Source organism: Papaver somniferum, chromosome 11 (assembly GCF_003573695.1).
Source record: "Papaver somniferum cultivar HN1 chromosome 11, ASM357369v1, whole genome shotgun sequence".
NCBI classification, from domain to species: domain Eukaryota; kingdom Viridiplantae; phylum Streptophyta; class Magnoliopsida; order Ranunculales; family Papaveraceae; genus Papaver; species Papaver somniferum.
In genome coordinates, this window is record NC_039368.1 from 50,673,373 (window position 1) to 50,745,461 (window position 72,089).

General features: G+C 36.8%; 2 protein-coding genes, 2 long non-coding RNA genes and 1 pseudogene across 4 annotated transcripts; 4 read left to right on the top strand and 1 right to left on the bottom strand.

Moving 5' to 3' along the window:
* Positions 1-15,303: 15,303 nt before the first annotated feature.
* LOC113322686 lies at positions 15,304-21,775 on the bottom strand (annotated as a pseudogene).
* An 11,465-nt stretch (positions 21,776-33,240) lies between these two features.
* Positions 33,241-36,135, top strand: LOC113321322 (protein FAR1-RELATED SEQUENCE 5-like). The gene is made up of 2 exons (XM_026569215.1): positions 33,241-33,367; positions 33,661-36,135. Exon 2 carries the CDS (start codon positions 33,665-33,667, stop codon positions 34,547-34,549), a length of 885 nt encoding a protein of 294 aa, XP_026425000.1. The 5' UTR covers positions 33,241-33,367; positions 33,661-33,664; the 3' UTR covers positions 34,550-36,135.
* LOC113324410 (protein FAR1-RELATED SEQUENCE 5-like) lies at positions 34,840-35,715 on the top strand. Its single transcript, XM_026572729.1, has one exon. The coding sequence runs from the start codon at positions 34,840-34,842 to the stop codon at positions 35,713-35,715; it is 876 nt and encodes a 291-aa protein (XP_026428514.1).
* A 4,605-nt stretch (positions 36,136-40,740) lies between the features above and the next one.
* LOC113320468 lies at positions 40,741-41,548 on the top strand. The gene is made up of 2 exons (XR_003346118.1): positions 40,741-41,006; positions 41,515-41,548. It is a non-coding gene; the product is annotated as an uncharacterized LOC113320468 (long non-coding RNA).
* A 15,015-nt stretch (positions 41,549-56,563) lies between these two features.
* LOC113323328 lies at positions 56,564-59,602 on the top strand. Its single transcript, XR_003347547.1, has 3 exons — positions 56,564-58,175; positions 58,804-58,883; positions 59,430-59,602. It is a non-coding gene; the product is annotated as an uncharacterized LOC113323328 (long non-coding RNA).
* The last annotated feature ends 12,487 nt before the right edge of the window (positions 59,603-72,089 follow it).

Genomic DNA, 72,089 nt, shown 5'->3' on the forward strand with positions numbered 1-72,089 from the left:
TGCATTCGGTAATTTGAAATCCATCAATTTATCCAAATTCAGTTTACTTAAAGAGAATCTCTATCAAATCCAAAGAAATCCTCAATCATCTACTTATCAAAAACCAAAAGTTATATTTGCATTTCCCAATGTTTTCTCAAAGGGATTTTGAGGACAAGAAATGGGACGATAAGTGTTATAGAGACAAGTACAACTTCAACAGTAAGTCGAAGTCCCAATATGAGGAATATCTGCAGTTGAGATGCCAGTTGGACAACTTGACGACGGAAGATGTTGTCTTTCACCCTTATAAGAAAGATTTAGATAAAGGAAAGATGGTTGGGTGCGCCGAACAACAACATTATTTTGGGCCTTTATTTCACTCAAAAGGATATTATAATGTACAACCCGATGAGAGTCGCAAGACAATGCGGATACATACAAAATATCCCGCAGGGGCACAAGAAGTTTAAAATGGTTGAGATCGAAATCAAGTCATGTGATAATGATATTGAGGTTTTCCACAAAACTAAACTAACATCTGAATACTAGGAAGATAGAAGGTACACTACACCTAATCCAGGTTTTTGCAATGTATGGGTTTTCGGGTTTGCAATGGATATATAAGTTGCAAACATTTTTCCATTGATGATATCATAACATACATTGCACTAAATCCTAACTACGAGAAGGAAAAAAAGGAAACCAGAACACTCTTTCCTTTACTAATGTATATGAGGGCTTAAGTATCTTTTGGAATCTTATTACTATCATCTATTTCTCTTCTCTTTTCATTTACCTTATTTAATTTTGTAAGATAATTGTTATGTGGATTTTGATGGTGAATTTTACAAGGGAATTTGTAGTAAATTAGCGCTGATCTAATTGTGTGGGTGTAACAAATATCGTTGACCTGGCATCAGGATTAGAAAATTTGTATCAAAACAATTTGTATTCCGCAAGAGAATCAATGATGCATATTCAATTAACGTACCAAGTAGTACATAGTCACATCAGTATCGTATCAAGTAGCAAACTCCTACGGCCGAGTTCCTTGAACGTACTATAGCGGCACTATCGTATTCAAATTCGTACTAGAATAGAATTGCACTTCAAATACAGTCCTGGCATGTTGCTATAAACTCAAAGCCTAGATTATAGCTATATGATGATCACATCATAATTACTACGGCATATTGGATAGACATACCCAAGCCCATGGCATATAATGCACATCCAATAATACCTTATCTAGTTATGGCTAAGGTCATAATACCGCTACTTGCAGCTCATAGAGATCTGACTAAGATAAAAATGGAATGATGGATTGGATGGAATCATCCCAAAAGAAATTTTCTGAGTCCATGGAACTGCTAAACACAGCTTGGCAAACTATGGCCGGAATTATTGGCACAACCAATACCGCGCCATAGCATAAGCCACGCATCATTCTCAGGCATTGGCAGATATGGCCAAGGCCATGTCTAAGTCGAGCGTCATTCTCGGCCTTGGAAGCTACGGCCAAGGCCATGGCATAGCGCGCACGTTATTCTCGGGCCATGGCAGCTACGTCCAAGGCCATGGATGAGATGCGCGCTATTCTCGGTCTTGACAGCTATGGCCAAGGACAGTGCCTATAATGTGCGCTACACTCGGCCTTGGAAGCTATGGACATGGCCATTTCCTATGTCGCGCGCTATTCTCGTCCTTGGCAGTTGTGGCCAAGGAAACTTCCTATGCTTCAAGCCATCCTCGGCCTTCGCAGTCATGGCCATGGCCTCTTCTGCGCATTATTCTTGGCTTTTGGCAGCCACGGTCAAGGCCATGGATTATATCGCGCGCCATTCTCATGCCTGGGTAGTCATGACCAAGGCCAAAGTATAAGATGCGATATTTTAGGATCTTGGCCAGCTCAGTGGCATAGCCATTATAGTTTGCACGACCACCAATCAATGGCCTAAAAAAGGATCTGATCTTGACTCATGCTTCTCTCATGATGGCTTAGCCCCATTCCTAATCCAACCTGGATATCCTAGTTAAAACAAGAATCTCATTTTAATAGCCTTGGACAAATTGAGGACAAACCCTAATTTTTGTCCATGGCCTATTCACATCATTCCTATGCCATAATCGTCTAATATCAAGTTATATCCAAACATGCATTATCTCAAACCCCCTAAAAGGCCATAGATACGCTACAATGTGATACACATACTATAAAAGTCTATGGATCGGGTAAGATCCGACAATTTTGGCGTGGTAGCATTGGGCATGGCACGCCACTTCTAAAGTCGTGGCTCGCCTAGTGCCATTGCGGGCCCACAATATTCCACGTGTTTCATTGAGTGCAAAGTATCCCAATACAGCTCCCCTGACCGTATATATACTTATTTAGCCCATGGCTAAGTAATGGCCCGACAATTTTTCTCCTATTGGTCGTGGCCAAGGCAAAATACATTAAGTTGTTATAGAACCGCAGCTTACCGAGCTAGGTGCTAGCGTTGGCACCATTGGAAGGCCACAACACGCCAAACCCTACTATGGCAATAAACTACCATGCTACTTCTTTCCAATAGCTCCAACTGGATCTAATTTTAGTTGTGGCACCTAAGGCTAGGGTTATTGAGCCGACTTTTAGATCTTAGATCATTAGGGTGATCATAATGCCACTGCTAGCCATGGAAGCGCCGTTTTAGGCCATTATTCCACTTGCTATTTTTATCGCCATAAAAGGCCATTCAAAGGCCACGTGGTAATTTAGCACTTCAGTATCTCACGTATAGATTATAGCGTGGAATATTTCTCTCCATCTTAGTCGTGGCATAAAGTGCGGACGTGTTATGCCACTTTTACGCCATTAACAAGCCAAATTATAGCATCTTAACTAGCCGTCAACACTCCAAGCTATCATTTTGGTGCCTCAACAGGGCACAAGAACGCCTTAATCTCATGGATGGCTATGGCCAAGATTTCTTCACAACAGCTCTGTCAAAATATGATTCAACACGCCTATGAGGCATATGGTATATCAACGGCTACGATTTTTCTTAAATAAGATGAGATCCATAACTCATCTAAAACACCCAAGAAATACCAAAATACGTCACATGGGGGGGATTCTTCATGGGGTATTGGTCTGGTGATCTACGGAAACATGCGGCATGGAAACACCCCATGTGAAAAGTTAAAGTAGTATGGCGGTTACAACAATTGCAGAGATAGTGGAAGTTGTATAAAAGGGATTTCCGAGAACTTCCCTAATTTATATCGCATCATCCCATCATCTCCATCACTCCATAAATCACGACCTCCACTACTTATGAGAATGGAAATGCGTATTCTAAACTACTATGAATAGGATACTTAGCCTATTCAGAAAACAGATTAAGCTTTCATACCCAAAAAGCTCTGTTATTGTTCATAGTTTTCAATACCCAAAACACACAATTCAATACCATTTCCATTTTCTCAGAACTTTTCTGCTTCCCTCCTCTAAGATCAACCCATCTTTCTCTCCTCGCGACTAAAGCCAGTACATAACGTCTACAATCATAGTGTTCAATTTTGATTTTTGAAACTAAAAGGAAAGTACCACAGCGGTGCATTTATTTTTCCTAGAAGCAATTTTTAGGTACTAACAGTAGAAAGCCACTTTACTAGAGGGAAAACTAACTTTGGGGTGGATATAAAAAAAAAACTTTCTCTATAGATACTTAATCGGAATAATTTGTCCCAAGTATATATTAAACCACAGTCAGTATATGAATCAAAAATAACTAATACCATATTAATATTGCAAGTATGGCAACATAGGTGCAGTGTCAAATGATAATATACACGAAATTTTATATATTTGTGTACATATATATATATATATATATTAGAGCATTACTCGGTCGAACTCGCAAGCGTTGCTATCTCAACCTTGTTGTCAAGTTTAGTTGCCAAAAATAAAAGTCATTATTTCTAGTCTACTTATAGCTAAGTCTCGGACTAGGATATAAAGTGTAGTTGAGATCTAGACTCCATGCCGATCATCATACAAAGACGAAGTAGTACTCAAGGAACTGGTGGAACTTCATCGACTAAAAGGTATGTGGAGACTTGAACTTATCTATCACTCAAAAGTTTATTTACTCTATCTCCTATCTTAAGACAAAAGTCGTATTGCTATATAGACTTTGATTATACACATTTGCTATTTCGAGCCGAGTTTATCTCGCTTATCTATTTCTGTAAATATGTGTTGGTGAGCTTTCGCTTTGGCCAAGTTCATCTTTACTGATGACAAAGTCATGTTAAGTTTCAATTACTTGAAAATTGCTTTGACGAAAAATGGTTTGTGAACAACAACTATATAACGTCCTGTAAGAATGTTTCAATGATTGAAATAAGAGTTTAGAATATATAACCATGGTTGGATATAAACATTATGTGGTGACTCATACGTCTGTAAGTCCTTATTCCTTGAACGAAAGTATGCGTACTTTGCTGCTCAGGAAAATCGGAGCTAAAGTCCGCGTACCAGTACGCACACTGTCGGAAGTTCACATCCCGTGAATTTCTGCTGGAGTTTGTGAACTGAAAACAAACTTATTCCGGGTACTTAAGTCCGCGTACCAGTATGCGTACTTAAGTTGGTTATTTTCTAAAAACGATTATTCGTGAACTTAAACTTATATAAACTAAGGAATGCATATTTGCAAACCGTGGCTATAAAGTTCATGAATCAATTTGAGTGAATCAAAACGTTTTTGCTTCGATTGTGTCTTGTATACTTCTATAAGATCTAAGCAATTGAGCAACTCTCTAACTAGTTCATTTGATTCATTTGAACTAGTTGTGGTAAAGAAGAATATGGTTGATATGAAAGTGCTCATATGGCTAACCATTTGGTTAACTACTGTTGAACCAACTAAGTGTACATGTTTGGGTACGGTTACACAAACCTAAATAAACGTGCATTTCATTTATGTGTAATAAGCTAAGTTTCGATCTAACGGTTGAAAGATATTAGCTTAAATCTAATCAGGTTTTCATCTAATGGTGAATATTGAATGCTTTGTTACTAAGCTAACATTGATTGCAAACCCTGATTTGAAAGACTATATAAAAGTGAACTCTAGCAACTGGGAAACCTAATCCACACACCTCATGTGTGATACTAGTTGTATTAGCTAGAGTGGATTCTCCTTTAACCTTAGGTTTCTATCGAGACCCTTTAGGTTAACGACTTGAAGACTTCATTGGGATTGTGAAGCCAAACCCAACTATTTTCTTTGTAGTTGCATGATCTGATCTTGTTGTTTCTATCGTACTAAGTACAATTGTAAGATTGGATTGAGATTGATTTCTCCGATAGGCAAGATATAAAAGAAGTCACAAACATCTTCGTATCATCGTTTGTGATTCCGCAATATCTTCTTTCGCTAGTCGATTAAGATTATTATGAGGTGATTGATAATTCTAGGTTGTTCTTCGGGAATATAAGTCCGGGTTATCAATTGGTTCTTGTTCACCTTGATTTATCAAAAGACGGAACAAAACTTTTAGGTATTTCTGTGGGAGACAGGTTTATCTATTACTGTAGACTTTTCTGTATGATACAGATTTGTTTATTAAAGTCTTCGACTTTGGGTCGTAGCAACTCTTAGTTGTGGGTGAGATCAGCTAAGGGAATCAAGTGTGTAGTATCCTGCTGGGATCAGAGACTTAAGGAGCGCAATTGTACCTTGGATCAGTGTGAGATTGATTGGGGTTCAACTACAGTCCAAACCGAAGTTAGTTTGTAGTAGGCTAGTGTCTGTAGCGGCTTAATACAGTGTGTGTTCAATCTGGACTAGGTCCCGGGGTTTTCTGCATTTGCGGTTTCCTCGTTAACAAAACTTCTGGTGTCTGTGTTATTCACGGAATTGGATTACCCTATAATTGAATTCTTAGGTTTTCAATTCTCCCAACCGAACGAGCTGTAAAATCGTTTTCTTCTATATAATCAAATGATTATGTAAGGTGTGTTTGGTTTCAACTCTTTCTATAATGATGAAATAATGGACCCTGCATTTTATAGCCCTGATCTTCTTACTTGTATTTGCTGGCATTGATTTATTTTGACCTAATTCTATGAACTACATCTTTTGGTAGGTAATATTTTCTACAGATCTTGCAAAAAATAAATAAATTTGTTTATTGTATTTGATGAAGTTTTAAAGTACGGATTTCTTTTTGATTTCAGTTTTGTAATCACGTGGTTTTAATGATTTTGATTTCTGTTTCTTGGTAGCAGGTGTTGGTGGTTTGGTTAGTACTGCAGATTTTTGGGTTTAGTTGGTGGTGGTGCCTTATTTACTCATTGTTTGTGATAAAAGCTCCGAATTTGCTATGATGATGGATTGTGATGGAGGTGATGCAGGTAAAAGATAGAAATTTGGCGGTAGTTATTGCAAATTTTTCATTAGTAAGGTTTTATTATAGTGGGTGGAGATTAAAATCCGTCTACCAATTGATACATTCACATCATACTAAATGAGTTTTGTGGTTTTCGTAACCTCCAAATATTAAATGATTACTTGAAGTTGAATGTCACAGGAGCCAGTGTTAGTGAAACTCTCTCTTACTAAAACATGGTTATGCGAGATGGTGGTTGCTGAGGTACATCCTTGTGTTTTTTACTAGCTTCTGATGGTCATTCAGAGTAGTGTAATTTCTACTTAGACTATGGCGGGTTTAAGATGCTCTAGTTTTGGAGTTCCCAGAACCACACATTAGCACTTGCCATGATTTCTCATTGCAAGACTTGATTTTGTCTTTGCTTAAGGTTACTTTCGTTGTTGGATCGTTTTGGAGTTGGAACTTGGAACTTCAAAGAAATTAGAATCGCGGGCTTAAAATAGAAAAGAAGTATTTAAAATTGGTTCAGGTTTTCTAATTTACATTGTCATGTACTTGAGGTACAATGACAAGATCGGATCAAGACTTGGATAGTAAATCCCGATTCTCCCAAATCAAGCCTTCAGATTCAATAAAGAACACTGCCTAAAATCGATAAACGATTCAATTGATTATAAAAGTGCATTTCATTTGTGTGTAACAAGCTAAGTTTTGATCGAACGGTTGAAAGATATTAGCTTGAATCTAATCAGGTTTTCATCTAACGGTGAATATTGGATGCTTTGTTACTAAGATAACATTGATTTCAAACCCTGATTTGAAAGACTATATAAAGGAGAACTCTAGCAACTGGGAAACCTAATCCCCACACCTCATGTGTGATGCTAGTTGTATTAGCTAGAGTCGTTTCTCCTTTAACCTTAGGTTTCTATCGACACCCTGTATGTTAACGACTTGAAGACTTCATTGGGATTGTGAAGCCAAACCCAACTATTTTCTTTGTAGTTGCGTGATCTGATCTTGTTGTTTCTATCGTACTAAGTACAATCGCAAGATTGGCTTGAGATTGATTTCTCCGATAGGAAAGATATAAAAGAAGTCACATACATCTTCGTCTCATCGTTTGTGATTCCTCAATATTTTCTTTCGCTAGTCGATTAAGATTATTGTGAGGTGATTGATAATTCTAGGCTTTTCTTCGGGAATATAAGTTCGGGTTATCAAATCGTTCATGTTCACCTTGATTTATCAAAATACGGAACAAAACTTGTAGGTATTTCTATGGGAGACAGATTTATCTATTATCGTATACTTTTATGTGTGATACAGATTTGTTTATTAAAGTCTTCGACTTTGGGTCGTAGCAACTCTTAGTTGTGGGTGAGATCAGATAAGGGAATCAAATGCGTAGTATCCTGCTGAGATCAGAGTCGTAAGGAGCGCAACTGTACCTTGGATCAGTATGAGATTGATTGGGGTTCAACTACAGTCCAGACCGAATTTAGTTTGTAGTATGCTAGTGTTTGTAGCGGCTTAATACAGTGTGTGTTCAATCTGGACTAGGTTTGGGGGTTTTTCTGCATTTGTGATTTCCTCGTTAACAAAACTTCTGGTGTCTGTGTTATTTCTTTTTTGTGTTATATTTTGTTATATAATTGAAATATCACAGGTTGTGCGTTGAATCGATCAATTGGGAAATCCAACCTTTGGTTGTTGATTGAAATTGATTGATCCTTGAACATTGATACCGTTCAAGTGATTTCTCTTGTATTCAATTGGACTCGCAGATTTCTATTTGCTTGAGTACATATTGAATCGAGAAAGTGAGATATAACTCTTTGATATACTTTTATTGAGATTGAGTCTGTCTGTGTCTAGTTGATTCTCTTAAAAGTATATTGGAGTTTGTCCATACAGATTGCTAAGCGAAATATTGGGTGTGGTTGTTAGACCCTCGCTTTTTCAATTGGTATCAGAGCTGGCAAACACGTTAAAGACCTCATAAGTATGTGTTTGTAGCAATCTGATTATTATGGACGAGTCTATCTCTAATAACGTACCATGTCAGAAATTATCAGATGCTTTTCAGATCTTGGATTCACCTGAGAGAACTGTCACATTTATGTCAATATATAAACATTTTCTTAATGTAAAAACTGTTGATAATTGGGAAACACTCCTAGAAGAACAGTGGATGAACTTTTGATGAAGGTGATTCAGATATTGATAGAGAGGTTGACGAGGAAGTCTCAGAGTATGTTAAGGTTTTGAATTCGTTGGAAAAGAAGAAGATGACAACTTCTCACGTCACACCTCTTTTGACTCCTCTTTGTCGAAAAAACAAGCAACTGAGAAGATGTTACGCATGTGTTTATGTTTCAAATCTTTGTAATGAATCGATCCTCAAGGATTCTGAGGAAACCCTATGTATGAAGTCACATGAATGTGATAATCTTTATCAAAAGTCCTTTTCGTTGGAAGAAAAACTTGCAGAATCTGAAGCAAGGATTAACTCTCAACAAGTTAGTTTAGATGACATAGAAAGCGCTTTTCTCGCTCGAGAAAAACGTCTTGAGGCTGATTTAGCTGTTGCTCTTGATAAAATCAAGATGTTGGAAGATGACTTGAAAAAATTCAATACTAGTTCAAGCAAGTTAACCACTATGCTAGGAGAAAGTAAAAATCATCGTGATACACGAGGATTGGGCTATAAGGGAATAGATGCTCCAAGTATTAGCAAAGAGGTAAAATTTGTCAAGGCTAGTGATTCTTCTCAACAAAAGGTTTCCACTGATGCAAAAAATGAAATACCTTGACAGGAAGTTAAACCTCGAAAAAGCAAAGTATATCAACCTCCAAAGTCAGCATACACGGATCGAGGTAAGAACATTCCTTATGTTTGCCACTATTGCGGAAATAAAGGTCACCTGGAAAGGAGATGTCGTTTCCGTATAAGGAATGAGAAACTTCATGATGTTATTGTTTGGGCATGACAAGAAGTTTTGAAACCAAGATCATATGTTAAGACTAATCCCCTTAACATTACAGGTTGTAACTGTCCAACCTTTAGGTAAAGGAATCAGTGCTGTGATAATCCTAGTTTTTCCTATTAACGTCATACGAATCCTTTTCACAATCATAATGGTTATCAAAATGATGACTTCGTAAAGACGAAGACAAGATCCGATGCTCCCAATTGGAGAAAGACTAACTTGCAAAAGAATAGTCAATCCAATTCTCTTCCGAGAATTATAGAAGAGAGTAATGGGAAGAAGGTTCTGGTTGTTCCTAAATGCACTCAGAAGTGGGTACCTAAGAAAGCCAATGATGCTTTAAGTGTGAAAAGGAATGATCTTCCAGAAAATTCCATGATTATGGAGAAGGCAGTATCCATGATATTGGAACTTAACAAGTTTTTTGGAAAAATGGAATTGGGTGTGAAAGGTTCTAAAAGCGATCTCTTTCATGATAATCCAAAGGTCACTTGTGGTGATCAAGACACTATTCACCCTAACACAATTTGATTGTGTTGTAAGTGCATCATCACCAAGGAATGCCCTGCTATGTATACGGTGAGGAAAGCACGAGAATTGGGCTACACAGATTATGTTCGGTAAGGCTATAGAATTCGACTGGATTCTTTAAAAAAAGGTATGTCTATAAATCTGAGCAAGATTTGTGTTATTATAATGATCCATGTACCTTGCTTATTGTTCATTTCTACCTAACTTGATCTGTGTTTAAGGTTCTTAAACATTTAGGTTTGAAAATAGTAGTTTGGGATGTTTGGACTTCATGGTACACCTACCAGGTATACATAACATCATTTAAAATCAAAATTCAGGGGTTTAAGTACGCATACCCATTTGCATACTGCTTCAGGATACGAAAATTCGTTTGCAAACCCGTATGCATACTTGACGTCGATATTCGGTAAACTTGTTTTGGCCGTAACTTCTTCGTCCGAACTTGGAATGACCTCATTCTTTTTACATTCTCTTCCTCTTTGAATTCTATTCAAAATGGATATGAGAATTCTTGTATTTGGATGAGTTAAGAGTGGTTTTTTCCCTTCTATTATTTTTGAGTGTTTTTCTCCGTTTCGTCGCACTTGTTCCACTTCTCTTGGACTTGGGCACTTGTTATTCGTGGAGTACTACTCTTATTAGCTCATTTGTAGCTTTTAAAAGAATGTTGTTGGTGAATCACAAAGAAGGAAGTTCAAGAATGGGCAGTAACATGCATTACTATGGATTCTTGAATGTTCACGATCATTTTATGTGAACTATGGTGCATGGTTGTTAATGACTTTATATGTTCTTCTTTTTTAAGAAAATTTTTTTATACGACTTTGGTAGCGATTCTTGGTGTAAATCCGGGCGAGAAAGATTGATTCTACCCTCTAAGGACAAATCATCTTATATGTGCATTACGAGTTTGTCTTGATGCCTGGGAATCTTCTTATGAGAATTTATTCTTGTTTTTGAGAAGGATTACTAGAGTTTGGAATAACAATTATTGTGGTTACACATAGCTATTGCCAAACGTTTGCATCTTCAATATTTTTAGATTTATTTATTTAAATTCTAAGTATTTGGAAGATGATTATTGCAATATTAAGCTTTATGGTTTTATATATTGCAAATTGTTATGGGATATGTTGTTTACGTCCGTGAACCTTGACTGTCCCATACTTGTTCAAAAGTTATCTCTATTATATGTCGGTATGAAAGTATTGATAAAAGATAGAATGAATTTTTGACAAGCAAAAAATGCCTTTTATGTCATTATGCAAATATTGATGGAAGATAGGATGAACTTTTGTTTACGAGGATTATGTATATTGTATGTCATTGTGCAAATAGTGATGGAAAATAGAATGAATCCTTGTCTATTCCGCAATATTGATCTTCCATGATCCATATGTTTATGTATATACTGTACGGCTCCATAAGTTCTCTTATGTTGAGCATTTCCGATTAAATTAATCATGGGTTTTCTTGTGGTTAATTTAATTGAGTATTTATGGATTCAAATTCATATTCGTATGTGATTTGTTATGTCCAAAGAAATCCTTCTTTTCTTGTGAAAGTAAGGTCGCTCTTGTTGTTCTTTCGGGAATGACATTATATGGGGGAGAGTTCTTAATTGGACTTGTACTTAATTGCCAAATCTTTGTGGGGAGTGCGGCTGTGGAATATTATAGGGGTTATCTTATATATTTATAAACTCCTTGATATGATTGCATCTAAAAAGTTGATATGTGCTTTCTTTTGGTCACGAAATGTCTCTATGGAAATTTCATTAGGATCCCACTAATTTTCGTACCTTTGCCAATTTTATTGACAAAAAGAGGGAGAATCAATGTGTAGTTCACACTACAAATACATATGGTTTTCGTATCATTATGTAAGGGGGAGTGGTTTCCATGTGAAAAGGAGTATTGACTAAGGGGGGGTGATACATATCACCATAGTATCGTTGTCGAAGTTGTGATACAATTGAACTTTGATGTTGTGAAATAATACTATGACATTGTGTAACAATGATTGAGAATTCTTGTTTTCTCATTGTTATAGCTACGGATTTTCAACAACGATGATGCTAAACTTACAACCTTTGGAATCATTGGAGTACTTGGAAGTGACGAAGATTTCGAGTAATGTTGAAGAACCAAGGAGATCATGCATGTGGAAGAGAAGATACAAAAAGTTTATTTATTTATTTTATATTCCATATGTATTGATAGTTTTGTCACTAAAATTGACAAAGGGGGAGATTGTTAGAGCATTGCTCGGTCGAACTCGCAAGAGTTTCTATCTCAAGCTTGTTGTCAAGTTTAGTTGCCAAAACTATAAGTCTTGATTTCTAGTCTACTTATAGCTAAGTCTCAGACTAGGATAGAAAGTGTAGTTGAGCTCTAGACTCCATGGATATCATCATACAAAGACGAAGAACTACTCAAAGAACTGGTGGAACTTCATCGACTAAAAGGTATATGGAGACTTGAACTTATCTATCACTCAAAAGTCTATCTACTCTATCTCCTATCTTGAGACAAAAGTCGTATTGCTATATAGAATTTTGATTATACACATTTGATATTTCGAGCCGAGTTTATCTCGCTTATTTATTTCTCGAAATATGTGTTGCTGATCATTCGCTTTGGCCAAGTTCATCTTTACTAGTGACGAAAGTCATATTAAGTTTCAATTACTTGAAATTGCTTTGACTAAAAATGGTTTGTGAACAACAACTATATAACGTCCTGTAAGAATGTTTCAATGATTGAAATGAGAGTTTAGAATATATACCCATGGTTGGATATAAAAAATGTGTGGTAACTCATACGTGTGTAAGTCCTTATTCCTTCAACCAAAGTATGTGTACTTTGTTGCTCAGGAAAACCGGAAATAAAGTCCGCGTACCAGTACGCGCACTGTCGGAAGTTCACATCCCGCGAATTTCTGCTGGAGTTTGTGAACTGAAAACAAACTTATTCGGGGTACTTAAGTTCGCGTACCAGTATGTGTACTTAAGTTGGTTATTTTCTAAAAATTATTATTCGTGAACTTAAACTTATATAAAGTATAAACTAAGGAATGCATATTTGCAAAACCGTGGCTACAAAGTTCATAAATTGATTCGAGTGAATCAAATCGTTTTTGCTTCCATTGTGTCTTGTATACTTCTATGAGATCTAAGCAATTGAACAACTCTCTAACTAGTTCATCTGAGTCATTTGAACTAGTTGTGGTAAAGAAGAATATGGTTGATATGAAAGTGCTCATATGGCTAACCATTTGGTTAACTATTATTGAACCAACTAAGTGTACATGTTTGGGTACGGTTACACAAACCTAAATAAACGTGCATTTCATTTATGTGTAATAAGCTAAGTTTCGATCTAACGGTTGAAAGATATTAGCTTAAATCTAATCAGGTTTTCATCTAATGGTGAATATTGAATGCTTTGTTACTAAGCTAACATTGATTGCAAACCCTGATTTGAAAGACTATATAAAAGTGAACTCTAGCAACTGGGAAACCTAATCCACACACCTCATGTGTGATACTAGTTGTATTAGCTAGAGTGGATTCTCCTTTAACCTTAGGTTTCTATCGAGACCCTGTAGGTTAACGACTTGAAGACTTCATTGGGATTGTGAAGCCAAACCCAACTATTTTCTTTGTAGTTGCATGATCTGATCTTGTTGTTTCTATCGTACTAAGTACAATTGTAAGATTGGATTGAGATTGATTTCTCCGATAGGCAAGATATAAAAGAAGTCACAAACATCTTCGTATCATCGTTTGTGATTCCGCAATATCTTCTTTCGCTAGTCGATTAAGATTATTATGAGGTGATTGATAATTCTAGGTTGTTCTTCGGGAATATAAGTCCGGGTTATCAATTGGTTCTTGTTCACCTTGATTTATCAAAAGACGGAACAAAACTTTTAGGTATTTCTGTGGGAGACAGGTTTATCTATTACTGTAGACTTTTCTGTATGATACAGATTTGTTTATTAAAGTCTTCGACTTTGGGTCGTAGCAACTCTTAGTTGTGGGTGAGATCAGCTAAGGGAATCAAGTGTGTAGTATCCTGCTGGGATCAGAGACTTAAGGAGCGCAATTGTACCTTGGATCAGTGTGAGATTGATTGGGGTTCAACTACAGTCCAAACCGAAGTTAGTTTGTAGTAGGCTAGTGTCTGTAGCGGCTTAATACAGTGTGTGTTCAATCTGGACTAGGTCCCGGGGTTTTCTGCATTTGCGGTTTCCTCGTTAACAAAACTTCTGGTGTCTGTGTTATTCACGGAATTGGATTACCCTATAATTGAATTCTTAGGTTTTCAATTCTCCCAACCGAACGAGCTGTAAAATCGTTTTCTTCTATATAATCAAATGATTATGTAAGGTGTGTTTGGTTTCAACTCTTTCTATAATGATGAAATAATGGACCCTGCATTTTATAGCCCTGATCTTCTTACTTGTATTTGCTGGCATTGATTTATTTTGACCTAATTCTATGAACTACATCTTTTGGTAGGTAATGTTTTCTACAGATCTTGCAAAAAATAAATAAATTTGTTTATTGTATTTGATGAAGTTTTAAAGTACGGATTTCTTTTTGATTTCAGTTTTGTAATCACGTGGTTTTAATGATTTTGATTTCTGTTTCTTGGTAGCAGGTGTTGGTGGTTTGGTTAGTACTGCAGATTTTTGGGTTTAGTTGGTGGTGGTGCCTTATTTACTCATTGTTTGTGATAAAAGCTCCGAATTTGCTATGATGATGGATTGTGATGGAGGTGATGCAGGTAAAAGATAGAAATTTGGCGGTAGTTATTGCAAATTTTTCATTAGTAAGGTTTTATTATAGTGGGTGGAGATTAAAATCCGTCTACCAATTGATACATTCACATCATACTAAATGAGTTTTGTGGTTTTCGTAACCTCCAAATATTAAATGATTACTTGAAGTTGAATGTCACAGGAGCCAGTGTTAGTGAAACTCTCTCTTACTAAAACATGGTTATGCGAGATGGTGGTTGCTGAGGTACATCCTTGTGTTTTTTACTAGCTTCTGATGGTCATTCAGAGTAGTGTAATTTCTACTTAGACTATGGCGGGTTTAAGATGCTCTAGTTTTGGAGTTCCCAGAACCACACATTAGCACTTGCCATGATTTCTCATTGCAAGACTTGATTTTGTCTTTGCTTAAGGTTACTTTCGCTGTTGGATCGTTTTGGAGTTGGAACTTGGAACTTCAAAGAAATTAGAATCGCGGGCTTAAAATAGAAAAGAAGTATTTAAAATTGGTTCAGGTTTTCTAATTTACATTGTCATGTACTTGAGGTACAATGACAAGATCGGATCAAGACTTGGATAGTAAATCCCGATTCTCCCAAATCAAGCCTTCAGATTCAATAAAGAACACTGCCTAAAATCGATAAACGATTCAATTGATTATAATTTGAATAACTCTCATTACATGACTCATTGATTATAATTTGGATAACTCTCATTACAGCTCTCATTCTGCTTATAAAGCTACCCCTTCCTACCCTAGCATCAACGACTCGCAAGAGTCCAGGTGGTTACATCATACACCCACCATTACAAATTGAAGAGGATACCCGCTCCTGAACTAAAAGGCTACCAACTACTACTAATACCAAATACTAATAAGTAAAATGATAAGGGCACTCCCCTCTGATACCGGGTACATCAGAACATCCTTGTCCTCAAGGATGTGGGTTAAGAACGTTGGTAGTGATCTGCCATTATGTCTGCTGGTATTACTTCATGATTTCTTTCGTTGTTCCCAAAAAGTAAAACAAGTCCCCACGAGCTACAGAAAAACTTCAGCACGGATCATCACCAATCTACAGACGTACTATTAAAAATGAGACAGCAAGAGCATTTTCGATAAACTTCATCCTGAACTGGTCCTAGTGCATATTCATTCAGATCTCCAGTCGGACCAGAAAGTGAGCTGCAATACTTGCATGAGGTACTTGTACCATCAACACAAATGTGATCTCGATCCAGCTGTAATCTCCTCGAGGTTGGTACCATAGACTCCACATATAGCAGTAGCAAGGTTGAAAGCTTATACATACCCACCACTTGGTTGCAACATGAAGTAAGATGCTGTGTACGGCAGAACAAATGCAAACCGCTCCAGGTGGAATCTGAAACCATTCTCAAGAGACGAACATGGTGTCTTGCAATTGTGGGAAATGAAAGACTCATTTAGTTCTTCACCTTGCAACACTACTTCACTGTCCTTCGTTGCAGCAGAGATGTTTAGTTGCCATTTAAGAAGTAGGTTACTCTTGAGTACCCTCCACTTTTGATCCACCAAACTCCGCATAATAGGGAATATTCGGAAAGCCTGTTGGAGAGCACCACAAACCCCAAAAGGCTGAAATATTCGAAACACATACACCAAAAACTCCACCTGCAGCGCCAAAATTACAAACTTGTTTGCTCCCTGCAATTACTACAATTTGCTTATTGACTTCAGTTTCGCCTAACAGATTGGTCCCATAGTACCCGGTTGTATATCAAGCCACACGACTGAGATCTAACTCAAGTCAATCCAACAAACATTTCCCACCTCAAGTACTCAAACCACATCAGTACGTTTGAAATCTGGATAGGAGACAATCTGGATTTCCACTTCAAGTATCCTACCCACATCAACATTTTAAGAATCACATCTTTGAGTAACGAGAACTTCTGTAAAGCTCTTGTTGACAGCATGAAGTTGACAGCCACGTCTTTTCCTTCTATTGTTGTGCCACTAGCAGATATTCAGTAGCTAGTAGTGTTGCATACGAGCTAAAGGGACCCGTATAAACAATTGTAGTGCATAGAATATTCTATAGTAGAACCCATACAGATTCACTAACATTTACCTTTAATGTTATGTAAACTACATCTCAGCTGCAAGATTAGAGACTCACTGAAACTCCATCTACTACTATGATGTAATTGATCAAATAATTCCGCCACACTACCAGATTCAATGTTACCTGTCACTTGAAGTATCAACTTGTACCAGAGAACATTACCTTGCTGTAACACTTCACCAAATAACTTGAAAATTTCACGACTGTCACCATTATCAACAAACAAAAACGCCTATACTCAAATAATACATTTAAATGGCACCCAAGCTCTAGAATCAGCTCACCTACAGAATCACCATATATATCCATCAAAATTGACCCAATAAGACAGATCTTAAAAATTATAAACTCAGGCTTTTCTGCATAATTTACCAGTGCACACTAAAACAGTGACCTTAGAGTGAACTGGAAATACCTTGAGGCTGACCCAACTCCTAAAATGCCAACCAACCATAAGATGAACTCCTGGCACAAACAAATACTTACGATTGTAAGTTGTAGCCATAAAAAACTGGACAATTAATTCAGTGATCCGAATACTTCCCTTTCCAGGTAAACTGAACATACTTTCATAAACAAAAGAGTTTCAACCAATCTCCCCCACTTCCAAGGAAACTCAACCATAGGAAGCAAAGTACGTATGGTGTTGGTGCCCTTCTGGTATACTGCCAGTTCTCTTTTGCTGCTTCAAACCCAAGATCAACAGACGATCTACAAACATTCAATCAATTGAGAATCATAAAACAAAACTACTAATAACTTGAAGCAAACTAACAATTAAGATAATCATCAAACAGTGCATGTATATACTAATAAGCAAGTAGATATGTCTGGTACACAAAAGATTGCTGCAAATCTGCTTGAATCAGCAGTTCCATTCGTATCAAGAAAATACTAAAATGTAAAAACATCCCTGTTCTGCAGAGTCGGTTATAGTTTTAGCATATTGGTCGCATGGCAAGCAGGAACTACTATATCTCATACAAACATCACCAACTCCGGCCTGCTAAATACGTTGCTCTCCTCATCCTCCAACACCGGGTATGCAGCTACAAGGGCATCCTGCGCTCCAATGTACAGTGAGTTATAAATCTTCCAATACACCTCCCTGACCTTCCGTGCTGGATGAAAAAGTCCCTGCAAACAGTAATTCAAAATTGCAGCAGCCCCTAAGGCAACCCTCATTCCTTCAATTGCTTCCATTACAGCATTAATAACATGGGGAGAAGTCTCAAATATATTTGGCCAGACATAATTCAGAAGATGAACTAAAGCATCTTCACAGCCTAACCCTGCCACGCCTAAAGCCATGTGCTTTACAGCGGAGGCCGCCGTTTGCCTGTGAACCAGATCCCTGTCCATTAACGCATCTTCAAGAAGAGGAGTCACAGCATATATATAATCCTTCCCCATCTCGCCAATATACTCGAACAAGAACGAAAGTGATTTTAAAACGCCATTCTGCACATTCAGCTCTGGCACACGATACTCATTCATAAGAGCTGGCAGAACTGTGAATGGAGAACAAGTTTCCGCAACTATTGCAATAGCTACAGTTGTGCATACACGGTTCTGACGCTCCTGCACTTTGAGGTTGTTCAACAATGTTGCCAGGACATCTTGGGGTCCAATGGCTTTCGCGATGTATCCAAATGTGTTGACAGTGGCCCTTCGAATTCCTTTCTTGTGGGCTTTTAGCATCTCAAGAAGCTCAAAACATATTCTCATCCACTCCCTCGCAGGAACGAATTCAGCTCCATGATCGGCAATCCTACCGACAAGATCAATGCAGTTCTCTTGAACTTTTCATGTCGATTCTTCAAAATAGGAGTCAATCGAGGTAGCAGATCTTTGATTGGCGGTGTCATCTTTGTCATTCCGATAACATTCACAATTGCCTTCAGAGCTCCTAAAATGGATCCCAGAACTTCAGGGTACTCTTCTCCCAAGTACTCGTACAAGACAACACCGAGATGACCCATCAGCTGCTCTTCTTGGCATTGCTTCATCACAACAGCAATCCTAGAAATGAGATCTGCTGCTTGTTGTCTAACCTTCGCACTCTTGTTGTTCAAACGCCACTTAATGGTACCACATATCTGAGGAAGATAGGGTTTCACTCTCTCCCCCAGGGCATTCACAACAGCTCCAAATCCATTCAACATAACATTAGCATCGTCACTAGTTTGCTCCTGGAAAGCGTACAGTATACCATCAATAAGAAGTTCTTCCAAGCGTGCATCGATATCAGATGCACCCAAGTTCGTAACCACCTTCTCAATAGTTTCCATCACCATTCTTCTGTAAGGTTCACTCTCATCTTTAAGATCCTCAACGATTCTTCCCACTATATCAGCAACACCGACCTTGTTTGCGATCTCCACAGTGGTTTCCACTAGCTGCCTATAGTTTCTACGGTCCAACGCCATTCTTCTCACCCAAAAGTTCTTGAAAAACTCCGGAAGAATATCACTTCTGATATAATCAGCTTCAACACCTTCTGTACTAACACACTGCTTAACGACTTTGAGCACAATTTTCTTCATTTCTTCATCAGGAGACTGGAACTCACGGATCAATATGAACATCACTTCCTTGGTATAGTAACTAGCATATATAGCATCCATGAGGGGAATGATAAAACCAATTGCTTTCAAGAAGGCAGCCAAAACCTTACCCCTGTGTGATCTGATACCCTTCCACAAAGGCTTCAGGACAGAATCAAAACTTTCAATACCATATGGAGCAGAAGCTTCAGCCAGGGCAGCCAACGACAGTGCAGTAATGGTCCTGACCTTCTGGTTCTCATCATCAAGACCATGTTCTATGATTTCCACAAGAGACCTCAAATGGGGAAGTACTGCACAACCAATTAAGATAGCAATCTGCAGAACAATCTTGATACCAGTGTGCCGAGCTTGCCAAGATTTCTTACTCTGACAAACAGCTTTCAAGAAAGGAAGCAGCGCCGGAATCCCCAGAGCAGAAGCAACAACACTAAAAGCCCTCGTAGTTGTGTTCCTCACGTACTCATCAATGTTATCAATATTGGGCCTCATTGCAGCAATCATAGTAGCCAAACCAGCAGCTTTACTCAGGTTGGAAATAATTTCTCTTCCCTCAACACGAGCATAATAGTCCTCATCGATCAGAAGAGGCTCAATCACCACAAGGATTTTGTGAACGAAAGGTCTAACAAGCTCATCCAACTTGTACAAAACCCTATCAATAACCTTAACTAGAAGATGTCGTTCTTGATCTTCCAACGTCGGTTGCATAAGTAATGGCAATATCCTGCTAAAGAGTGGGTCGGCACCACATTCACGCGCTTTATCAGTCAACTGTCTCGATGCAGTTTCCTCTGTGGGGGTGTTCCATTCTTGACCTTTAGCAGTAGTTTCATGATCTTCCTCTCTTTCAGCTCGTCAGGCGACATCGTTTCTTCAACAACTTCATTCAGCAAGGGTCCAAAATACTGCATATCCTCTGGTTTCATCCCTGGCATCCCTCCAGGTGCTTCTTTTGGAACATCAAATTGCTGCCCACGGTTCTCTTCTGGGATTTGATATAGTGTGGTGCCCAATGGAGTGGGAGTTTGAAGAAGCTTCCTGGCTGGAGTTCTAATCGGAACGTAAGATGCTGGAGGATCCAAAATTTTGTACCCTTCTTGTGGAAACATTGAATCAAGTTCCTCGTCGCTTAATGGCCTATTTCTCTCTTCAATATCCTTCTCCCATCTCATCAAATTGTACTGTTCAGGTGTGATTGCTTGGGGGGTAGTCAGCTCAAAACCTCCAAGAGGGGTAACTCCTGGAGTGTAGATACCGGCTGGAGTTGCACCCGGCATTGGAGTGACACTGCCGACGTTAGCAGGAGTTTCGTCCCATCTCGATCTTTGGCGTTTGGAAGTCGGAGTAGCAAGACCAGCAAGTTTAGGCGTAGAATCCCAAGTCATACCCGAAGGAGTAGCAGCAGGAGTTACACCTGCGGATGGAGTAGCATCTGCATCAGCAACCCGACCAGGGGTTGGTGTTTCATCCCACCTATTCCTTCTAGATAAGGAAGGAGTTGCATCTCCAATCCTCCCTGGAGTAGGTGTTGCATCCCATCTTCCAATACCTGGAGTTGAATCTGGCATATCCCAATCAGACGAAGAAGTCTTGGCTTTCTTACTAGCAGCATCAATATCCTGATTTTGATCCCACCTATTCCTTCTTTTGGGTACAGGAGCAGGTACCTCTCTCACTCTCTCTTCAACCTTCCTACCGCCGCCTCTCTCCTTCTCCTCTTCTTCTTCCTTCTTCTTCTTACCAATTTCTCTCAAAGTCTCTTCTGTCTCTCTTTTCAAAGATTGTTCCCTCATAATTTCGGCATAAGTCCTGACAGATGGATCGGGAGTTTTATCTCCCAATGCAAAAGCATCAACTCGATCAGGTGAGAGTACTTGGTTCAATCTTCTCCTTCTATACTCATCTTCTCTATCAATAATTTTTCTCGACCCCGAGCTGTTATTATTATTATGCTCTTCAGCACTTCCTGCAATATCTTTCATTAATGATTGAGGTGCAGTATAAGAAGCTAATCTTCTAGGAGCATCAGATAAACTGGGATCTACAGTTTCTTCTTCTTCATTTACAGCAATTGAACTTACATAACCTTCGTATCGATTTCCAGTACTATCATAAAATTCAGTATCAAAAGTAACTGTTGAGAGAGAAGCGATTTGTTGCTCCATCTTCTTCCTCTCTTCTTGGGTTTTAGCTATCTCAGGATCCATGTTTGTACAAAACCCTTAATCGCAAAAATTAAAATTAAAATTATAACCCTAAAAAACAAACTGGAATATATAATGGTTATACAAAGCCTATTGATTCGAGAGATAGGATAACTGACCTTTAGGTTTACGAACGCAACAATATCCAGAGACTTTGTATGTCTCTCTTCTTCTGCAGGTTCTCCTCGCGAAGGAAAGTGTGTAAGAACTGAGGAACCAGAGACGTAATCGTTTGTATATATATACTCCCTTTGTTTCTAAAAAATAGTCGGGTTTCTTTTTTTGGGTATGTCAAAAAAAATAGCCTAGTTTTCATATGTGGAAAGTTAAATGTTACTCCCTCCGTCCCACCATTAAGTGATCTATTTGGTTTTTAATTTTGTCCCATCATTAAGTGACCTATATCACTAAATAAGGAGATATTTCTAAAATTACCCTTTTAATTGATTATAAGAAATATAAGAAATATGCATAATTTGATAGGCATGTTTATATTCGTTACGTAGGTGTTTTAAAATGCTTTTCAGTGGTATAAAGTTTGCGAATATCCGTGGTGTAGTTTGAGAGATAAATCATTTCAAAATTTCATTAATTATTATCCATAAGGATATAATTGTAAAAAATGCTTAAAAATCTCTTTTTCCTTGTTTGCCTTAAAATTTGTGCAAACTTCAACTAGGTCACTTAATAGTGGGACGGAGGGAGTATGATTTTACTGATATATCCATTAAAGGACCACTTTTCTCTCTCCATTTTCTCTTCTAATACAAAAGGGGGACCACTTCTCTCTTCTTTTTCTCTAATAACAAATGAGTGGGGACCAAAGGATAGATTAGGAAAAAACATGAAAAAGTGGCTCCAATGATTAGTTTTCTTATTTTTTGTGAAAATCAAACAAGCCTATTTTTTAGAAACGGAGAGAATATATATTCTCGTTTTAACCGACCTAATAAAGGGCTATTTTGAGCGGTGCTTGATATCTAGGGCCTTCTCCATTCACGGTAATGGAGGCTCAATTTGATGCGCCAGTTGTCCTAATAGCATGTTTGTTTGTCCCCTTCCAGTAGGGTGCAAAAAGGACGGTATGGCTTATTCCTATGCACATGTCAAAAAAATGCACTTTGGCATGCCATGTGGCATGGTAAATAAGTTTGCCCACTATGATAAATATGACAAATTTGATTAAAAGCATATATTTAATTATGTTGAGTGGGACCCTAATGAATAAAATATATATTTGTGTGGTGGGGGTATTTATAAAAAGTTTAGTATTATAATATACTAGTTTCTCACCCATGCGATGCACGGGTCTGTTTTTTGTTTATGGAATATTGGATGCTTCGTATATAAAATGTTACAAAAATGGGTAACAAATCAGTAAGTATGATAAGAACTCAGTAAGCTAATATCTGAGTTGGTCTGCGCAAGAAAATAGAATGAACATAGACTGATGAATAGAATAGTGATTATGCCCAAGGCCTGCGCCACTTGTTGTTTTACCTTTCAAGGCAATGTAAGGAAAAGCTTCGGACTATATAGTTAACGAAACTTACCATCAGGAGTCTTGAATGGAGTGCTCTTTGAAGACCTTATTTACATATGGGAGGAATTGGTAAGAGAGTGTAGAGCTAAGTGCTTGTAATGGACTGCACTGTGATCTGTTCATTTGATCACATTCTCACTTGTATTATTCTTTTATCAATATAATTAAAACTGGTAAATATATAGTTAACGTAACTTACCATTTTCAAATAAAACAGATCATATACTCAAATTTCTTATGATACTCCAATAAAACTGGTAGCGCATAGAAAAATTACCAGTTACAATAGACAGATGTACAACCTTGTACGAATGCATTTAAGTAGTTCCAAGGTAAAGGATGATTGGAAAATGATTCAACCATGACCAAACCATTTTCGTTTATGAAGGATCTTCAATCACTGAGAATTTAACCATTTCTGCGACTACTATACAAATAGACACTACTATATAGATCCTTCGAGATATTGGTGGTCATTTTTTATTACTTAATACTTTTGTGTTAATTATTATCAAGTTTTGGAGTGGGTATTTTGTTATGTCTCGATAGTATAGACATTGTTTAAATGTTATCTACTCTTCTTTCTCTAGATTCCATTATTATTGTTCGGATGATAATAGATTAGCAAGTTAGATTTTTCATACTTCTCTCTTGATTCCATTATTAAGTTTGGAGAACCATAAACAACGGTGTGAACTTCTTTCTTGGTCTCCATGAAAAAATTTCAAGATTTTTCGAAGAAAACTGACTTGTGTGTGTGATATAGTAGGGGATCGTATTAATTTGTAATAATAAACCAGAATATTTCCTTAGTTCCTTTAATTACTTTTATTAACCTATCTATTGCTTGACCACTTACATCTTGTAAATTCTAATAAATTTGTAGTTTTATCCAAAGAAAGTTATACATGAATATAATTTTTCGTATGTGCATATTACTTTGTTTATTTTGCTCCCATTGGGAAAGTTTGTTTAGGCAATGCTTAGACCATGATGGATTTTTATTTGTTGATACCGGTGGGGGCACCATTTTGCGCTGGAATTTGTTATTGTGCCTGTTGCATCATTATTAAAATTGATGTTCATTCTCCATTAAAACTTCCATTATTGTTTCTCTCACACTCTAGTCTAGATTACTTTGTGTGTGCTTTGTTTTGTTATACTTCAGAGAACTCGTCCGTCCATATAGTTGACACGTCATTAAAGCATCAACAAAAGCAACGTAAAGTTTTTTCTTTTTTGAAAAAATACCTAAAGTTCCAAAATTTTGTTTCTTTTGACGGACGTTTAAATTTCTCTTATTATCATTGGTGATGTACTTTTATGTTTCATTTATGGTGGTGTTCTGTTATTATCATCAGTTCTTATCATGGTGGTGTTCTGTTATTCCTTGTTGAGCAGTTTTCCCCTTGGTTCAGCAATGTCAGACAACTTTGCTTAATTAGGCATCAACTAATTGGAGACCACTATTACAGTAAAACCTCTGTATAAGAATATCTTAGGGACCACAAAAAAAATTCTTATAATGGGGTTATTCTTATATGGAGGTCTGCTATGAATAGACCAACAAAAAAAATTTCACACCTGCACTTTAGAAAATACGCCTATATGCATTGGAAACACAAAAATGTATCTAGGTAAATATAAATTCAACTTTGACACCGGAAACTGATCAATGAGATTATATGAGTGAAAGGTGTTACCGAAAATTGACCAATGAAATTATATGAGTGAAAGGTATTGTACTAAATTGTGCACATAAAAGTAAAGAATCCACTTTGAAGCCAAATGATTTTGTGAAATGGTTACAAAAATCTCTTCATTTTAAACTTTGATGCATGACAAAATCCATTATATATATATATATATGTATATTATAATGTCAATAATTTTTATATAGAGGTAGGTTCCTTAAGATGGGACCGGAAAAATTTATGACTTATTCCAATATGTAGTTTATTCTTAAATATAACTGGCCCAAATCGGGACCACAAAATTTTATTCTTATATGTAGTTTATTCCTATATAGAGTATTCTCTCGGAGAGGTTTTACTGTCTCGGAGAGGTTTTACTGTAGTAGCTTTTAAAATATTGACTCGATATATTCTCCGGCTCTTACTACCTTCAAAACAACAAATAATCCTATCAAAGTAGCACGACCATTATATGAATCTCATCGATGGCTAAGGATTTTTTTGAAATGCAGCAAGACATGTTACCAAAGTGTTGATGCTTATACCAATATGGAAAATCAGTCAATAAAAGGTTCAGAATTACAAACAATAATTGCATAAAGATGTAAATAGGATGAAGGTGGTCTTCAAAGAGCATGAAATGAAAAAACTATTATCATAATAGATTCGCGTAAGTACTATTATACACTGCCTTACAAAAGCAATACCGGGTGAAAGCATATTTTAAAAAATGTTATTTATAATGGATTTCATACTACGACATACGAAGCAAAAGAGGCAATACCTGTAGAAGAAAAAACCACGATTACACATACAAAAGAAAAAAACATACAAAAAAAAAATAAAGAATATTTAAACCTACAAAAATCAAAAAAAAAAAAAAACTCCAAAATACTGGGAAAAAGAATCAAGCAGGAAGAAGAACATGCAATAGTGCATGCTTTATAGACTTATTTATACCTAAACCAATATCCAAGTTCCATCTTAACTCCGTGGTTAATAAATCAGAGAGTAGTTACGTTGTAGACGATGATACCCACATTTTCCAAAAGTTTTTCCAAGAGAAACGCATGACAAAAAATACCTGAAGAGCTTGTGAGATATCATTTGGAAATTCCATAAATAAATAAAATCTATAATAAATCGTGAGGTATCATCAACATCTTCAAAACAAAATCAGCTAAAAAGCAAAACAGAATCATAAAAACAAATACTAAGTATACAAAAAAAAAAAAAGGATTTCACGATTCTATATCTTACATGAGTTTATTAGTATGACCGACCATGGAGTTCCAGAATAACCGTTTCAATACTCATGAATTTCCATTGTCGCGACCACTGCTGACAACTTCGAGGTTTATGCAAAACAAAAAATGAATATATTAGATTAGACAGTACCGTAAACAGAAAAAGAAAAGCAATTGAACCCAGCAAAAGAAAAAACAACTTGCATGCGATGGAACTGGTGTTGGATCGGGCACTTTATACAGCGAGCGACCAAGCTTAAAAATTAAAAAAAAAAAAAGGAAATAATATTAATTAGTATATGAAAATCTACGTAATTTTCCATGATTTCGGATCTCGAATATATTTTTTTCATATCCATATTAAACGCAAGTAATATTTGCGTCAAAAAAATCTTGCACATCTTTCACAGATTTAGAAAAGGTATCTTTATTATTGTATTTTTGGATGAAAATGTATCATAATATTATTGTATTTTTGGAATATAATTATCAAGTCAAATTTTTATTGATTTTTCATTTTTGTTTCGTTGTTCTCACCAAGATTTTATTTTAGCATACAAAATTAGGCGCATATCAAGACATAACAAAATTAAAAATCCACCTTATTTATTTAACTTTTATATTTTATATCTATTTTATATTAATTATGGTATAAACAAAGTTAAGAAAAGTAACATGGAAATGATATTCCGTATGAGCCCATTATTTTGTTTGTTCGATTAAACATGCCAGAGAAAGAATGCCTAATTTTAGGAGGACAGTCATATTTTTTTGTTTTTTTCTTGAGGGAATATAGTCATGTTTAAGAGAAAGAAAAGTTGACATAGATGGACATGCAATAGATTAGACTAAAAGCATCTAATACTTCCACACAAGAGTTAACGGTGTAAAAAGAAGGTTAAGGGAAAAGATATTGACCCATTCACATTAGGAGCAACTATATCATTGACTGGTTTCTCGTGCAAAAAGGAAGTAACCTTAATAATCACCAAAGATCAGCCAAAATTGAACAAAAATGTGCTTAATATTTTATAAACCAAGAAAATATAGTTCCAAAGAAAATCAGTGCAATAACTAATCAATTCAAAAACGGTTAAAGTTTTTTTAGATACATAAGGATTATTAGACAACATAGCAAGCTGAAGCAGTGCGTAGCAACTCAGAAGAGTGCTAAAATGATTAAAAACAAACTTACCTGCGAGGAAAAAAAGAAAATAGCACACAATTAAACAAGTAATGATAAGAAAACAAACTTACTGATCATGCCAATAACGATTATGTGATCTTCGTTGCACGCATTACATGAGACCATGCATTTTAGTCATAACATAATACCACAAAAAAAAAATAGAAGACAACATAATAAGAGTACAACCAAATTAAACCATGCATTAGTTCCATATATAAACCATGATTTAATTCAGGGAGGTAGTACATGTAGAATTAATCAAAACTTGTGGAGCCTTGCATATGTCATTGATGAGATGGCATCCGAAGTAAGGTGACAAAAATTCATCAAGAAAGGGCATTGAGTCCAAAGTATAGTTTTCTTTACTCAAAGCAGAATCACATTTGTGGGCCTAAAAAAACTCCTCTGGCTGACCTTTACCACCATCACCACCTACCTCCAACATCCCAGGCACATACCATTTGGTATCTCCTAAAACAGAAAAGTTATAGAGTTGTTTTCCATTCTTATTTTCAACTTCTGTTCGCTTATGTCGTTACTGCTATACAGTAGATTTTAAAAGTATCAAGAAACAATGGCATGAAAATGCCAAAAAAAAAAATAGAAGCAAAATCTATTACAATGAAGTACTACCTTATAAATGGTGGCTTCAGCAGTCAGCACCATAAGCAGCTTCAACAAAGGACAATACCAATGAAAGATAATTCTGCGCAACAAACAAACTAAAAGATCAACTATACCTAGAAAGAAGCAACACCAAAAGGAGATGAAAAAAAAAACAATCAGCTACATATTTAGGATCTTTTAGATACCTGCAAAACAAACAACACATCAGACTGTATACAAATCCTAAATTGAAAAATATTGAGAAATAAAACAAAAATAAACTGAGAAGCAGCACAAAACAATGAGATTGCTTTTTGCTCGAACGTATTTTATAGATGGACACCGAAAATAATATTAGGCAAATCTCAAAAAATATCAAGAATTTTATTATTTTTGGCTATCGTATTTACTCTTTGTATTATTCTTGATAAAATATTTCTATATCTTGGACTTCAAATTTCTATATTTTAAAATTTTCGGTCTTAATTATGAATTTTTCTTTCCGAATAAAATTTTACTATTATTTTGGATATTTTCGAATAGCCAACTTTACTCATTATACGATTTTGTACCAAAAAGATATTTGACCATATCTTGCTCGTCTATGAAAATAAACTGTTGTATATTGAATGAAAAACAATATTGAATTAGGGAAATTTTAAGAAAAAATTCATTCATAATATCCATCACGCTTATCTAATAATGTTGTTTTACTAAATGTTCAAGCACTCTACGATTTTGTACTAACAATTTTTTTTATTTTTCTTTGACTATTTCGCAGGATTATTATGCAAGAGAAACACGTCTTGATCTCGGGTAAGCATCTGAAATTCTGTTTGTTTTGAATTTAAATAGGAGCTGATTTGAATTTGATCAAAAGACTTTTTTGAATTTCATGGGTTGGAATTGCAATTGTAATTACTATTAGGGTTATTTTAATTATTAATAGTATTGAACTGTAATTAGGATTAATTTAATTTGAGTAAATGTAATTGGACATTGAACATCTTTTTTTATCTTAGATTGAATTAATTTTGTGATGCAATCATGATGAACAATGCATATCTCGATGTAATTTTACCTTTACCTTTTATTTTTATTTTTATTTTTATTTTTAATATTATATTTAACTATTATTAATTTACAGTTTGTAATTAATCATTATACAAAGCTTTTGGTTGGTAACCTAGCAACAAGCTGGGCTCCAACACCTTTTTGAATAGCAACGCCTAATCTATGAAAAATAAAGCTACCAAAACCACTACTAGCGTCGTTACTAACTAAACAATTCTTCAGGCGCTTGAAAAAACACAAAGTATCCTCACCCAACTCTCCTAGAGTAGAGAAAGCCAAAACACTCAATCCATGGCCATGTGAAATACACTTGTCCAAGTATTTAGAGTGTTTACGTGAAACCGCATTAGATATAGCTTTCCCTGGGACGAAAGAGCGAATTCCATCACCTGTGAAGGGCGAAACACCAGTGACATACATACAAACATCCTTTCCGTCTTCCCAGTTAAGCACAAGAATATCAGCAGGTTTCAGCTCTTTGTCATCATTCGTCAGAAATCCCAAAGAAACTTCCTTACGAGCAGGAACACTAGCTTTGAAGCAAATGTCGACGACTACATCACGAGCAATATCATGTCGAAACTTGGGGCCTATATCCTTAGCACAATGAAGTGCATGATCACCAAAGATGTCCATGGTTTTATTACAACTTGGGCACAAGCCATTCTCAAGAAACAATGGGATACCAAGACGATAGCAAAGTACAGCTCTAAAATGTCTAGGTCCAAGGCACTGATTAAGCCCAATGATGGGTACATCCATTAAATAATCTTGTGCATGCTTCATACGGTTGCACTGCCACAGGATGGAATCTCTTGCGGACATAGAAAATTGGTCTGGGATTTGCTTCTTAACTGTATCAAAATAAGTGACTGCCAGGGAGTGCATGGATGGGGGGGCAGTATCATCGACACAGTATGTAGAAGGCAAGCCACATACCTGAGCAAAATTCTGTAGTGCAAACTGATAAGCAGAGCCTTTTTCAGTTGAGAATGAATTACCAAGGATCACCTTTTGTACCGAAGTCGTCTGACACTGAGAAGCAAGGTAACAATAGGCGCTAGTGTCAGCCATGGTGTAAATGCCAAGTCCACCATCTTTGATGGGCAAGGTAGATAGTCGCTGCTGTAGAGGACCAAACCCCGCACCATCACCAGTGATGAGAAGTCTCAAGTACTTAAGTAAGTGATCATCAAAAAGGGCAGTGGCAGATTGTAAGGCTGCAGGATTGGTAGTACGCATTGCAAAATACAATCTAGAAACTCCAGTGCAATTGCGAAGTAATAGCATCTCACTTTGAGGGTCTTTGAGTTTCTTGATAGCAGACATCAATTGAACAGTCTTATTCACCCTGCTCAACATCATATCACTGATAAAGTTCAAATCCAGACTCACCGGTCCACCCAATAGTTTAACACCATTAGAAGGTCTACCAATATCAGCGGGGAAAACTCCGTCAGCTGTGCTTCTGGGGTCAGTAGAAGGCCAAAAGACTTCGGTTTTCTTTACATTAAGATGTAAACCCCTGCGTGGTCCCTCAGTTTCTATTATGCTCAGAGCCTTAGCTACCTCTAATGTATCACCAATAATTGTACCATCATCCAAGTACCAAGCGTGCAAGTCAAGTTTGCATTGAGAAGCAATAGTCTTCACTAGGGGGTGAAGTGTCAATGCAAAGAGCAGAGGACCAAGGGGGTCACCTTGCTGAACTCCAAGTGCAGATGACAAAATATAATGGTCATAGTAGAGTTTGGCAGGCCTCGAGTAACAAAATTCTACCCAACGAGAAATACCTGGACAATGAAGGCGAACCTCTTTGATGAGCTGCGATCTGCTCACCATGTTGAAGGCATTGGAAAAGTCAATGAGCATCATTGACATTTCCTCTGAGTGACCATTCATCTCCAGTAGGAGATTTACAGCATGTAAAATACTTTCCCCACCAGCAGGAATACCAACCCCGAATTGGTAATCGCCCAAATAAGTAGACATATCCTTACCAACCGAGACAACAGCTACTTTCGAGACCAATCTGCGCCAAACTGTACCAACTGCAATGGGCCTAATACCACCTCCAGGTTTAAGTAAAGGGGTTAAAGGTGCACTAGCAATAAATTCTCCCAAAACCGCAGGACACCTACCAGCCAACTAAAGATTGACAACCCCAGTAATCGAAACAAGTAAATCATCTGCAATAGCAGCTGCCGCCCCACTGATTGCGTCGACCAGATGCTGAGCACGCAAACCATCACGACCGCATGAAGTGCCTTTGGGGAAGCTCCTGATAGCCCGTAAAACAACCCGAGAATCTACTATAATTGGGTCAACCATGGCCTCATCACAGGAAACAGTGGGCATAGGCGCAGGTGGATGCTTGTCTAGCAGTTCCAAGTACGTGTACTCGTTACGAGGAGCTAAACCAGACGAAGAGAGCACTCGAATGGCTGCTGCGAAATGGCCACAACTTATCTTCTTTTGACAAGCTAACAAGGTAGCTGCGTCTTGTCTCTTCTCATCTGCCTCTTTAGACCCAAAACGTAAAGGCTGCTGTAGAAGTTTCTTTAACAAAATAGAACAGCCGTTAGGCTCTTTCCAAACAGCAAGAGCCCGATTAATGGCTGCAACCTGTAAACGTTTTCTGTTGTCGGATTTCTTCTCGGTGGAGCTTCTTGGCTTGAACAAGGTTAGCGTGCAGATTGGGAGAAAGATAAGATGTAACCAAGCTGATAAGCTACCAGGATTTACAATAATCCTGTCAAGACATACCTTTAGTGTTCTCGCAAAAGCAAGCCTGCATTTATACGGAATGCTAGAGACTGTCGTGAACTGCCTTTGAAGCACTGCGTTTAGTAAGTCTGTAGAAAGGGAGGGTCCTGGAGTAGACACTTCTACAGCGTCACCATCACCAATACAGTCTACAGCATCACTGGTTGTATTACAGGAAGGAACAAAGCAGGCTACAGGTCCACAGGTTGTATTGCAGGTAGAAACTAAGCAGGCATCAGCACCACCTGGCAAAAGCTCACCTGGTTTGTCCAAACCGTGAAGAAGAAACTCAACCTCTGCACCATTGAGAGGCCCGGCTATGACATCTCCATGCACAGCTCCACTTCTCCATCTCCCCTTGCAAGCTTTCTTCCAACCGTGGAAATGCATACATCTGCAACATAACCACATATGCAAGCGACGTAGAACATTCTCCCAAGCCGAGTAAATGTGCAAGTTAGAAGCAATCAAATCCATGCATATGATCTTGTCATCTTCAGAGGAGAGATGCCTGTCATAAACATGCTTCAGGAAAGAACCCTTTACATAACCCCTGCCATTAATTCCATCCTGGCAGCCATGAACTTGCTTGAAGGGGCAATGACAAAGGCTGTCGTCTAGCACAGCTTCATATTTAGAAGTATGCATCTAATTTGAAGACGTATTGTCACTCTGAAATGCTCGAACCACTTGAATTAAAACCTTGAAGTCAAATACTACAACACGATTCCAACAGATGCAGCAAAATAAACAACCATACATGACTAGTGATTCAGAATCTTCATACAGTTTCCCAAGGTGTAACCTCCTCCGCAGTCTAAAAACTTGCTTGAGGCTAGTTATACTTCACCCATAACACTGCTCTAATCAAATCAAACTGCCTCACTCTCGTGCAGTTACTGAGCAAACAATGTAATCAAGCCTGATTCGCTGAAGCTTTTCCTCGAACAGAATACGTGCAATTCAGACTAAAACTAATCCCACTCCACCAATAATTCCACAATTTAATTATTTAAGAATTAACTGCATCATTATACGTAAACATCCAAAAATATGACTAGGAAGAATTAACAAACAAGTGCTCCAACAGGGGGAATCAAACGACGTCACCCATATGCAAACAAGTGTTCACTGTTCATTATTATTTAAAAAGAAAACATTATAGCTTGTGTATGTAACAAAAGAAAACTTGCATGTGATTGGTCGAATAGAATATACTGTGGGCCAAAATATATTCTCTTCGATTTTTTGACCGAAAACTCGTATTCCCAAAAAAAAATAATTAATGGTGGGATCAGAATCAATCAGAAGCTCCGATTAACCACGTCGCTCGAAAAAATTCTGAGAGATTATCATTAGTACAAGAAAAAACTGAGGACGGATCTGCTCACACGTTTAGTCTTACGTTATCTCACTCGATGTTCTCCACCACTAGATTATAAAATATAAACGGTTCAGATATTTTAGATATTCACGTTTTTGTTCCGGGTATGATGGGTCGCCCCGTGACTTTCTCTATTTGTTTTCATTTTCTTCTCCCTCCGACATATTCTCTTCCATGGTTCCACCCACCTTCTCTTTTACAGACGTAAAAGCTATCAGTAAATGATCATACCAAAAGCAGTAAAGCAACTAGCGACTAATCGTACTAAAAGCAGCAACTTTCTTCGAAGTCTTGAAGATTAAAGGTAAAAAACGTGATCAGTTGTGAACATTGGTTAGATTTATTTTCTATATAGGGTTTGTTCATTAAGAAAATTTTATTTTCTAGGGTTTTGTTAATGATCGATTAGATTAATGATGTTTATTTATAGCTTAAGATCAATTAGTGATTAATTTAAATTATTGTTTTTAGTTTATGAAAACTATCACCCGAGTTTTAGTTTATGATTTATGTCCAATTTTGGGGTTTTTTATACCGACAAAATTAGTATCAATTTGGGGGTTTTCTACATTGACCTAAGGTGTATCTATATTACAGGAAAATGGATAATATGGTTGAAGCTAATGGAAAAACAAATTATAATGGTAAATCATCTGAAGATTCCAAACCGTTGGTGGGTATGGAATTTGCCTCTATTGAAGACGTAAAGGAATTCTACAAAGCATATGGTAGAAATAATGGATCTATGACACGGAAGAGATCATCATATGCCACTAAAAAGGGTGAAGGTGTCAGTAGAGTGGTTTTTGTATGTAGTAACGAAGGAATCCACAATAAAGATTTTGATCCCGACGAGGAAGGTAATTACAGAAAAAAGAGGAATACTTCAACAATGAGGACGGATTGTAAAGCTATGATATGTATAGCTTTCGATGGAAGATTTCAGGTATGGTATATCAATGAGTTTATAGAAGAACACAATCATGTAATGGTTTCTCCTAAAAAGAGAATGCTCATGAGGTCAAACAAGCATATGCCCCATGAAGCGAAAAGCTTAGCTGAGGCATTTAACAAAAGTAGAATCCCTGTTGGTAAAGTTGCTGCTTTATTTGGGCAAAGTGAGAGTATTGGGTTTGATACTAGAGATGTTTACAACCATTTAAGGAATGTTAGAAAATCTTTGTTGGATGTTGGAGATGCAGAAGCCCTGGTTAGCTGCTTTAGAAGAAAAACACTTGAAAATCCAAGTTTCTACTATGCATTTCAAGTTGATGACGAAGGGAGGGCAGCAAATGTATTTTGGGTGCATGCACGCTCGCGGATAGCGTATAGTCGTTTTGGAGATGCTGTCTCTTTTGATTCGACATATAAAACTAACAAATATAGTATGCCTTTTGCTCCTTTCACAGGCACTAACCATCACCGTCAATCTGTGACATTTGGTTTTGCATTGCTAGGAGATGAGACTAAGGAGACATATACCTAGTTGTTTATGAAATGGCTTGAAGTAATGGGAGGTCATCCTCCAATTTCTATACTTACAGATCAAGAAAATTTTTGGAGAGAAGCTAAGTCATGTATTTTTTAAGAAGTCCAAATTTAAACGAACCATCAAGGCAGTTACTCGCTTCAGATACACCGCTGAAGATTTTGAAACTCAATGGCAGTCAATGCAAGTAGAATTTGATTTGACAGAGAATACATGGATTAAATACTTATACGATATTCGTGAAAAATGGATACCGGTTTATAATAGAGGTACTTTTTTTTTCCGGGATGAATACGACACAAAGAAGTGAGAGTATAAATTCTTTTTTTGATCACTATGTGAACTCTAAGACATCTTTGCGGGAATTTGTGGAAAGTTGTGATCAAGCGTTAGAAAGAATGTACTTAAGAGAGCGGGAAGAAGATTACAAGTCTATCCACTTGAAGTGTATATATGTTTCTCAAGATTTGTTGGTAAGGCATGCATCTAAAGTATACACTAGAGTTATCGTTAATATAGTGCAAGTGGAATTTAACGCTTCTTTAAGGTATCGATCAAAAATACTTGAGATTGATGGTGACGAACACACTTATAGTGTGTATTGGTTAATAGATGACAAAACAGTGGAAGAATTTCCAGTGAAGATTATTGTGGTAACTCAAAAGGGTACATGTGGCTGCCAAAAATTTGAGTTTGTTGGAATACCATGTAAACATTTGCACCATATCTTGGTTCTTCGCCTCTATGTGACAGAAATTCCCCAATGTTTTATAATGGAAAGGTGGACTAAATATGCAAACAAATGTGCAGTTTTGGGTTCAAATCAGTCAGTCATCAAAGATGATAAAGCTGGGATTGAAGCCATGCGAATCAGTCATTATTGCCGAGTATCAACTGAACTAGCCTACATGTTTGGTAAATCAGAACAGGCGTATGCTGTGGCAATGGATTTTCATAATCAAGCAATGGAGAAAATTAAAGAAACTGACATACTTGAGCTTCGAAAAGAACATGGAAAGGATATGCAAGTGGAGGAATCAGAAGTTAACGACGAATTATTAGCTACCGGTTCATCATGCACTACTGTTGCAGAAATACCAAATGCAATTTCATTTGATGATACCCTTCCTAATATGATTATGGGTGATCCTCGCATCTCGTAAACAAAAGGCAGAAATCCTGGTACGGGAAAGGGAAATGCACCGAGCGATTCTCGCTTCAAGAGTGGTACAGAAATCTCCAAGGAAGGAAAGAAGCCGAGAATGTGCAAATATTGCACACTAACAGGCCACGACTCCCGTAACTGTGAGAAGAAAAAAGCTGATCAGTTACGTGCCAAAACTCAAATGGAGCTATTGTGGCTGCATCAAATTGCTTATAAGAAGTGAAGATGGGAACTTTTTGGTTGGCTCTTTTGGTGTTTTTTTTTTGTTTTTGTAAAATGTACGACAACATGATGTTGGTTTTTCATGTGATTATCACTAAGCAGTAAACAATTGCTTTTTTTTGCTTAAACTTAGCTTTGTCTGCCTGTACGCTTGAATTATTTTACAGCTTTTAAGTGTTTTGATGCAACTTCGTAGTCAAAAATTCTTTTACCATTGAAACTCTTAAAATCACTTCTATCTCATCAATTCATCACTGATTTCTACGGAAACTGTTCACTTCTTCTTCCCTAAAATCTCGTCCAAAAACTGTCTAAATTCCAAAACCACTTATACCCGAGATCCTTAACAGGTATAACATCTAAAAAAACTCATAATCCTCCACAAACAGACCACAAATTATTATTACCCCAAAGAATTTATCTTATATACAATTTGCTTTTTGCTGATTAAAAAAAAATGCTTTTCCTGCCACAAGTTCCTGATACAAAAAATGAACGATCATGTTTTTAACCTCTAAAGATTATGTTCTTCTAAGAAAGTGATTTCAGGATGCTAATTACAGATTTTGTTTCTGTTTATGTGAAAGAGAAGGTGGGAGTCAGAAGATATCTCGGAGAGAGAATAAAATGAAAAAAAAATAGAATAAAGAAAAAGTCACGGGCAACCCATCATATACCCGAAACAAAGTGCGAGTATCTAAAATATCAAGACCGTTCACATTTGAATATCTGACGGTGGACAACGTCGAGTGAGATAACGTGAGATGAAGCATGTGAGTATCTAAAATATCAAGACCGTTCACATTTGAATATCTGACGGTGGACAACGTCGAGTGAGATAACGTGAGATGAAGCATGTGACCAGTTCCGTCCTCAACAAAGCTAGGCTAAGTTTGCCCATGTTAGTGGTGGTCAGGATTTGTTCAGACAAAGATAAATCAAAGGTTGTTATTTTTTAGACCACCCCTTACATCTCGCACGTGTGGCATTCATGACCACACCTTAACGTGACACATTGGCTCAAAAAGATAAATCAATGGCCGTGGTTCTCTATACCACACCTTACTACTCGCACGTGTGGCGTAGATATGAGGTTTATGAGTTCAAGAATTAAGTATTATCAGTTTTTATTCACGATGAAATCACTTCTCTGAAAAACCTCAGAAGAGGATGAACAGAAAAAAGGAGTCGCCCAACTCAGAGCAATTTCCGTTACGCTTAATTCTCCCAACCAAATATGCAAGTTTTTCAGTTCTGTGTGGCTTCATGTTCATCTTCTTTTATAACTGTAAGTGGCTAAGCTTTCCTGTCCAGATTTGTTCTCACTCTTGGATTTGGGAATAGTTTCTTGGAGAGTTATGTTCTCCATGATTCAACTTTATATCAAAACTCATAATATCTTTTGGGAATTACAATAATTAAGTCGGAGATCATTCTCCTCATTCTAAATACGGTAACAAGATAATATTTATTCTATTACACCCCCTTAGTCTGAGCGGGAGAGGAGCAAACGCTAAGACTAGACCGAAAACGAACAAATAGCTGACGAGGAAGTCCCTTGGTGAAGATGTCAGCATACTGGTTTTCAGAAGGGACGTGAAGAACATGAATGTCACCAATACGAACGCGTTCACGTACAAAGTGTATATCAATTTCCACATGCTTGGTGCGCTGATGTTGAACAGGGTCTCCAGACATATAAATCGCACTCACATTATCACAATATACGATAGTAGCACGTCGTAGAGGAATATGAATCTCTAGAAGGAGGTTGCGAAGCCATGTAGTTTCAGCGACAACATTTGCTACCCCCCGGTATTCAGCTTCAGCACTGGATCGAGAAACTGTTGCCTGACGTTTAGATGACCAGGAGACGAGGTTGTCACCAAGAAAGACACAGTAACCCGAAGTCGATCGGCGAGAATCTGGACATCCCGCCCAATCAGCATCAGAGTATGCCGTTAATCCAGAAGTAGTTGAGACCGAGATAAATAAACCATGATGAATTGTGCCCTGAAGATAGCGAATGATCCTCTTAAGGGCTTGCATGTGAGGCTCTCTGGGTTCGTGCATGAATAAGCATACCTGTTGAACCGCATATGAGATGTCTGGCCTGGTGAATGTGAGGTACTGTAAAGCTCCAGCTAGGCTTCTGTATAGAGTAGGATCCTTAAGTGCAGGACCTGAAGTAGCACTGAGTTTGGAGTTGGTGTCGACCGGAGTAGCAACTGGGTTACATTGTGTCATGGAGGCACGAGCAATGATGTCTTTAGCATATAAGGACTGAGACAAATATAACCCTGAAGATGATCGAGTGACAGTGATACCCAGAAAATGATGTAGCGGTCCAAGGTCAGACATGGCAAATTCCCGTTTCATCAAATCAATGAAGCGGTGTAGAAGGCTATTGTTCGAGGCAGTCAAAACAATATCATCTACATATAACAGTAAGTATGCTGTATTCGAGCCGGATTTATAAACAAAGAGAGATGGATCACACACACTACCACGAAAACCACAATTAGTAATAAACTTGGCAAACCTCTGAAACCACGCCCTAGGGGCCTGTTTGAGACCATATAGCGATCTGCGTAGTCGACATACGTAATCAGGATGATCAGGATCCACAAATGCCGGAGGCTGATGCATATAAACTGTCTCGGTCAGATCACCATGAAGAAAAGCATTCTTAACATCTAGTTGATGAATTGGCCAAGACCTCGAAGTAGCAATGGTAAGAACAGTACGAATAGTAGCAGGTTTAACAACCGGACTAAACGTTTCAAAACAATCAACCCCAACCTGCTGAGATTTACCATTAGCAACAAGACGATCCTTGTGTCGCTGCAAAGAACCATCGGCATTATATTTGTGACGAAATAGCCACATGGAACGAATAACATGAGCATCACGTGGTCGTGGTACAAGTTCCCACGTATTAGTTTTCAACATAGCATTGTACTCATCTTTCATGGCGGCGTTCCAATTTATATCCCTAAGAGCAACCAAGTGAAAGCGAGGAATTGGAGAGATATGTCGTAAAGTTTGGACATGGATATTGAGACGGTGGAGTGGTTTGTGAATGCCACGTGAAGTTCGAGTCACATGGCGTGAAGGAGCATGAGGGGAACGGAGAGAGTCAGTGGTGAGCGGAGGGGTAGTTGTGGGCATATTTTCATTTGCAGTGGAGGGAGCAGTTGTATGGGAAGTAGTAGCAGGTGGAGGGGCAGTAGTGGTTGTACAATGATATCCCTTCCTTCTCGCACTAAGTTTTTAATGATATCGGGAACAACAAGAGTATTTTTGAGCTGAAGAGTGCGAGAAGGAAGGGATATAAGCTTGGTACCACAAGCCGTAACCGGAATGCTATTTCCATTGCCAACTAAGATGGATCGTACATTACTAGAATTGAAAACGTTATGTAAATTACCTGAATCCGCGGTAAGATGCGAGGTGGCCCCGGTGTCCATGTAGAAGGCATCATCAGGTTCGTGAAGATGCATGGAGCTATATGCTTCGGCAATGTCCGTGGGTTGCAATGTCTCAGTTGTAGGAGCAATGTATGCTTGGCCACGTCCACTGCTAGGGGAACGACGACGTGGATTGTTGCGGAAGCTGGTACTAGGTGGTCTGTGTTGATACGCGAATGACTGCCAGGGAGACTGAGTCGGGTAGGGGCAGGGAGGTACGGACCAAAACGGAGGCCAGTACGACGGGTATGCTGGAGCTGGAGTCGGCAGCAAAGGTGGGCTTGGACGGGGCCCAGTTGGAGTCGGCAGCAAAGGTGGGATCGCACTGGAAGTCGTTGATGGGCTTGGTCCTCGTCGATCACCATTCTGGGGTTTTTGTCGGCGTCTGTGAGAAGACTGATGGGATCGGGAGCTGGTTATGTCCATGGGAGAAGCAGCAGCAGCGAGGGCAGTTGGAGCAGGTGCGATGGAATACTGCGCGCGTCTGATTTCTTCAGTACGGAGTTGGGATCGTGCAGCATCAAAAGTAGGCATGGATTGTTGTATAAAAGAGGCTACGGTATTGTATTCCTCCGGAAGACCATTCACCAATTGGATTACGAGGCGTTTATCATTCATAGGAAAATCAAGATCATGTAACCGATCGGACAGAGATTTGAGCTTGTCACAATAATCATCAACACTAGCACAATCAGAAAATTTAAGGTTTACAAACTTACTTTCAAGATTTGCAGCACGACTGCCTTTGTTGTCTTGAAAAAGCGTTTGAAGGTGATCCCAAATCGCCTTTGCAGTTTTTCCTTTCTTTAGAATGGTGAGCATTAAATCCTTGGTCATGGTAGCGAAAATCCATTGACGGCAGAGGGCATCCAACTGTTTTTCAGTACCGGCATCAACATCAGTAGGTCTTTGCGATCCATCAATTAGGAAGAGTAATCGATGCGCTTGAAGATGAAGTTCAAATTGAAAAACCCATGACGGATATTCATCCTGTTTGATATCAAGGATAACAGGGATAACGGTTTTGATGTTTGTGACGGCAAAAGCCGGGTGAAGGAATTTCTTTTCTCCTACCATTGGGTGAGGTTTTTAGAAGAGGAATCGATGGTTGGCTGATACCATCTTGGATTTGGGAATAGTTTCCCTGGAGAGTTATGTTCTCTAGGATTCAACTTTATATCAAAACTCATAATATCTTTTGGGAATTACAATAATTAAGTCGGAGATCATTCTCCTTATTCTAAATACGGTAACAAGATAATATTTATTCTATTACTCACGGTACATAAATCTACGGCTAAGGTGAATCCTACAAATCTGACTGAAACATGCATCAATTCAGCTTTTCGTTTAAGTTTCCAACCACGATAGGGAACAAAGAAAAATTAGGAAATGCTCATTGTATTGAACCCAGTCAGTGATCTGATTTGAAGATTGGTTTCTCAGCTGACCCATATCGTTGTTGCTAGAATTAGAAGGAGAATACGAAGCGCGCTCTTCCAGGGATTAATACAAGGAAGAAGTAGAGCTAGCTAGGGTTGGATAAAGTGGAAAATCTGAATTTCACTGGAATTCGAGATGAGTATATTTTCTTTGGGTAAGTTGTTGATTTGCTATACAAACTCTTCTATTTTAAGTTATCTTAAGTTTGATTTTTACTTAGGGTTCTGGAACTGTTGTACTCCTCCCTCAAACTCTCTGAAACCCTCTATTTCTTCATCTAGGAAGATGCAAATGAGTTTTAAATCAATTTCCTATGCTCAAACTTCTCCAATTAACTTTACAAAAAATCCAGGTTCACTGATGTGCATTATTTATTCTCCCGCAATCTTCTCTATTAGGAACAACTCCAGTATATCATTGGTTAATAATTTATTTTCTGTTTTATTTCTCGAGAAGAGAGTGAGATTCTGAAGCATCAACAGAAGTAGCTTCATTGTCCCGTTCGAGTAAAAGCAAATTATATGAAGACAATAATACCAGTAGACCTCCTAATTCCATCAAAACCCTAAATTTAATTTATTTTATTCTTTCTATTTCTAAGTTTTATCGGCATTTGAGGGTGTTGATTGTGTTTGGCGCCTTACTTTTTTATATTGTGTCAGGTACAGGAGAAGAAATCAGGATTCCAAAAAAAAACGAACAAGGAAGATTAAGTGGTAGAGGCACAGGAAGAGGAAGTGGTGGCTCCATAGAAGGGGATTGATTGTAAGGTTGTGGCATTAGAGTGAGCAAAGTGACGGAGCCAGATAATCGGTAGTTTGTAATGAACATCTTAATGCTATTGATAATGCTGAAGTGAAAACATACAAGGTGAATACAACGGATTTATTCGTAATAATTTTGATTTGGGACAATATTTTTGATCCGTGCTATAGTTGGAAGACATTCATGCTTCACTGTTCTACTTTTTAGAGTTTATTTGAAATTGTGGTGTTTGTCTGTAGATGCAGTATATTGAATAATGAGCCATAGGTTTGATTAGTGCCAACTTTTGTAGTGTCGTTGTAATTAGGATATCATCGGCTTTGACAGATGACATAAAGCATCTCATGCTATTTGAATCTTTTGGTGGTAGTCCTAAGTCAGAACTAGGTGTCAACGAGCCTTCAAACATAAGGTACGCTAATGCGTTTGTATAAGAAAAAAGGAAACATAGACGTTAGCCTGAGCAGCCAAAGTTCACTAATAAGATTTTGATGAACCATATATTGAAGGTGTTTGTTGAGTGACTCGATCAGTTTTTGAGAATTTGTTTTTATTGTTGAGATTGCAAGAATGAAGAATTTGAGTACAGTTGCATTCAGTTGCATATGACTTTTCTGTCTAATTTTTTGAAAGTAATAAAATTCTGGAAAATCTGAAGTTTTTGATCGAAAAAGGTTAGACATTTTGTTGAAAAAAAAATCTAAAATTTGCATCTTGGTAATTTGATATTTTTGTGACGTTTTTTTCTTTTAGCATTTCAAGTTGAGGAATGTATTTACTGGGTCTTATTAAGGTGGGATTTTATGCATTCTTTAGATGCAATTTTCATGGATCTATTCATAATTTTCTGTATAAGATCAAAGAATTGAAAAGCTACCCTATATATGCTCTACTCTTCTTAGTTTAGTTTTCTGGCTTATCTCCCCCCTTTTCAATGCGAATAACCCATACTCCAAAACACTAACCTTTTTTTGTTGCTCGCGAATTTTTCGTCTGCGCACGAATTTTTGGTACGTCGCACGTATTATTCATTTTCCCGGTTTTTTCATAAATCGCCGTTGGATTATGTCCAACTCCAACTTCTGCCGTAAGATCCTACGAAACTACGAATTTACGGAAACACCAACTATGTCCAACTCCAATTTCTGCCGTAAGATCCTACGAAACTACGAATTTACGGAAACACCAACTATACGTAAACAGAAACAATCTGCTTTCTTTTCGTTCTCTTCGATAATTCCTCTCCCTAACTCTCTCTTTTCCTCCCTAAACAACAAAATATCTCATCGCATGAATCTTCAACTAGGTTCGAATAAACAATGACGGAGATGAAGAACTCAGTCCACCGTTTCTCTCCTCTTTGATCAGGTATGCACATTTCCTAAAACTAAAATCGGTGATTACTGTATTCTGTAGTTCTAAGGTTCTATCAATTTAGGGTTTTCATTCAATTTATATTCATCAGTGGTTTTGAATGGTTTGTTATTCAATAATCACGTCAATTGATATATAAATGTAGCTTTTTCATCGTATTGGTTTATGAAATTAGTTGAACAGAGGTTGTGCAGCTACGTCCAAAATTTTTAAATTCACTGGATGTCCTGAATTCTTTCTTATTCGATGCTAATGAGGACTTAGTTTTGTTCATAATTTGGAATTTGATTACTATATAAGTGTTTTGGTTCATATATGAGATTCAATTGGCTGTAGTAAGTAAACAATAGGTGATTTTTCACAGCATCTTCTTTAAAGCTGACTTAGACTGTTGACATGAGATGAGGCTATAATCAATTAAAGTGATGTTATTTTGAGGTTATAGACTCTTTTTTATGCCAACTTTAACTGATGTTTGTATGGCCTGACTACTCTTATTTTCTTCCAAAAACTTCTTCACATTCTTGAGATATAAAGTGCAACCTTTCTGTTAGATCATTGCTCGGTTGAACCCACCAAGCGTTGATATGTCAAGTTTGGTTGTCATATTTTAGTGAATCAAAACTCATGTTAAGAGTCGCTTAATTATGTACTAGAGTTAAACTTCGTATAGGTTAGCTTGAAAGTATTAGGATATGAGACATTACAAGTATTGCGAAGTCTTGAAGATGTGAAGAAGCAAGGAGCTACAATGACAACAATCATCCTTCCATTTGAGGTTAGTGATATTTGACTTGAATTGACATATCTTTCAAGTCGTGCATATTGAAAACATAACTGCGAAGAATATTTGAACTCTAGATAGACATAGTATTAAGGAATACAATACAAAGTTTATTGCTTAACCATCAAACTTTGTAGATAAGACATCGCCATAATCATTTGAATGATATTGTGATTATGTATGGGTATAAGGTGAGGATTTCATCCCAGGGAACAATGTTTACATGTGTTCTAAGGAAGTAAGTTCATAAACTTGTTTGTGGACCGAAAAGGAAATTGCCGGGAGTTATTGGTTTTGTTATTCATTGCATATCTTATAAACAACCAATATGTGTGATAGAGTATAACCGCTCACAACTTGTTGTGTTCTTGGTAGAACTATTCACAAAGTCCTGACTTTTGTATTGGTATAACTTTTATTAGTGAAACCAATCTTAAGTAATCACCTGGTATGATCGGATTATATGTGCCTTGGGGAAAGGGAACCGATTTTTGTTGGGGGTAGGGAACCGATCCTAGTGGGGAAAGGGAACCGAACCTAAGGGGTGCAATGCAATAGGGAACCGATCCTTGTATGGGGTGCATCAAGGTTTATGGCAGAAAGGGGAACCGATCCTATGGACATGTGCAACACATATGAGTTTAATACCATATATATGTGGGGAACCGATCCTAGTACCTAGTCAACCGAATCTTTGGGAAGCTAATGTGACTATGCGTAGAACTCACATGGAGGTAGAACCGAAACTTGTTTTGGTAGAACCGTAAACCCATGACTGTGATTGAATTTTGGTTTGATCAATCACATAGTTCTCGAAAGTCAGATGAACCAATTCTAAACTTGTTTGGAAGTGTGGAAAATCGGTTTCAAGGTTGTAAGTGTGAAAGAGAACTTACAAAGTAAAGATGTCGACAAACTTTGAACACGTGCTGTGAATGTTTATTTTTATAATTGTTCAAAGATATTCCTTAAAGGCTAATGGAAGAGAATCCCATGATCGAAACATAAGTAAGTTAAGAATCTTTTAATTAAGGTTATTAGTTTAACTTTGTAGGGAAATTATGGAATTAGTAATGTGCATTTACTAATTAGATTTTCCAAGAGATTTCGATTGTATTTTTGGACAGAGCATTTCCAGGAATTATGAAAACCGAATCAGTGCATTTATGAGTATCTTGAGAATATTTTCGGTTTTGGAAATTCCTTGGTGTCCAAACTTTCTTGTCTATAAATACACGAAGTTTGCCTTTCTAGCAAACTAATCCTTCGTAACAACAGACCTCCTCTTTTGTCTTTGATACTGGTGTAGCCGCCTATCGGAAAGGAGAGTAATCTAATTAGGTGAATTCTCTTACGGTCGCTCATTTTAAAGTCTTCTTTGGGATTGAGAAGCTCTAGCACGACCTGTTGGTGGGAAACTAGATAATCGCGGTTTATCTTTGTTTTCGATTGATTTGATTGACTAATGGTGGTTGAAATCTGATTGCACCTAGTTTGTTTATTCTTGAGAATCTTCTCTTCTGATATAAGATTCACTCAAACTAGTTCAGAGTTTCGACATGGATCTTTAGAATGTTGTTATTTCTAAAGACAATATTGTGATAATCCATTGTTAACAGACTACGTTCTGTGCGTGATTGATCACAAGAGATTCAAGTGATTGTGTGCAGGTGTTTATCGAAGATTTAAGAAGATTTGAAGACAAAGAAGATATTGAAGATCTGACTTGGGTTTTATAATCTTTGATGTGCACAATACTTGTTTGGGAAAAGAGGATCCAATTAATAATCGGTTTATCTTGTGGTAAATTGGATTGATTAATTGAGTAGATCGGCATCAACACGATTCTTCGGATTAAAGGTGTTGTTGGCTTAATCTTAACCGATTACCTTTGGGTGATTGAACATAAGATAGATCTAGACCCGACGAATGAGCTTATGTTGAGATAAATGGAAGAGCCTTTGTCTGACTCATATCACTTGGTTGAATAGAGTTGATACCAAACAAATTTCTTGTTCCTTTACTGTTTGGAATACGAACCAAAGGGATTGTTCCAAGTACGTGACTTATTCACAAGTCGGAGGCGTGGGAATACAAACGGAACTAGGTATACTATATAGTTAGGTACTTGGTCTCAACTATACGAAGTTAGGTGTAATTTTGTGTAGCGTCTTAATCATGAGATTATTCAATTCTGGACTAGGTCCCGGGGTTTTTCTGCATTTGCGGTTTCCTCGTTAACAAAATCTTGCTGTGTCATTTACTTTTATTTTCCACATTATAATTGTTTTATTATAATTAAAGTAAATTACACAAACATTGATTCCTATTTACTTGATAAGCAATCCTATTGTGTTTGGTTAAGTCTGAACCTTTATATCAAGTAAACATACTTCGTTGTTGTACTGTCTCGATCTCGTATCCATAGACGATCACACAAAGTGTGAACCGATTAGTTGTATTATCTCGACTCAGTCCATAGACAATCACTTTCGGAGAAAGGACTTATAGGTAGGAAAAGTTTTAGCTTGAGATATATTTGAGTACCCTCGTCTTTTCACTTTCGTTTGCTATAATGTCACTACATTATCGTTATTCCTTTACGATTTTGAACACAAAGATTTATAAGGTTTCTTGAAATTTTGATAATAAGGTTTGTTGAAATTTATAGTCTTTATTTGGTTGATTTTATGTCTACAAATGAGGTAACTAGCTTGGAGAAGGTCATGATTGGTCAAAATGTGAGTGTTCTGACTACGACAATTTAAGCTTTAGTACACTCCGGTGTTGAGCATTACAATTATATTGTGCAACAGTTACGGGTTAATCCTGGCTGATTCCATTTGCAAGGAGACAAGCTTCACATTTTTCATCCCCAGGAACCCTTGGATCACGAAGCGACTGTCTATTCACTTGCCAAGTTCAAACTTTCTAGGGAGAAACAAAGGCCTTGGGCCTACAAACTGATAGCCTACTATTGGTGGACCTACTATTGGTGGACTTAACTTGGAGTGCCTAAGGTTCATCTTCCAAATTGTGAATATGTGAGCCTTAATAAATTAACTTAATTTTGTAGAAATTTGCCAACTATTTTCTCCAAACAAGGTAGGACCAAAGTAAAAGTCATCTTCTCGGAAGATTGTTCACCGAGTGCAGACTTTAATGTTGAAAAATATCTCAATAGCTCGTCAGTCGTGGTTGCGTTTCCCTCGACCTTTGACTAAGGAACTGTCGCTTACTTACGCAGCAAAGTAATTGTGCTTGCATATCATGCTAAGCAGATGGTGTAACTGGAGTGAAGGTGTAACACTTTGCGCCTTACGTGCAATGTACGTGCATTCTACTTGTCAATTTAAGTTGCTTAAGTCAATATCGTCAACTGTGTGTTTTCGCTACTTATTGCCAAATTTTGATATAAATCAGGTCCAAACGACAAGTTTTTTTTTTCCTGAGTTTTTGGATTTGTTAAGTTCTTTTGGTGTTGGTGGTGAGGTCCGAAATATGATTGAGAGATGCTAATTTGTCATATACATGTTCAAAAGAATATGACAAACTCTGAATCAACTCCTTTAAGCTTATAACAGGTATTTCTCATTTCATTTGTTTTCATTTCATTCAATCCAATAATGGCATTTTGGGGTGTTTTGAATTCAGGGTATGGAAAAGATTGGAGGCGTGCATATAAAATGTTGAGTCACCTAGATTTAGACTACCAGCTGGGAGAATAGATATGGTGGATGTGTACCATGTGAAACAATAGAAGTTCTAACGACTATTGGCCGTGTTGGTATTAATAGACGAACTATGAACCAGATGGGTGGAAACAGCAAAGGTTTCATCATAAAGTTAATGTGTTTTGACTATTTATGTCATTATGTGCAATTTTTAATTCAACTTTTGTGTTTTAGAAACTACCTACAATTTTGCCATTCGACTAATAGCAAATGGGTCACTTAATCGGTTACAGATGGTATCTCTTCCATCGAAAGTACAAAATCCGGCGGATACAAATATTAGGAAGTTAACTTTGAGCTCAGAAGTATGTTAGGGTACTGATCCTAAAATCGTCATAAACTCATGAGTAAAACTCAACTCGAAAACCGGTTGACTAGATGAGGGATCACATTGACTTAGAAATCATCTAATTAAGCCCCATCTACCAATGTGGGACTAAGGTCCCAACAAAGTAATTCTATGGTTCTCTCTGAGATAAATGCATACTAAAGGTGCGGATTCAGCGGTCCTATAACGTTATTCATCCCCTTTATTCTTTTGGATAGTTTTAGATTCTACTTAGCATATCACGCAATGTTTATTAGAACAATTGCCTGCTTTATTAGGTGGAGGGATCCGTTGACAGGCCCTCCTCTTTTATTATCTCCAAAAAAAAGGATTTCTGACCAAAGTTTATGGATTTCCACCTAGCAGAAGTTTTCATATCTTATGACATGAAGATAGTTTTTTTTTCTATATATTATTAGTAGCCCTGATTTTAAAATGTCGTGGTGTTGGTTGGTCGTGGTGATGCTTCGTACTGGTGATTATGTGTTGTTGGGAATATGGTAGTTTGTGAGTGATAAAAATGTGAGAAATTTGGGTACTGTGATTTCTTGGCATTCATATGTATATATACATATATTCATCAGGCTTCTTAAAATCTTCTTATCTTCTTACTCCAAATGTATGGTTGGATGAATTAGTAATCCGTGCGAAACAGATGCAAAACAATCAAGTAACAAATGGACTTCATGAGACTTCCTACTTAACGCGAACTTCATGTGATCCTTTATGCCTTAGTTAGATAATGTATGAACCATGGAAGTTAGGCTGAGAAAGGAATCCACATGTACAAACGACTATTGTAAATTTCTAATTTGTATCCAATGATTGATAATGAAAAGTTGCTACGAACATATTGTCTTCTTTCTGATGTACTTCATAATGAAATGCAGGTTAAATCGCATTATGAGCTTTCCACTCGGCAAATACTTTACTGTATTCCCTTTGTAAGCGATGGTGTCTGCTTTTATATTTCATATGAACTTTCCACTCTGACTGACTGATTTCAACCTGAACGCAAAACTTATCTGTGATTTTGGCCACTCCATGTGCAAAAACCAACTCACGTAACTTATTTTGTCTGACTCATATTATCGCTTTTTGAAGGGCTTTTTACAAATCTAGACCTGTTCTTTTTATGGTTTACAAAAATAAGCCTCTTTTTTTATTTCTTACAAAACTAGGCAAGTTTTGACCAAAAATGATGGATGGAAAGTTAGCCCAGTTAAGTGGACCTAAAATGACAGAATAACCCTTTAAATCGCCGATTTAAGTCTGTGTCACAGAGTTGACTCTACACGTGGAATATGACATGACAAGTCGACACTGTACATGTCATCGTTACAAACACGTGGCAATATAGCCCACCAACCACACAGACTTGGCTTGGCCATTTGCACAGCCAACCTCAAAGCATAACTTCCTAGTTGTAGCTTCTCTTGCAGCTTCAATACCTCCAAAACCAAAAGCATCACAGCACCACCATCTTCTGTTCCAATACCAAAACCAGACTCATAGCTTCAACTTGACTGTCAGCTTGAATCTCATTCTCTTCTATCAGACAACTTCAATGACACCCACTATCTCGGCCATACCAACAATTGCTTCAATTTCAGTCCAAACCCATTATCTCACCAGCATTTCAATATCAGCACCAGCAATTCTTTGTAAGCCAACAGTAGCAGCTTCATTATTCCATTGCAATCATGAGCATTCGTTGATCCCTCGAAGCAACAGGGTAAATTCCATTTCTGTAATAGGTTTCAATCCGTACACAAATCCATTCTAACACCTCCATATTCAGAGTAGCAGATTATTCAAACCAAATACATCATCACCAGATCTGCAAATCAGAATCACCACCACTTTCTCAACAACAATCCCCTTATCCATTCTACTTCACCATCACTGCAAGATTCTTCTTAGCATCAATACCTTTGTTAAACCTTCATTAATCTCCTCCGTAACATACATCTGTCACAACCACCTCCATATCTTCAAAAGCCTTTTCACCTGGAAACTGACCATTTCCATTAGCAGCATCCAAATCCATCTCCTGAACTTTCACCATCTTAGCTCCATTCTTGTCTGCAATCAATACAAATCCATAACCACACTAACCCATCCTACTACCATCTCTATTTCCCTGAATTCAACCTAACATTCATCTATTTTTGCAGCAAAATCAGTTCAAATACCACCGTTGCAGCACCATTGCATTCCTCATTTGTATTGCTTCATTATCTCAAGTCAACAACATTACCACACTCAAGCCAACACCCCATTTCTCTGTAATCAACAACAACTGCTCAACTTTCTTTTCCACATTCTCAGCAGTGCACCTGCATCTTCACCAGAACCAGTATACACAGCTGCAATCTCAACAAAACACCAGTTAATTCCCTAGTACGGAGAACATTACATTGTTGTGTCATTTTGTCAAACAACTTACAAGCATCACATATATCACTCCCCTTAACCAACACAAACACAATCCAATTCTTAATAAGTACTCAAGTTTGAGAACAAGGTCATAAAAAACTCCCAATCATATTCATATACGTTAAAATCGATTGAATTGAAAGTACAGAAGGAGATTTAACTTATCTTTTGGATCGATTTTGTTAATGAAGTTGTCGAATTGTTTTGCTGATATTGAACTGAGTGTAAATAAAGAAAAAATTCATCGATCTAATTTCAATTAGTTAATCCAATAGATATCCATCAATCCTTGTTTTATATCCTGCCACAACCACCAACATCAACTCTAAACCTTAAACATCAACCACCATCGAACCTCAAATCTCCTTCTTCTCTGTAAACCCATACTCAAAACATTCTCCAGCAACAACAACTTTTAGATCTATATTCTCATCTAACAGCAAACTCAAATCACACCAATTCAAGCATAAATCAGGGAACAAATCAGACCAAACTTCCTCCTCATGAAATTCTTGTTAATTTCTCCTCTATCCATCAATCGGAACCAAACCCATGTTATACTATCCATATCAGGACCTTCAAATCCCTTTGATTTCTTCTATTCTCTCGGCATAAACAGATCCCACAGAAACATATCAATTTTCTCTCTAATCTTCTTTAGAACTAGCTCTTTCTTCTTCTCAGTGTCTATCAACTAACTCTCGAATTGATTCAGAAGTTACTGCTGCTTTTGTTTCTCTTTTTTCTTCTTCAGGTGAAGAACAATAATAGAGCAGAAGAAAGATGAGACGGGAATAGGCAGATGATAGATTAATTGTTCCTGACACGTGGTGTCTACCAAGTTCATAATATTTAGACCGTTGATTTCTTTCGAGATTTGAATGATTCGATTAGCTATCATAGACCATACACTTGTCATTATCTCCACACACGTCAAAGGGGTATTTTCGTAATCCTCGCACGTCCATGAGATCTCTATACGAGATTTTAGCGAGATATTGACCAGTAAACACGAGATATTGACTGAGATAACGGATTTGGATGGAAACCATCTGATTGGCCTAGATTTGTGAGAAATAAAAAAAGAGGCTTAGATTTGAAAACGAGGGTCCAGAACAGACCTAGATGTGTATATATTCCTTTTTTTGAAGACTAAGGATAAAAAATAAGCAGTGATTTATCTAATTTTGAATTACAACCAGTTGGATGTCTAAAAAGGCTGTAAATGCAGTGTTCTGGGTTTGTTAAGACAAGTCTTTGTTCAACCAAATCCAATGCAGTTAAACCCTTGCAGTGGAACACAATGAAGAGGATCAGCATTCGAGTGGAGATATACATTTGTGGATCACCTCACGTGGAGGAGAGCTGTACCAAAAGTCCGAAAATAAACTTCGTGAAATGCAAATGATAATCTTAAATTTCTGCTGTCAAATGTTTTCCAAAAACCTTGCATGAATCTTCCAATGGAATAAAGCTCATAAAATATAACATGGGTGAAGTTTTCGTCAAACTTGCGATATTGAGTTGCAGTTTAGGTGGCACCGCATTGGGAAGCATGTGTTTGGGCTCAATAATAATAATTTGATTAACAAGCCCATTTTGCACTTTTGCACCCTCTAGAATTTTGGTTGCACCCATACTAAATTTTTGCACCCCCTTCTTATGATTCTTGGCTCCGCCCCTGCTTCAAAGAATGCAGCGATTACACATACTTATTCGTATTTCTAATCCAAAGATTTATAGAATTTCATATAATTAAAAATTATTTGTTTAGGAAAATTCAAAATTCTATGTTAAGAAACTATTCGATATATTTTAATTTTTTGGGCACAAATACATGAAATAATCTAATGCTGGATTTGGATGTAGAATTTTAAAGGTGGGATTTATGGGTTCACGGGATTTGGTGGAGTTACATTTCCTTCTGTATGTTTGGTTTCTTAAATCCCCAGGACCACGTTTTCCACGGGATTCAGTTTTCTAGCAAATCCTACATATGAAGTCCGACCCCTCCCCCTAAGATTTGTTGAGAAACTTATTAATATATTTATGGACCCACTTTTTTTAGCTTTAAATCTCAAATATATACAATTTTAAGAATCTAAATACAGTACCAAACAATATATGAATTTTAAAACATGATAATCCTATGAATCCTAGGAATTTTAAGTGAGTTACCAAACACACGAGGGATTTACATGAATCCCAAAATTTGTAATCCGGATTATAAATCTTCGAAATCATGAGTTCTGCAAATAAACCCACCATAAGTGGCACATAAGGGTGAGGCGGAACACACATTTCGACTACTATCTTATTCGAATAAATATCTTTCCCCGTAAGCTAGTATATATATATATATATATAATTACTTGGAGATAGTCTGACTATCGCTGGAGATGGTCTGACTATCGCTGGAGATGGTCTGACCATCGAGCGATGGAGTCTCTATCGCCCGATAAAAACTCTGACGTGTATGCCTATATGCCAGGACTGGCATATAGACATATGAGTTTGGAAGTTTGGCATACCCATAGTGGGTGCATATATGCCAAATATCAGGTTTTGGCATGTGCATAGGAATAGGCCTAAGGTCCGGTGTTTTTCAAAACCGAGTGCCTATCTAGTTTTGGGTAGTTGTATATGTATTTGTGCATGTACACCTGTATGATCAGTCCGCTTTCGGTTTTTTACCTGCAATTTGAATACATATGCAAGATCCAAAAGCTCTCTAGCTGAAGTACCAGCAATACGACTAGTCCTCGAGTTATTATTATGTTAGGTTCCTATTATGATCATAACACTTGATACAATTCAAAAAACGAAATAATCATTCGTTCAGCACGTAAATTCAAATGTTATGGAGCACTTATAGTTTGAGGAAAAAACTTGAATACCGACTGATAAGGCTTAAAGTACATCTAACGCATGTAAAGATTGACCACAACCTTAATTTGGCTTATGGTAACACTTATCTAATCGTCATGTTGGTATTTATTTTTATGCAAGTAAAGAAATATATTAACTATGCATTGTCATGATTAATAAGATTCAACATGAAATGAGGAGGATCTACCATCCAACTACTAGAGATACTATCTTTGCAAGCATATTTAGCTAACTCATCAGCACACGTATTAGCGAGTCTATTTGTATGCTTACAAGACCGGTTCTCAAAAAAGCTATAGGAAAACTAATGTCATCGACTATTCCACTAAGCTCCCTTGGCATATCGGCATCCAACCCTTGAATTGTTTTGACGAGAGTAAAATAGTCTGATTCGATAATGATCTTCTTACAATCCAATTGAAATGCCCACTTCACAGACTCTAAGACTGCTAAGCTCTCCAAGTGTTCAGGTTTAGTGCTCAATTGAAACCGATACATCTCGATGTTACTTGTGTACCTGCAATTTTTTTGAAGATTAGTCCATACGCTCCAGATTTAGTAATGTGACAGAAAGATGCATTTGTATTAATCTTGATATAGTTTCTGTCAGGTGGAGACCACTTAGGTCTCAGAGAAACCATATTAGAGCTTTTAGAACTACTTAAAACATAATCAAAGTTATTGAGAAGATCGCATGAGTAATATGTTGATGTGAGGAAAGCTTGTCACTAGAGACAGCACACCATCTCTCACTCCATAGAAACCAGCTTTTGGTGGTCATTCTTGCTATCATGGAGATATCTGGATTGATAAACCAAGACAAAATCCAATCTTTTGGAGCTAATATTTGAGTATCTGCAATTTTATAGCCTGCAGAAAACCATACAATTCTCGCATAAGGCCAGTCTCGGAGTATATGCAGTGTAGTTTTAATTTCACCTTTACACTTACTGCAAATGGTATCTTCTTACGGTAGTCTTCTGCTCATCCTTTCTTTTGATGGGAGTATATCTTTGACACACTTCCAAACAAATAACTTGAGTCTAGGAATTGTATTCAAGTTTTAGATTTCTTTCCAGATGTTGTCACAGGGGAAAGCATTTTCATCATGACCATTGTGATATTTCAAATTGTATAATGCATGATAGGCTGACTTAATTTTAAATCACTAAATTTTTGTCAAAATCCACATAAATCTATCTTTGCTATTGGGAGGAATTATCATTTATAAGATTTTCTTGGTTGTAGTCTGATTAAAAAGCATGATAACCAAATCAACTTTCCAACTCTTGTTGTCTTCATCGATAAGCTCTGACACAAAACGAACTCTCTAGGATTACTTGCACTGCTGAAAGGATAAAGAGGACTATTCATATTGTATATCCATTTATCACTTCAGATAAGAATTTTCTTACCATTGCCAATTAACCAAGAACTAAATTTTTGTATAAAAGCAAACTATGAACTAATGTTTTTCCAAGACCATGTTGAGTCCGCCTTTTTAGGGGATTTAAGAGGAATTGTTTTTTTTTGAAGTACTTATCTTTAAGATAGCTTGACCATGCATGATCCTTGACAGTGCAGATTATCCATGCTGACTTTGCAAGCAAAGCATGGATAAAACATCTCAGATCCCTGAAAGTTTAAACCACCATCATCAATAGACTTACACACACTATACCAAGCAGTTAAAAAGAGGCCTTTATCATCTATTTTATTCCACCAAAACCGTAGTTGAATATAATTCATTTTATTAATAGTTTTCTCTATAAGTTTGAATAACTCATCTGGTGAAGAGGGTTTGTATTTATAATATTTCTTTACCACGACTGATCTCCCTGATTGATTTTGATTCTTTCCCCACCATGTAGAAAACCTTATCTCCATATTGCCATGACATACAAGTCAGGTTGAGTCATATATACTCACATCAATTTGATGTGACCAACACTTACGAGTAACTATATTTCAAAATTCATAGGAAACAGATTCATAAAAATAGAAAGAAAGACAAAAAACTGACCATGATGACTAAGTAGTTGTGAGTAGAGCTCAAATTATTTAAATTTGATGATCTTTGAAGGATTGAGAAGAATTTTTTATTTCAAAATCCTAATTTGTTTCTTATTCCTTTTCATCTTCATATAGTCATCTCCCTTAATTTCTTGTTCCTCAACTAAAAGACTCTCATCCCATGCATTATCCTAATATTCTCAGCTTCCCGAGACAGAAACAAAAAAAAAAAGGGTAAAATAAATAGAAATCGAAAGTCAAATAGAACTAAAAGTTGAAAACTCGAATTATGGAAGTTAAAACATTGATACTGCTAGTTTCCAACAAAAACTTAATTATTAACAAAATTGAAGTACTTTTACTTCTTGAAAAAGTTTTTTCTCCCTAACATAAAGTACGATAGAACGATGGCTAGTAGTAAAACTTCCACTACCAACATTCCTTCACGTTATTATCTCCTCATATAACCTAGCAAACATACCAAGACAAAATTAAACAATGTTACAAATTAAAATTTCCATGCACGCAAAAGGGAACCCTGTGATTTAACCATATACAATTTTCTACCAAATTCCAAGTTTAAATCCCCACATTAAACTAAATCATGAAACTAGAGTCTAGAAAACAATTGTTACCTCATAAAATCCAATTCAAATTCATCTTCTAATCCTATTTCAAATGATCCAATTCAAAAACCTAACCTCCATCTGAAATACACACATCAAGCTCATTTAGATAATACTGAACATAAAAAATCTCAAAGTAATTTTCTAGAGAAAGTTATGAGCACCTGTAAATTGTAAAACAACTTACCTAGTGTCGAAACAAATCGTTATTAGAGAAAACAAAACAGTCAACCTGAATCAACACAGAAACAACCACAACATTAAAATTGAAAATCTCTGAAACAAAATGATGAACATAAAATCACAGGTAACCTATTAAGCTTCAACAAATCGAACATGCAAATCTCCAACTCGAAAATACTCTAAATCGACACTTAAAATCAGATATTTCTGTAAAGACCCTCAAGCTCGTCAACGCTATTAGACTAGTCAAGAGACGTATTAGACAATAATATCTCGATTAGTTTAACATAAATGTTAATTAATATGAACTAATCTAACACCGTTTTAAATACGAAACTAGTATCACTAAATAGATCTCGAAAAATTATGCATAATGGACTATTCGAACGTGTCATTCGGATACCGTACAAAGCAGATATCAACAGATTACTATGAAGGGTAAAGTCGTCATTTCTCAGAAAAATGTTATTGATGCAAAATGGGCACGTTGTGGCTGCCTTTACCAAAGAAAGTGGTGTCCTAGTAATTCCTTTGGCCTTATCTTCACCTAATCGAGCAGAGAGAGAATCATTCTCTCTTATTTTATTTTTTCTTTCTTCTTCTCTTGCTATTCTTTTCCCCTATTCTTCTTCGTCGAGAGTCTATGAGAATCAACCGAGAGAATCAGTTGAATAATCTGTGCGGTTAATGAAGGCTGATGCTTCTGCCAAAGATTTGGGTTTGGAGGAAGAAGAAACTTAGGTTTGAGAAATAAATGAGTTAAGGTTTCATTTGAGGCTCAAAGAAGAATTAGAAGATGAAGATGACGGTTTAGTGGATTAAATTAAATGGGTTTAATCTGAATTAGAGTAAGAGGTTGAAGAACATCTTGTAATTAAGAGGTTCGTTTCTCAGAGAAGTTGAAATCGAAGTTAAGGTTTGTTCTTGAGTGAAGAAATCCAGAAAGGTGGATGAATCTGTTAAGACCGTGATGAGTCTCAAGATATGAAGAATTAGATCGTGGTAATGTTTTGATAGAGAAATTAATAAGGAATCGAGAAATTACAGAGATAGAAGATTAATAACAGTGATTGTAAAATTAAGGTTTAGTATGAAATTGAGAGGTGAATTGGGTTGTTGTTAGATGAACAACAATGGATAAATGTTCAATTGAAGTTTTGAGGTGGATTCAGTGATGAATCAATGAACTAGGGTTGTGTTTTGTTCTTCCCTAAATTAAGAATTAGGGTTTAGAGATCGATTGAGGATCATGCCTGAAGCTGTTAGAAGAATTAGGGTTTGATTACGACTGTAAGAAGGTGATGGAGTTATTATGAGTTTTGAATTGGTTGGTGTTGGAGCAGAACTTATCTGAGGTAAACCTTTCTTTACTCAATTGAAGTTTGTATCTTTATTTAAGTGTTGATGTGTTGCTATCTGCGGGTTTTGGGTTTATGATTGTTGGTTGTTGTGATGGGTATGGAGTCAAATGAATGATTTAGAAAGAGTAAATGAATTTGTGTTTGGTATTACAAGTTTTGGTTACAGGGAATCGAAGCTACATGACAATTGAGCTGAGGTTTTGTTGGTGTATGAATGAAACAGTGCTTGTGTTGATACTGTCGAGATATGAGAATGTAGTTGTAGTTGTTATTGCAGAACTGGTGTTGGAGGTGGAAGCATTAGTGGAACTATAATTGTAAAATTGTGGTGATGATTATGAATGTTATGAACTGTGTTTAGATGTTTTGTTATGTGTTTGGATGGTGGTTTTAGTTGTAATTATGGTGGAGCAGCAAATTAATTCTGTGTGGGTGGAAGTGGTTATGTAATTACAGTTGGTAATGGAATTGTTATGGATGTATGAGTGGATGAGAGTGTTCATGAAGGAATGAAGTAGTTATGAAGTTGAATGACAGTATGAGGGATCTATAGGGTGATGTTGAAGTTGCAGGGATATAGGTGTTGGTATTGTTATGATGAGATGTTGCAGGTGATGGTGATTAAATGAAGTGTATTGTGTAATAGATGAGGATATTGGAGTTGAACTGGAAATGTGAGAAGAATAACTAGGTTGAAGTTGGTTTAGGTGTATGTGATGGTGGTTGTGTGTCTGAAGTGAAGTATGGATGAGTACTTAGAGTTTTGCAATGTTAATGTAGGGTTATTGATGGTCTCAGTCGAGGCTTGCTTAGGACTGCAATTTCAGGTAACTGTATTGTCTTTGTAAATCAATTTAGAGTTATAAATTGATATGAATGATTTGATGTATGGAAATAGATTGAAGTTGAACTGATGTTAGAATCCCACATAGGTAAGAACCTTGTGCCTGTCTGACTGAACAGTTTCAGTTTGACTTAGATTCCTTTCTGATCGTGTTGACTCACCGAGTTTCCTGTCTTGACCCAGTTGACCAAGTTAGACTTTAGACTTTGACCATTGACCCTGGACTTTGACCTGGACTTAGACATTAACAGTTAGAAACCATTGACTGTTAAATTGACCGTTAGAGACTGTCAGTTGACTAGATGAACCAGGCCTTAGATTAATGGACCGGATTAGTGGACTTGGGCTTAGGCATAGTTTTCATAATTTGATTGTTTGGATCCTTAGGGTCCGAATTAGCTTTGGGTTTCTTATACATATTTGTAGATCTTATTAAGACTTAACTAATGGACTATAAAATCAACCTAATTGAGTTAGTAACTCTTAGTTATGGTAAAGATAGATAATAAAAGGTGTAAATTCATAAATGGGCTTAGAACCATTAGATAGATTTGTATGAGCTTTGTATGAGTCTTTTGGCTAAATTCTTAGAGTGCTTGTATGATTAACAGTTAGTCTATTAACAACAATCGATTCAAGGGATGAACCGGTGGATCTTGGATCTCGAGGTAGGCGTGGCTTGTCAGAAGAGGTGGGAATACTTTTAACTCTTTTGTGATTATTGTTGTTTTTTTTACCAAAGTTTAAGTTTAACAAATTCATGCATTATCTGATTGTGTATTCCATGCATTGTTTTATTTAAAATTCCGAAAGTACCGTTGATTTCTTTTAATCTTTCCATTGCTTGGAAAGGAATTGTAATGCTTTGTTTGTCTTCGTGAATTGTTTGGGAAATAAGAATTTCCATTTGATTGTTTGGAAATGAAATTTCCATCTGTGGTATATAGGATGTTGCTCCTTCATTTATACTACTCACTTTCGAGCTATGCTTAATAGGTGCGGGACGAGTTCACCATATAGCTATCTAGGTGCGGGACGAGTCACCATATCATATATTGTTTGGAAGGAGTTAGTTCCATATACATGATTGTTTACCTATGTGAAATTGGTTGCGTTTTAGTGTCTAGAAAAATAGGAATTGTTTTCAAATCATTTTCAATGATTGCATGAAAGTTAAATGTTATTCTTGCGGGGCACCCCTTTTAGGGATGATGTGCTCACCCATTCCCACTTTCAGTTTCAGAGACAGATCAGAGTTGCGCAGCGAAAGCTTCAAGGGTCGAGTTCGTTAGTTGTTTAACTTCTGTTATGTTTATTATGTTGCATATTATATTTGTAAACCAAACGACTATTGTATATGTATCATTTGAGAGAAGTTCTTGTATATATATATATTTCTGAGCGGGACTAGTTTTGGGTTAAGTTTTTATATCAGATTTCTTAATTGAATGCTTAAGTATTTGATTTAGATTCGTAGTGCCTCTTTATTTAGTTAATCTCTTGAATTAGTCAGCTGCTATCTTTGGGGGAGCTACAATTTCGATCTATCGAATTTGATTTTCACGACCAATTTCAAAACATAGAAGAATAAAAAGAAGAAGAAGATAAATAAAACTGGAGTTAGTGAATCAAGTGAAAATCGATCCAAATCGATTTTTTATGAGGTAACGGTGGTGGACTAAGATCTAACTATTCATTAAAACCTCTCTCGCTATCTTGTTATTATCGGTAGTGATAATTTATAGATACTGGGGAATAGGAGGTGGTGATGGAGTTGATGGCAAAATTTGGTGGAGGTTGTGGAGATGGTGAAGTTGGTGGCGGTTGTACAAAAGCCGGTGACATCATTCGTCTTTTCTCAAACTCTATTTCCATCTTTAGACTTTTTTTTATTTGACGGTCGATAAAAGAGACTTTCAAATTCAATCTACTAATATATATGGAGGGTGATTTTGGAAATAAATTGTTAAGTGAAACTCCAAAAGATGAGGGATATAATTATTAAAGGATAATGGTATTTTTAAAGCCCATGAAAACAAGCGATTTTTATTTAATTTTCCACTTTTACTCCCTCCGTCCAAGTTATATATGCGGGGAAGAAAAATATCTTAAATTAAGAAAAAACTTAAAATTGATAAAAAAAAATCCAGATTTCTGCCTATTTTACCGTTAGCCTATTCCCAATAAAAATCTCGGGTTACTAAAAAATTTAAGACTTACTCGTACCTGACTTGATACAACTGGTGTTTATGCATGTTGGCCCACAATTTTTACGACTAATAGAACACCATTTTTTGAGTAAAATACGGATTTTATATCTAACCCCTATACTACAAGTAATCCCAAAACAAAGAAATTAGGAGTAACATTCCTCGTAATTTATGGCTGACCCAATTTCTTTTAGCCGTAAAATATGAAGACTACTCCAAAAAGGATGGCTAGTTTGAATCTCATGTTTGAATTAACCATACATCTTCATTTTCATTCATCTCTTTTAATGGAAAGTAAAACGTGTATTGTTATTTTTATGGAAAGTAGACAACGTTCGTGATAAAGGTAATAAACCATGAAGAAGAAGAATAAAGGCTTAAATTTCCTTTGAAGCTTTACATTTTCTACATACTCCATTTATGACAAAATTTTTTTTGAAACTTTTCATTAATGACGCTGCAAATAAAAAAAACAATAAAGCAAATTCTATTTGAAAATTGTGAGAAATTTTGGAGCTAAATATCCGCTGGATTACTTTCCATTTGACGGTTAAACACCAGAAACATAAATTTGAATTTTCAAAATTCAAAATTCAAAATTTCAAGAGTTGCCTTGTTCGTTTGAATTTTATTTTTGGAGCCAAATATTTGCTGGACTGCTTACCATTTGACAGTGAAACATCAGAAACACAAATTTGAGTTTTTAAAATTCATAATTTCTAGAGTTGCCTTATTTGTTTAAATTTTACGTTTGGAGCCAAAATTTATACCCGAAACTAGTGTCTAAAATCTTAGCGGCCAAAGATAAAGAGACGCCGGAAGATAATGATTTAATCCACATCCACTTCCAATTTTTTCTTAAATTAATTTGAATCAACCCGTGCAAGAGAATATTATCATGCAAAATGAGGAGCATATTCATCATGTTTTCACTTTATCTCTTCCTAATTTGAATCAACAAGCGGAAGAAGAATCTCTCTCTTTTGCTAATATTCAAGGCAACAAGAACAAGAATATTGCACCTCAGAAAATATCAATCAGCCAAATGTTATTCAATGAGGCTGTCAGTGAAAAATTTCCTAGAGGTGTCTTATATAAGGTTTCCAACCATTTCTCTGTAAGGAAAAGGTATGTGCAAAGAATTTGGTATGCTGCAAAAATAGGCATTCGAAATGGTAGGCCTGCTAATGGTTCTTCAAGAATGGTGAAAAAAATTGGTCGTGAAAAGATTCGGATTAATTTAGATATGATGAAGTCTATTCCTTTTCGTTGACGAACTAATATGAGATCAACCTTTCCATAATACAATAAATGATGGAAGTATTTTAGCTCATTCAAATTCCATGACACCAGGTTTTAAAGACCATGTAAAAATATATAGACTGGAACATTATCTCTCCAAGGTCGACGAAAGTGTTTTCCTGGTAAAATTTCATGGCACGTGGTGAGTGTGGCTGTGGAATTATAAAGGGGATGCTTATATCTTTTTAATCTCCTAGGATGGGCGCTAAGTATTTACTACTATGTGAAATCATCTAAATAAGTTGATATGAGGAGTTATATTTTAACTATGTTATTACGTAGTATCTCCATCTTCCTTAAAACTTGAAGATATCTTTTGACTGTATTCATTATGATCCCGCGATTTTCGTACCTTTGTGAATTTTATTGACAAAAGGGGGGAGAATTATTTAGTAGTTTCATACTACATACATATGGTTTATGGATCATTATGTAAGGAGGAGTTAATCATTTAGCAATATGTTTCACCTATTATACGAAAGATATAAGTATTGATTAAGGGATAGAAACATATCACCATAGTATTACTTCAGAGTTGAGATACAATTGAACATTGGAAAGAAGATAATAATGTTATGTTTCCGTATAACGACGAAAGTTGTTATAGTTAGGGATCTTCAACAATAACGATGTTGAGTTGAACACGTTCAGAATCATTGCGACTTGAAATAACGAAGAGTTCAAAATGGGTTGAAGAAATCAAGGCATGATGGATCGAGGAGTTTTTCGAAGCTTTTTTTTTGTTATCCATATGTATTAATAGTTTTGTCACTAAAATAGACAAAGGGGGAGATTGTTAGAGTATTGCTCGATCGAACTCACAAGTGTTGCTATATCAAGCTTGTTGTCAAATTTAGTTGTCAAAACTATATCTTGAAGATTAGTCTACAATTAGTTAAGTCTCGGTCTAGGATGGTGTAGTTGAGAATCAAACCAGTCATCATTTGTGTTTTATCGTCTGAAGGCGAAGATCAACCGAAGCTTTTGGAGAACTTCGTCAACAAAAGGTAAGTGAAGACTGAACCATCTATTTCTCAAGTTGTATTAACTTTTCTATCCTTGAGATGTTTGTCACATAACTAATTAGACTATCTTGCATAAACAAGAATTTCGAGTCGAGAACTTATTATTTAGTTTACGAATTTCTCGAAATATAATGACTAAGCTTAATGAACATTTGTTCATACTTGATCAACTTTGGTGGAGAAAAATTTATTGTTTGGAACCAAGTATTGATTCAAGTTTATCATTCGAAAATAGCCTGGAACAGTGATATGTATCATTGATGTTATTCAGGAATGTTTCAAATTAATTTAGATAAATATAGAACTACTATATTCGGAATACAAGACAGTGTTATCAGTCTTACAAACTGAGAAAACTGTTATATGTCTGAAGTTGTATTACATGTACTCGTACACGTAGCGTAATATATATATATATATATATCGACTTTTAAATTTATGTGATACGCATATTCGTATGCACATCATGGGAAAATCTGTTTGTTTTCGTGATCCGGACAGGTATGCATATACCTATGCAAACCATTTTGGAACTGTGGTAAGGGAACCGGGTTAAAGTACTCAAACAAGTATGTGAACCGGTACAGTTCTATGATCTATAACCATTTTAATACCACTGAAAAAGTTTTGTGTGAACTCCGTAACCGGTGAAGGTCTTAAGTTTGCAAACCGGTACGTGAACTGAAAAAGTTATGTCAACTCCGGAACTCAATGTTGCACCTAAATTTGCAAACTGGTACGTGAACTGAAAAATTTATGTCAACTCCGGAACTCGGATTTGCTTATAAGTTTGCAAACCGGTCCGCGTACCTTGACTCAGCCGATTCACTTACTATTCAAGTATTTGTACTTTGTTCATTTACCAATTATGTCGATTATGATTCAATTGCGATTAAATTATTTCTCTCAGATAATTTGCATTTGATAAATTCTTGATCACATGATTGTGACTCAAGAACAATGTCTTTGTGTTCATGAAAATTAGTGTTAAGCTTTTAAGTTCAAACCGACTAGTTTCGGCTAACCATGTTGGACATAGTCTTTGTACACGGTTCGGTTACGGTTTACCTAACAAGAGTATATATCTTTATGTGAATAAGATTCAAAGTTTTAATCTAACGGTAAACATTGTTTGTATTAAAACATTTCCCGGTCGAACTCTCAAACGTTGTTATCTCAAGCATGTTTGTCAAGTTTAGTTGCCAAAACTATAAGTCTTGATTTCTAGTTTACTTATAGCTAAGTCTCGGATTAGGATAGTAAGTGTAGTTGAACTCTAGACTCCACGGCGTTCATCAAACGAAGACGAAGAACTACTCGAGGGAACTTGTGGAACTTCATCGACAAAAGGTATGTGGAGACTTGAACTTATCTATCACTCAAAAATCTATCTACTCTATCTCCTATTTGAGATAAAAGTCGTATTTCTATATAGACTTCGATTATACACATTTACTATTTCGAGCCGAGTTTATCTCGCTTATCTATTTCTCAAAATATGAGTTGGTAAGCTTTCGCTTTGGACAAGTTCATCTTTACTCGTGATGAAAGTCATGTTGATTATTTCAATAACTTGAAAATCTCTTTGATGAAAATAGTTTGCGGATAACGACTATTTTAACATCCTGTAACAAAGTTTCAATGATTGAAATGAGAGTTTAGAACAAGTAACCATGTTTGGATATAAACATGGTGTGTTCCCACATTTGTGTAAAATTCCAAAACTGGGAACCTAAAGTATGCGTACTCGTACGCGCACTGGCGGTTGTTGGGAATCCAGGCAATTATGCGTACCCGTACGCATACTGGCGGAAGTTTCACGTCCGTGAATTTTTGCTGGAGTTTGGAAGAGTAAATAGGTATGCGCACCCGTACGCGTACTGGTGTAACCAAACTCGGTCCGGCCACTTAGGTATGTGTACCCGTGTGCATACTTAAGTAGGTTACTTTCTAAAATCGGTTTGTTCATGAACTAAAACATTTATATAATAAGGGCAATTTTTGCAAACCGTGGCTATAATGTTCATGAATTGATTCGAGTAAATCAAAATCGATTTTGCTTCGATTGTGTCTTGTATACTTCTATGAGATCTAAGCAATTAAACAAATCTCTAACTAGTTCATTTGAGTCATTTGAACTAGTTATGGTGAAGATGAATAAGGTTGATATGAAAGTGCTCATATGGCTAACCATTGGTTGACTACTGTTGAACCGACTAAGTTTACACGTTTAGGTACGGTTAATCAAACATAAATGAAGGTACATTTCATTTGTGTATAACAAGCTAAGTTCGATCTAACGGTTGACAGATTTTAGCTTGAATCTAATCAGGTTTTCATCTGACGGTGAATATTGAATACTTTTTTACCAAGGTAACTTAGATTGCGAACCCTGATTTGAAATCTATATAAAGGAGAACTCTAGAAACTGGGAAACCTAATCCCCACACCTCATGTGTGATACTAGTTGTATAAGCTAGAGTCGATTCTCCTTTAACCTTAGGTTTTTCACGAAACCTTGTAGGTTAACGACTTGAAGACTTCATTGGGATTGTGAATCCAAACCCAACTATTTTATCTGTAGTTGCGTGATATGATCTTGATGTTTTCTATCGTAATTGAGTGCAATCGTAAGATTGGATTGATATTTATATCTCCGACAGGAAAGATAGAAAAGTAGTCACACACACCTTTGTCTCATCGTTTATGATTCCAAAATATCTTGTTTTGTTAATCGATTAAGATTATTGTGAGGTGATTGATAATACTAGGTTGTTCTCCGGGAATATAAGTCCGGGTTATCAGTTGGTTCATGTTCACCTTGATTTATCAAAAGACAGAACAAAAACTCGTAGGTATATCTATGCGAGACAAATTTATCTATTTAATAGACTTTTCTGTGTGAGACAGATTTGTTTATCAAGTCTTCAACTTTGGGTCGTAGAAACTCTTAGTTGTGGGTGAGATCAACTTAGTGAATCAAGTGCGTAGTATCCTGCTGGGATCAAAGACGCAAGGAACGCAATTGTACTTTGAATCAGTGTGACATTGATCAGGGTTCAACTACAGTCCAGACCGAAGTTAGCTTTGTAGTGGGCTAGTGTATGTAGCGGCTTTATACATTGTGGTGTTCAAATATGGAATAGGGCCCGGGGTTTTTCTGCATTTGCGGTTTCCTTGTTAAAAAAACTTATGGTGTCTGTGTTATTTCTTTTACGCTTTATATTTTGTTATATAATTGAAATATCACAGGTTGTGCGTTGAATTGATCAATTGGTAAATCCATCCTTTGGTTGTTGATTGAAATTTATTGATCCTTGAACACTGGTGTTTGGTACCATTCAAGTTATTTCTCTTATATTCAATCAGGCTCGCAAATTCTTATTTGTTTGATTGTGAATTGAATTGAAAGATTGAGATATAACTCTTTGACATACTTTTTATTAAGATTGAGTCTAACTGTCTAGTTGATTCTCTTGAAAGTATATTGGAGTTAGTCCATACATATTGCTAAGTGAAATATTGGGTGAGGTTGTTAGACCCCCGCTTTTTCAATTAGTATCAGAGCAGGAAAACACGTTTAAGACCTCATAAGTCTATGTTTTTAGCGATCTGACTCTATGGACAGAAGTGTTATCTCAACAAACGTACCACCAGTCTTTGATGTCTCGAATTACTTATGGTGGAAAATTGATATGCGTGCCTTTCTTCAAGCGCGTGATTTTCAATCATGGGTTTACGTGGTTAATAGCTATAATCCTCCGGTTGTTACAATAGGCACTGTAACGGTTCCAAAGGATATTGGTGATTATGATGCTGCCGAGATTCTTGCTGCGAAGCAAAATTCTGACGAATTGAATGCAATCATCCATGCCATTACCCTAGATCTCCAGCATCATGTGACTACTTGCACAAAGTCTAAAGATGCTTGGGGTATCTTAGAAATCGTATTTGAAGGGAATACTTGTGAAAAGGAAGCTAGACTTCAAAACCTAAATTCTGATTGGGAAAACCTTCGTATGGCAGATGAAAATTCATTTGATGAGTTTAATCACAAAGTATCTGAAATTGTTAATGCATCTTTTGCATTGGGTCTGACTATTCCTGAAAAGGACATTGTGATGAAGATTAGCATATCTCTGCCATCTAGATACGATTCTAAGAAACACGCCATCGTTGAAGGAAATAACCTTGATGTGCTTTCCAGATACTCTTGTTGGGAAGTTAAAGATCTTTGATCACGAGCATATATCCAAACCAGGAAAGGATATTGCTTTCAAGGCACAAAAGAACACTAAATTGCTTGATAAAAGTAAAAGTGTCGGCATCTCTGATGATGATCTTTCTGAGACTGATTCTTTAGATGAAGATCTTGACAAGTCAGTCTCATTGATCACAAAACAGTTTAGAGATTTTCTTTTGAAGAGAAGTAAACGGTTCACCAGAGACAAACCTAAGTCATCATTTAAACCTCATAATCGTGTTCCTCCTAAAAACAGGGATACGGACAATAATGATGATGAGGATATGCCAAAGTGCTTCAAGTGTAAAGGTTTTGGTCATTTTGCAAATGAGTGTCCAAATCGTAGAAAATACATTGGAAACAAAGGTCTTGCTTCAACTCTTGATGAAATGTCTGACCATTATGATTCTAATGAAGACGAAAAATCAAATGTTGCACTCTTCTGTGAAAATACTGATTTTGATAATTGTAGCAATACATTCACCAACCTCGGTATTCTTCCAGAAGAAACTTCAACCACATTGAAGGATAAAATGGATTTCTCTTTGCTCTCTGGAAATTCTTTTTCTAATTTTGCAGGTTTCACCGTATGTCTAGCAGCCTGCACAGATATGATGTACAAACCTTCCTCCAATTTGACATGTTCTTATTGTACTCTCAGAGGTCATGAGTTATCAAAATGTTTCAAGTACAAACATAAGATAAGATATGTCAACAAACTTCAAAGAAGAGCAAATCGATTAGCTAACAAGCTCAAACTTGTTCAAGAATCGAATAAGGTATGTGATAGACGCATTTATGTGTCTGATTTGTCCTCAATGTTCTGTATTGTGAGTACTCGATTTTGTACTTATTATGTTTTTTTGTGTGTTTGTAGGTATTTTTTTTGGAAATAAATATTGTTGGAAAATTCGGCTCGAAAAAAGTTGCTCGGAGCACTCCCAGGAGGACAATTGCTATACAGACCCCCACTTTTGCTAAGGAGCACCCTGGGCTATGTACAACCCAATTTCATTCTCAGCACCCACCTGCTAGGGGCACCCATACTCTAGATGGGGGCACCCTTTTTTTCTTCCACGTTTAAACTTTATCTTTTGGCGGGAAAATATTTCACTCACCTGCGGAAACTGCTGGAGTGGATTTGACCGAGATTTTCTCGAATTTTCGGTTTGAATTGGACTCTTATCAACCTGTTACACCTAATCAGGGACGGTAATGAGGTTTGTTTCGAGAAACAAGGAATAAAACGTGCGAACATAAAAAACAAAGTGGATAAATATTCTCGGGTTCTCGGGGATTTTTTCCGAGTTATTTTTGTAGACTGCGTGTGCCCTGAGAGTGTTCTGCTCAATCTGTTACGTGCATGTTTCATGTTTGGATGATCACAGCTTCCAACAGACGCATGCAGATATTAAAAAGGGAAATTGTTCCCGTATTCTGAAAAGAAATAAAAGAGAAGATATGGAACAGTTATGAGGAGAATTATTTGCATTTAGTCGAGAGATTCTGAGGAGCTATTGGGTATAAAAAGGCTTCACGAGATTCAGACCAGGGAACGGAGTGATCGGAGGAGAGACCAGAGCAAAGAAATGTGAGTTTGAGAGAATTGCTGCTGCTGCCATTGAAGAACATAAGACCACAATGAACAGTCATAATTGCTACAGTGATTGCGACACATATTTGACAGTCGTACAAGCTACAGTGACAACGACAGTTTCCTTTTATCGTTCTCTGTAACATTGTTTTGCAACAATTAAAAACGTTGCAAACACTCAATTTTCATCATTTTCTCTCCATTTCATCTTTGTAAACAATTTTTGAAGCAATGACCAAATATTTTGAGCGTGTCTACACAATGATGAGCTAAACCCATCCTCTGGGGCGAAGGAGGAAGCTATTTCACCAATGAAAAGTGGTAATCTCTAATTTATGCAATTATTATATGATTATTTGCCTAGATAAATAAACTGATAAAATGGTTTTTGTTAAACAATTGTCATTTCAATTGATGGAGCATGCTAGCCTAGGGTTTTGATGTCCCATACTTTCGATCTACAATTGTTATTTCTAAAAAATCAGGTATTGCAATATTAAGAATCAATTTGAATGCATGATTTGCATGATTATAATTAGAGAATATAAATCACTTTGATATTGGTAAATAGTGGATTCCATAGCCCCAGTCTTCTCCATATTTTTCATATCACTTTTATTTAAGTTTGCTATATTTTAAGTCTTAAAAATTAAATCTAAAATCTACTGCTTTCACAAGTCTCAACGAACCTATTACTACAACTCAACTTGAAATCACATCAATTTTTGGCGCCGCCGACGCGGACTTGTCTTTAGACTAGAGTTTTTAGATTTTTTTTTTTAGGTTTTTATTTGTTTTTCATTTTTATTTTATTTGTTCTTCTTTACGTTTTTGGGTTTTTGTCTTTTCCTTACAGATTTTGGAGTTTGGAGCGAAAGAAAAATTTGCCAAAGTTTTTGGTGAATACTTAAAGATTTGGAGTAAAAGTAAAGCGAAGGGAGCGAAAGAAAAGAAGAATAAAAATTAATTAAAAAAAAAAGAGAGAGAAAGACAATTTTTTTTAGAACTTTTTTTTAGATTATCTTTTTCTTTTGCACTTTATTTTTGGACTTTGGATTGTGGACTTTGGGACTTTTTTTTTTTAAAACCCTACGGAAGGGTAGTTTAAATATCAATTGTTTGCAGAGAAGGACGACGATTATGATATCGCCTCAGCCCCTCGGGTTCGTACATGACATAGGAGTTGTGGCCCGAGTCGACTTCAGCGGTTCATCCCCCGTATGGTACGAGAGGTAAGTTTGTCGAAACACTCGCGAATCCCTTGTCAGCGAGTTACTGTATTCCTTCGTTTGCATACATGATAGAGGATTTGAAAACGGCTGCTTTAATTTCCTAGTAAAGGGCAAGGACTGGCCATACAAGATAAGGGTTCGGATTTCATCACCGTTCCCTTCTTGCCCGCCTTAGTAAAATGAAACCAAACGCGAACCTAAGCCTAAAGTTTGACTAGAACGAGACCTATAGGGTAACGAGCTTAATAGGAAAGTCATTCGAAAAATATTGGTTACTCTTTTAAGCATGCCTCAAAGTTCATGATGGTTTCTGCGAGTTGAATACTCCGCCTTGTAACATCGGTGAGGTCTTGGGTATCAAAGCTCCACTGAGCTTCCCTCATCTCGATTCAACTTACTTAAACTCAGATTGATTCCAGAGGGGTTTGCTTAAATTGTAATGAATTCCCTTCGAAGGATTAGAAGCTGGTCTAGAAACAATCTAAGTGGAGCCATCATGCTTTTTGTTTGCTAGAAATCAGTAGGTTTGTTGTGGTGGAGTCATCCTTGTTTGTGTTTGCATAGAAATTCCCTTCCTTTTAGGATTTCTTTCTTTTTCTTTTGTTTTTCTAGTGTATGCCCAAGGTTATTAAAGAGCGGGCTTGGAAAAGAAACACTCTAGGTCGATTGATTAGTGAAAAACCTAGTAGTTCTTCTTGTGGAAGCAGGGAGATCGAAGACTCTTCTTTTGAGAGCCCTGTTTTTGGAAACTTCAGTTTTGAGAATCTGTCTCTTCGTGAGGAAAATACCTCTAGTACTTCAGCTGTGCCAGCGATGGCAACTTTGAAAGATTACATGTTCCCAACTAGGTCCACCCGAGCTTTGTGCATTAAATTTCCATCCACTACGGCTAATTTCGAGATAAAACCTAGTATTCTTCAGATGATCCCTATATTCTTATGGAAAGATGATGAGAACCGTTATTTCATATTAGGGACTTTGAGGAAATTTGTGGGACAATTAGAATAAAAGACCTTACTGATGAAGTCTTGAAACTTAAGATGTTTCCCTTTTCCTTGAGAGATAAAGCCAAGACCTGGCTGAACAACCTACCATTTGAATCCATTGAAACATGGCAGGAACTTATTGCTGCTTTCTATATGAAATTCTACACTAAGCATAAAACTGCGTCTGTTAGGCAGAAAATTAGTGCTAGTGTGCAACAAGAGGGAGAGTCTCTTTCTAGGTTTTTAGAGAGATTCAATGATCTCCTATCCCAGTGTCATCACCATGGATTTGATAAGATGAAACTCGTAGAGATTATTTATGATGGTTTAGACTATTCAACCAAATCCATGGTTGAGTCTATGTGCGCTGGTGAGTTCACTAGTAAAAGTGTTGATCATGCTTTTACCTTCTTAGGAGTTGTCACTGAAAAATCCCAACAGTGGGAGTCTTGTGTTGAACCCTCCAAAAGACTATTGGTCAATAAAAGTAGCACCAATGTGGTAGATACTAGCTTCAGGTCTGATGCTAAGTTTGCTGCTTTGTCTAGAAGGTTAGAATATTTGGAATTGAATCATCCTAAACATAGGTCTCTTGTTGAACCTGGTGATAGGTTTAGAGCCTCTCAAGTGTCTAGTTGTGGAGTAGAACCCAATAAGTCGTTTTGAGAAGGTCAGGTTAGTGAAGAGAAATCCCATGCTATCTATAACAATGCTAGGTTTGAGAACCGTCAGAAGTTTGACCTATACTCAGAGACTTACAACCCTGGTTGGAGAAACCATCCTATTTTTTCTTGATCTAAGGGTCAGAATCAAGGACAGTCTAGTAATTCTCAGCCTCTCCCAGGTTTTGGGTATGCTAAGAACTCTTCAGGTCAACCCCAGTTTCAGAATGATAAAAAGATCTCCACCTTAGAAAAAACCCTTACTATGTTAGCAAAGAGCCATGAGATGTTATCAAAGAACCACTATGGTTTTCAAAGAACCAGGAAGAATTTTAAGAATAATTCCCAGTCTCTTGCTAACTTAGAACTTCAAGTCGGACAAATAGCTAAGTTTCTTAGTGAAAGAGAAGATGGAAGATTCCCTAGTCAAACTGATCCTAACCCTAAAGGAGAGAAATCGTACAATCATGTGAATTCTATAACAACCCTTAGGAGTGGAAAGAAAGTTGACAAGAAGGTTGCCATGCCTTATAGTGAACATGCTGTAGTTCACCCTTCTGAGACAGAAAATGAGGAGACTGACAGAGTCTCCAAAGAGATCCATGAGGGTCCTGCTGAGCCCGGATTTGTTCCCAGAGCCCCG

What these genes read in the sequence shown, in the direction of transcription:
- LOC113321322 (XM_026569215.1), top strand. Translation starts at nt 33,665, where the DNA reads ATGGATAATATGGTTGAAGCTAATGGAAAAACAAATTATAATGGTAAA.
- LOC113324410 (XM_026572729.1), top strand. Translation starts at nt 34,840, where the DNA reads ATGAATACGACACAAAGAAGTGAGAGTATAAATTCTTTTTTTGATCAC.